The sequence below is a fragment of the Capra hircus genome, chromosome 13, assembly GCF_001704415.2.
Source record: "Capra hircus breed San Clemente chromosome 13, ASM170441v1, whole genome shotgun sequence".
Classification (NCBI taxonomy): domain Eukaryota; kingdom Metazoa; phylum Chordata; class Mammalia; order Artiodactyla; family Bovidae; genus Capra; species Capra hircus.
This window is the reverse complement of record NC_030820.1, coordinates 34,655,923-34,728,011: the sequence shown is the minus strand read 5'-3', so window position 1 is coordinate 34,728,011 and position 72,089 is coordinate 34,655,923. Positions and strand designations below refer to the sequence as shown.

The following is a 72,089-nucleotide window of genomic DNA, read 5'->3' as shown; positions in this document are numbered from 1 at the left end:
AAAATACACATAACCCAAAATGTACCATCTTACCCATTTTTAAGTGCATAGCTGTGTTATTAAGTATATTTATATTATTGTGCACTATTACCACCATCCATCTCTAGGGCTCCTTTCATCTTGGAAAAACTGAAACTCTTTACCAGTTAGGCAGTAATTCCTTCACTCTTTCATTCCTCCATCCCTGGAGACCACCATTCCACTTTTCTGTTTTGATGAATTTTATGATTCCATACGTGGAATCACATGGCATTTTTTTCTTTTTGTAATTGGCGCATTTCACTTAGTGTAATGCCCTCAAGTTTCATCCATGCTGTAGCATGTTTCAGAGAGCGCTTCCTTTTCAAGACTGAATAGTATTTCATTGTGTGTATATGCCAAATTTTGTTTAGCCATTCATATGTCAATGGATGTTTGTGCTGCTTCCACCTTTCAGCTATTGTGAATAATGCCGCTATGTACAAGGGAGTACAAATATTTCTTCAAGTTTCTGCTTTCAAATCTTTGGGGTATATACCCAGAAGTGGATCAGATGGTAATTCTATTTTTAATTTTAGAGGAACCACTATTCCGTTTTTCATCGCAGCTGCAGCATTTTACATTCCTTCCAATAGTGCACAAAGATTCCAGTTTCTTTGCATACCCACCAACACAGTGTTTTCTGTGTTTATATATATATATATTTACCATTCTAATGAGTGTGAGGGGTTCTCTCTTTGTGATTTTAATTTTCATTTAGGCAATGATGAGTCATGAGGGTATTTTCAGGTACTTATTGGCCATTAGTATATCTTCTTTGCAGAAATGCCTCCAAGTTCTTTGCTCATTTTAAAAATTTTTTATTTTATTTTAATTGGAGGATAATTACTTCCCAACATTGTGATGGCCTCTGCCATCCATAAACATGAATCAGCCATAAGCATACATATGTCCCCTCCTTCGTGAACCTCTCTCCCCATTCCACCCACAGGTGGTCACAGAGCACAGCTTTGGATTCCCTGTGTTATCGAGTAAATTCCCACCAGCCATCCTTCTTACATATGGTAATGTATACATTTCAATGTATATGCCACTCTCTCAAATCATCCCACCCTCTCCTTCCCCCACTGTGTCCAAAAGTTTGTCCTTTATCTCTGCATCTCTTTTGCTGCCCTGTGAATAGGATCATCAATACCATCTTTCTAGATCCCTTATATATGCATATTCCTTATATAAGCATTGCAGGCAGATGCTTTAACCTCTGAGCCACCAGGGAGGCCCTATGTATGCATTAATATACGATATTTGTCCTTCTTTCTGAGTTACTTTACTCTGTATACTAGGCTCTAGGTTCATCCACCTCATTCTGACTCACATGTGTTCTTTTTTCATAGCTGAGTGATATTCCATTGTGTAGATATGCCACAACTTCTTTATGCATTCATCTGTCGATGAATATCTAAGTTACTTCCGTTTCCTGGCTATCATAAGTAGTCTTTTGCTCATTTTTAAATCAAGTTATTTGTTTTGTTATTGTTGAGTTGTAGGAGTTCTTTATATATTCTGGATATTCATCTCTTATCATATAAATTATTTACAAATATTGTCTTCTGTTTTGTGGGTTATGTTTTCCCTGCATTGATTGTGTCCCTTGAAGCACAGAAGTTTTAATTGTGAAGTACTCAGTTCATCTTTTCTTTTTTCTCTGCTGCCTGTGCTTTCGATGTCATGTCAAAAAATTATTGCCAAGTCCAATACCATGAAGATTTTTCACTATAGTTTTATCTAAAATTTGGTAAAATTAATGTCAAAAATAGATGTATAGTCATAGAACCCTTAAAGAATTTGGTAGTTTGAGCTCTTACACTGTATCTAATTTTTGTCTGTGATATAAGATAAGGGGCTTCCTTGGTGGTTCAGATGGTAAAGAATCTGCCTGCAATGCTAGAAACCCAGGTTCAGTCCCAGGGTCTGAAAGATCCCCTGGAGAAGGGAATGGCTACCTACCCCAGTATTCTTGTCTGGGGAATTCCACAGACAGAGGAGACTGGTGGGCTACAGTACATGAGGTTACAAAGAGTTGGACACAGCTGAGCAACTAACACTTTCACTTCACTTTCATAAGGTAAAGGTCTAACTTCATTCTTTGCATGTAGATACTCAGTTTCCCAATATTTGTTGAAAAGACTCTCCTTTCCCCATGATCCTGACATCTATGTCAACAATAATTTGACCACATGTATAAAGGTTTATTTCTGGGCTCTCTATTTCATCCCATTGGTCTATAGGTCTGTAAGCCAGGACCATAGTTTTGCTTACTGTAGCTTTGCAGTAAGTTATGAAATCAGGAAGTGTGAGGCCTCCAAGCCTACTCTTCTTTTTTAAGATAGCTTCAGCTCCTTGGGGATTCACCAAACTCTCTCTTGAAATTTCATTTAAACTTCCGGATAGATTTTTCTATTTCTTAAAAAAGCATCATTGGGGTTTTGATAGGGATTACACTGAGTAGGTAGGTCAATTTGGGTACCACTGACATCTTAACAGTCTTTAATCTTCTGACTCATGAATATGGATTATGTTTCTATTTACTGACATCTTTAATTTCTTTCAGCAATGTTTTGTAGTTTTCAGTATGTAAATAGTTTTCCTCCTTAAGTTTGTAGCTAAGTATTTTATTCTTTTCTTTTCATTTTGTTTGTTTTAATTTTTTTGATGTGGACCATTTTTAAAGTCTTTATTGAATTTTCTACAATATTGCTTCTATTTTATGTTTTTGGTTTTTTTGAGCCACGAGGCATGTGAGATCTTAGCTCCTCAACCAGGGATCAAACCCGTGTCCCCTACACTGGAAGGAGAGGTCTTAACCACTCGAATGCTAGGGAATTCCCATCAGTTTGTTATTGTTAGTTGATAGATTAACTTCCTATTTTAAGTATAGTGACTTCAACATATGCCAAGGTAAGTAACTCATTCATTTATCAATTATTTCTTGAGTACAAAAAGATTAATGCCAAAAATAGATATATTGTATAGTCATAGAACCCCCTAAATAAAATTAACCAATAATTGAGTATCATCTCACAAAGAAAATTCAGGCCCCAAAGGTTTACAAGCAAGTTTTACCAATTATTCAAGGATTCAAACATTTGAATATACTAATTCTTTAAGAGAAAATAAAATCAGGAAAAGTCCCCAAGAAATCCAATGAGATTATTATAACCTCCTCATCATCCAATCAGAGTATGAGAAAGAAAATATTAATCCTGAGCACAGTCACAGAAATTTTATACAAAATATGTACAAAATGAATCCAAGAACATACTTTAAAAAAAAAAAAAAAAGATCATCACTGAATTTATGCCAGGAATGCAACCAGATGGCTTAACATAGAAAGTCACATATTTTATCATTAAATACATTAAAGGAGAAAATTTTATGTCCATCTCATAGAAGGGATAGTAAAAGCATATGATAAAATTTACCAACAATTCGTTTTAAAAAACTCATTATATTTGTCAAGATTCAAGCACACTCTAATGGGATAATTTGAAAAGCATTTAATGATTTACAACAGCAAAGGCATAAAATGAAGGGAAAACAGTTGAGATAGTACATGTGTCTTAGACTGAGTTCCCTTAACAGCAAGACCTAAAACTGAATTCAGATGCAAGTATTGAGAGTGTTTGGGGCGGGTAGGGGGAAGAGAAGTGAGGAAAGCAGGATGCGGCAGGAAAAGAAACTAGCAAGAATGTGTTCTACCTGAAGGCTGCTGCTGCTGCTGCTGCTGCTGCTGCTGCTAAGTCGCTTCAGTCGTGTCCGACTCTGTGCGACCCCATAGACGGCAGCCCACCAGGCTCTGCCGTCCCTGGGATTTTCCAGGCAAGAACACTGGAGTGGGTTGCCATTTCCTTCTCCAATGCAGGAAAGTGAAAAGTGAAAGTGAAGTCGCTCAGTCGTGTCTGACTCTTCGTGACCCCATGGACTGCAGCCTACCAGGCTCCTCTGTCCATGGGATTTTCCAGGCAAGAGTACTAGAGTGGGGTGCCATGAAGGCTACCTGGAGTCTAATCCCATAGGAAGTTCTGGAGCATCTGTTGTACCAGAGTTGGTCCTGTCTTTAGGAAGCCTAGGGTGTCAGCGTTAATTTTACTAGGCTTGTTAATTCTCATCGTACATCCAGGAATTCAGGAAATTGCCACCAGGTGAGTCTGTGCCTTAGTAGACCCACTATAAGATGGACCTGCTAAGACTGCATTTACCATCTAATCTCCACCTGCCCCTACTCAGGAGGGCAGGTATCAGATTAGCTTGCCCTGCATCCAATAGTCCTCAAAAGGTGTGGCTCGACGACTTTCTTCAGTATGTGGTACCCAAGTACACCTCTGGGAGAAAGACCAAGAAAATCACCGCGTTCCTCAACTGCCATGATGCTTGGGGGTCATTTATGGCAAGCCAGCCTCTCTTTCAATCTATGAGTTTCAGATCTAAAAGCTGTTCAGAAAAAGAGCAAGGTCCCTGCCTTGCCATTGTGGTGAGTGACCTCAGCCTTCTGCTCACCTGTAGAAAATTCAATAAAAATAAAAATTCAATAAAGACTTTAAAAATGGTCCACATCAAAAAAATTAAAACAATCAAACAAAATGAAAAGAAAAGAATAAAATACTTAGCTATAAACTTAAAGAGGAACTTAAGGAGAAACTAGGATTTGTTTAGGGGCTTCCCCGGTGACGCCAGTGGTAAAGAACTGGCCTGCCAATGCAGGAGACATAAGAGACGTGGGTTCAATCCCTGGGTTGGCAAGATTCCCTGGAGAAGGGAATGACAACCCACTCTAGTATTCTTGTCTGGAGAATCCCATGGACAAAGGAGCCGGGCAGGCCACAGTCCATAGGGTGACAGTCAGACATGACCAAAACAACTTAACACGCACGCAGGATTTGTTTAATGCTGCTGAGGAAACCCTGTCTTCCACACTTTGCTTTGAATTGATGACTGATAACCCCAAGCCTAACATTTTCTTCCTTCAGAGCATCAATGCAAGCCCCTGATTCTGTAGCTCTTCAATGACTAAGGCATAACTTTCAAACAGATGAGATACTGTATATAAGCCAATGCATCTATTTCCACTTACATTTCAAACCAGGGTAAGAGAGGTAAAAATCTGTGCAGCTGCACTGGGTGCACACCAGGGATCAGAAATACTGCATCTTCCACCAGGGACACTGCGGAGAAATGTGTATGAAATGGACAATTCATTAAAAAGAGCTACTCATTAAAAAGGGCAGTTATGTATTACGAGGAGGAAAAAATGAGAAAATGGATGCCTACCGTATACCATACCCAAAATGAATTACAGGTTAGATTATAAACCTAAATGTCAGAGGAAAAGCAGTGAGCTTTAAAAAATATTCTTACAACCTCAAAGTACAGGAGGATTTTTAAGCTACATACACACACATGCAATTGAAGCCTAGAGAATCTCTTTCCCATGTGCACCAAAGGACATGAAAGGAATGTTCCTCGTATTATTGTTGAAAAAGCAAGAAAGTGAGAAACAACCCAGTTGTTTCTTGATGGGAGAATGGATCAATCATGGTGCTTTCTTACAACGGAATATTATACATCACCAGATTCATAATGAAATCAATGACCTACAGCCAGAAACACTAATATGAATGAATCCTCAACATTCTGAAAGCAAGTTGCTGCTGAATACAAACAGAGGAACATTGTTTCTAATTGGCTGTAATGGAAGGAAGGATGTGTGATCAGAGAGCAACCCCCAGGATGGGTAATAATCTCAACCTCAGTAGAACATGTATATTTGATTCTTTTCTACATATTTCAGTTCAGTTCAGCCGCTCAGTTGTGTCCGACTCTTTGCGACCCCATGAATTGCAGCACTCCAGGCCTCCTTGTCCATCACCATCTCCCAGAGTTCACTCAGACTCATGTCCATCAAGTCCGTGATGCCATCCAGCCATCTCATCCTGGGTCATCCCCTTCTCCTCCTGCCCTCAATCCCTCCCAGCATCAGAGTCTTTTCCAATGAGTCAACTCTTCGCATGAGGTGGCCAAAGTACTGGAGTTTCAGCTTCAGCATCATTCCCTCCAAAGAAATCCCAGGGTTGATCTCCTACAGAATGGACTGGTTGGATCTGCTTGCAGTCCAAGGGACTCTCAAGAGTCTTCTCCAACACCACAGTTCAAAAGCATCAATTTTTCAGCACTCAGCCTTCTTCACAGTCCAACTCTGCATATTTAACAGGTCATAATTTTTAATAAAAAAACTAAAATTTATTTGATTGTATCCTTTGCCTCAAGCTGCTTGCAATCTAGGGAGGGAAGTGAGATATTTTAAAAAGTAAACTGAGACAAAATGATTAAGAAAACTGCATCTGGGGGCGGAGGGGGGAGAGGAATAGAACTAATCATAACTGGGAAGATCAGGAAAGGTTGGTGACATTTGAGATGAGCCCTTGTGAAGACTTTCAAGGAGATGAGAGAAGGAGAAGAAAGTTACCATCCAGGGCAGATTAGAAGAATTTGCAGAGGATGCTGGGAAATGAGGGCCATGCTTTGTGATCCCACCCTCTAGGGATTCCTACCATTCCGCACCTTTAGAACAATCTCCACTGTAACCGGGGGCTACTCATTTGCTCCAGTGAAATAGAAAGAGCTCAGCTAAGGAAAGCTTTGAGCTGTAGCTTTGCTGTGCTCCCACTCTATGACCTAGGATGGCCCCTTCTCCTTCTGTGTAAAATGGAGATGCCACAGTTACCACATAGTTATTTAAGGTATGAAAAAAGTGAGTCAACCGTGGAGAATGGTATGGAGCTTCCTCAAAAAAAAAAAAAAATAGACCTACCACCTGATCAGGCAATCCCACTCCTGGGCATATATCCGGGAAACATGAAAAGCGTAACTCAAAAAGATACATGCACCCCAGTATTCATTGCAGCCACTGTTTACAATAGCCAGGACAGGGAAGCAGACTGGGTGTCCATCAACAGGTGAATGGATAAAGAAGATGCGGTGTATATATCTATACCCTGGAAAACTACTCAAGCGTACAAAAGAATGAAACCATGCCATCTGCAACCGCATGGATGGACCTAGAGATTCTCATACTAAATGAAGTGAGTCAGAAAGAGAAAGACAAATACCATGTGACATCACATATGTGGAATCAAATACATGACACAAATGAATCTATATGTTGTAGAAAACATAAACAGACTCACAGACACAGAAAACAAATTTGTGGTTACCAAAGGGGAAAGAGGGGTGGCCACTGCTGCTGCTAAGTCATTTCAGTCGTGTCTGACTCTGTGTGACCCGAGACAGCAGCCCACCAGGCTCCCCCGTCCCTGGGATTCTCCAGGCAAGAACACTGGAGTGGGTTGCCATTGCCTTCTCCAATGCATGAAAGTGAAAAGTGAAAGTGAGGGGGGGGGTGGAGGGAGGGATAAATCAGGAGACTGAGAGTATCATATGCACACTACCATGCATAGAACAGGTAAATAACCAAGAACCTACTGTACAGCACAGGGAAAACTATACTCTATATTATGTAATAACCTATAAGGAAAAAGTATTTGAAAAGGAATATACATGTTCATATGTATATATGTGTATATGTATATATATGTTATATATGTTCAGTTATACACACACATGTATGTGTAATGGGATGACTGTTCTATACACTTGAAACAATACTGTGAATCAACTATACTTCAATTAAAAAATTATTTTCTAAACGTGGGCAAATATTGGCTTGTCTCTTCTCAGGACACAGTTATGTCAATGGCTTGATTTTTATCTTTGGCTTGATTTGTATCTAAATTCTATGTAGAGTGGACATTGCTTCCTTGGGCTCTGAGAGAAGCGGACTCAAGACCAGACTGGCCATCACATGGAAAGCTTGAGTAAGGTGGTCCCACCCCCACCCCATCCTGAGGTTCAGACTCCAGATTGAAAAGTGAGAGGAAAACTGACTTGGGGATCTTCTCAGCTGTCCTCCAGGGCAGCAGCTGCCTGCACAGTGAGCAAAGAAAATTTCTGACCCTGTTTTTCACCTCCATGGAAGAGGAGGTCCAGACCCATTCATGTCTGATCAATGGGTCAAGATCAAGGGCAGTGGCCTGTCCTGGTCTATGGCCCTGTGAAGTCAGAGGCCCAGTGACATAGCTGGTCCACCGTCAGGACAGTCTAAACAGCTGAGGTTACCATGAACTCCTTGTTCACCAGGCATTTCTCTCCTGTAAGTAAGCAAGTCAGCTTATGGTTTCAGCTTATTTTTTACCCTAAAATGAATGTCACCAAAAAGCTTAGTGTACTTTTAGGAAACGTCCCCTTTTAAGTTCCTAGCTTGGGTGACATCAGATAGAAGCTTCCAGATGGAGAATAGGCTTCTCTGGAGGAAAGTTTTGACCTTTAAAGAAGGTGTGAAATAGCCTCTCCTCATTTCAGCCAGGCCTTTGGGTTCCAACCTTGATAACCAATGCCCAGAACAGTTAGATGTGAAACTCTGATTTGCTGTATGAGTCAGCTGAAGCCGGCCTGGGACAGGGGAATACCCTGTCCACTAGACAAACCTCACTGTGGCCCAGGGGCTGGGCTGAGTCAGCCCACAGCTACTCTTGAGAATCTCCAGCCTAATATTTTCTCCCACTTGGCTCAAGCACCTGAAGGGCTTTTCCTTTGTTTAAAAATGAAAAAAAAAAAAAAAAAGTGCTAACATACCAAACGGTATTTCAGAAGCTGGTCTCCAAACTGTTAAATCCTGAATCCTTTGAAGGAAACTTCTTTGTTTGTTTGTTTTCACTTTTTATTGTGAGATATTTCAAAATTATTTAGTATGAATTGCCAGGTACTGATCACTCAGCTTCAGCAGCTCTGAATTCATGGACTATCTCACTTCAACTCTACCCTCCCTTACTTCCCCCACCCCATCCCCCGGGTTATTTCAAAGTAAATCCCATATGTGATATCATCTCATCAGTAAATTCAATGGGGTTTTTTTAACTCTTGTTTCAGAAGTTAAACAAGCTATGACCAAGCAAGTGGACTCTGTCAGCAGTTAAGAACCCATCTGCTACTACTCACCACTTACAGACAGCGACTTGTCCTAGGTAATGGGGTTGGTAAGTCACAGAGCCAGGGATAAACACAGGCTGTCCAGCTCAGCAGAAGATAAACGATTGAAACTTGGAGCCCTGGTCAAACTGCAAGTGACTCTCTAATAAGAAATACTGAATGGGGTAGGTTACTGCAGGCTTGCATAATAGGTTTAATCAGTAATTTTTCAAGCACCTGCTATGTTCAGAATAAACACTTCTCCATAAGGAGTGTTTTGCAAAGTCCTTTGAACATCCTGGTAGTCCTCCTAGAGTTACCGTTGTGCATGCTCTAGGAAGGAACAAGCGAAAGCTCTGAACAGCCAACCAAATCACCCACATTCACTAGTAAGAGGCCAGTTCTTCCAATATACAGCTGAGATGTTGCTATCAGCAAAAATGCCAAAAAAAGCAAAAAGCTTTAAACAACTATAAGTAAAAAAAACGAGCAAGCACACAAAGAGTGAGCCATTTTTACTGAAGGAAAGTAAATAGAGTGTCAGCTCCTGAACTACAAATTACCTATGATAACTAAAAGGTTATCTCACGGATGCCTATCTCATGGATGACTGGACCTGCAATCTATGCTGTCCTGAGTCTGAAAAGATGAAATATGCCCCCAGAGAAGAGAAGATCTCTTATAGGAAATTCTGAATTAATATTAATAGACGCCTCTGTATCCAGCTCAGTCACCCTCCCTGACCCCACACTAGGGCCATGTGGCCTAGCCCATCCCCCAGAAGGAAAGAGTATTTTTGAATGTCAGGCACAACCCAGAGCCACACAGAGAAAGTCCATCAGAAGTTCAGCTCCAAGAGGGGGGGAGGGGGGAGGGGGTGGAAAATGCAATAGATAAAGGAATTTCAAGAAGTCATAGGAAAAAAAAAAAACAAAACTACAAGCCCTGAAATCACATTTCCTGTAATTTCAGGGAAAACATTCACTGTCATCATTCGGTGAATCGCGTCCACAATTCTGCTCGTATGCAGGGAAGGAGGGGAGGCTGGCATGTTTCCTGCCGTCTTCACTCCTTCTGGGAACTCTTACAAAACCACCCGTCCAGTTTTTTTTTTTTCTTTTTTATGGCAGTAGAGTTGATTTAGTGTTGTGTTAATTTCAGCTGTACTGCAAAGTGATTCAGTTATACATATATGTCCTTTTACATATTCTCTTTCATTATGGTTTATCACAGGATATTGAATATAGTCCCTGTGCTATACTGCAGGACCTTATTGTCCACCCCTTCTATATATAATAGTTTGCATCAGCTAACCGCAAACTTCTGGCCCAGTCCTCTGCATCTCATGTCTTGAAACCTCTCAACCAAAATATTTATCACTCATTTAATAAAGCACTCTTCCTATACACTGAATAACAAGGCATGTATTAATTATTTCAGTGTACCAAAAGGAAAAAGTGCTTCCTTGACTTATTAAGGCATAATTCCTTGAAATACTTTTCCATGAAGTATTTAAAATCTACTTCTAAACAATCCATGACAAGCACATTTTCAAGCAATTTAGTGTTTAGTCTGTTCTAGTGAATGATGTCTTTTATCACAGATTTAACCAAAGAGACCTTTAAGAAGCCATGCTTGGACTTTCGTGATGGAGTCATTAAGACTCCGTGCTGCCAATGCAGGGGGTGAGGGTTCGATCCCTGGTCTGGGAATTAAGATCCTACATGTCGCGTGACACAGGCAAAAGGAAAAAAAGAAGCAGCAGCCATGGTTATTTTTAAACACAAGAGCTAAATATTCAGTCAACTTTCTGAGTATCTTTGTCAAATCACGATTTTTAATACTTCTTCGACTTCACTTTTTCTCAGCTAGAAGCCACTGCTTACTTGGAGAAACTTTTTAAACTGTAGTAAAATCACCAATTCTGAGGCGGCAGATCCCAATTCCAAGTAAAATGACCAATTCCAAGGAGGCAGTTTCTCCTCTGCGAAGGGGCTAAGATGTGTGTCTTCTATTCCAGGGGCCCAAGAGGAAATGGTGTGGGAGGGGAAGGCATTATGGGAAAGTCTTTAAATGCTAAAGACCCTTGTTAATGAGAGCCACAACATTGTTTGCGTCACTGATCTTAGCTTCCAGTCTTCAGAGGGTCTTTCCCCACTGATTTCCTTAAAATGGAAGGTCAAAGCCATCCCAACCTCAACCCCTTTGCCCTCAAAAAATTAACAACCTAGATTCAGTTCTGTGGTTGTTGTTGTTCTAAAGTATCTAACCAGACACTTTTTTCTCACAGGAGCTTTGTAAACACTCAATAACCACCCTCCTCCGATGCTCCCGAGCTGTGAACCAGGTTGGGATCTCTTGTCTGGTGGGTTTCTTAAGGGCCAATAAGCAGTTAATGTGGGTTTGGAGTTTAGATTCTATCCTGAAGTTTAGAGATGCTGACCATGAATTTATTATTTTTTTAAATACATCCTTCAGCAACAGTCTAGCTCATGTCTGTTTGGAAGAGCAGAGCTCTACTGACTAAATGAAAACAGTTATTCCAGATGTGTCTCTGCTCTGAAGGAACCAGAATCAGTTTTCCAACCACATCTCCTTAAAACGAGGATATGAAGAAGTGATCCGGTGAGGGGATACCGTCTGGGATATTGATCACTAACTGTAAGCTAGATCGAGCCATGTTCCCAACATTTTGTATGCATTACCTCATTGAACCCTCATAACTCCTTTTGAGGCAGCAAAATTATAATCCCATTGTACAGATAAATAAAACCAATAAATGGAGAAGTTAAGTAACTTCCCAAGTCACAGAGAGATTCAAGAGTGTCCAGCCGAGATTCAAATCGATCTCCGGTGGCGTTGGCCTGCAGCAACGTGAAGCAAGCAGAGGTTTTGTTCTTGGCCAGAGACTGAGGTCAGGTCATGACAGTGAGAGTGCTGAATCCTAGCCCCTAGACCAGAGGTCAGCAGCAAGGCCCTGGCCCTTCAGCTTTGCAGAAAAGAATTCCCACAAGACAGTAAACAGTGAAACAAGTAAAGTATTTATTAGGAGGAAAAGAATACAGTACCTGTTGGTAGACACATGCGCAGACTCAGAGGGAGAGTCACGCCCTCATGGGCATTTGAATCACTTTTAAGAGGCATGTCTTCCAAAGTTCCTTGACCAATGACTTTGATTTGCCTGTTTCAGAGTCCGTATTTTGTATAACTCAGGATCCTCCTATAGCTACGTGTTCATCTCTCAGCCAAGATGGATTCAGGCGAAGAGGCCTATGGGTAGGTTGACATCACTCCCCTTTTGACCTCCAAGGATACTTTCTGTGCATGTGCAGTCGGCTAGGTCTCCTGACTTCAGGAATGAGAAAAATGTGGTCTCTTCTATCTGGGCAGGGCCCATCCTCCTCTCTAGATTGTCCTGCTGTTCTCATCTTGGAGTATCAGTCCAGAAGGAAGGAATCTCCATCTGCTTTCCCTTGAGGGGGGCCCATTTACGTCCAGGAGGTTACCTGCTCTTTTTCTTCAGTTAGTGTTATCTGGTACTTTCTCCATGCTGGGGCCATGATGCGCTCTTGACCTGCGTTATCTTACAGTAGCCCTATGAAATAACACCATAAGTATCCCCATTTTCCATGTGAGATTCTGAGGAATCTCAGTTAAAAACCATACCCACCACTGTCAGTCAGCTTCGAGCATCCAACCATTAAATACGAGTGAACAGCCGAGGATCAGCAGACGTCAGAAGAAGCCTTGCAGGAAGAAAAACAGAAGTCAAAGCAAACTAAGCAATAATAAAAATGTAAGAAAAGAAAGCTTAAAAAAAACTTTGTGAATTTCTTCAGAACAAAATAAGACAAGATATTCTATCCATAAAATAAGAACAATGTTTTAAAAGAAGTTTCACCGAGACAAATGTTGTGTTTAAACTTAATATATAATAGGAGAAAAAAATTTAATTTCTGAAAGGTTTTGAAGTTAAAATTGAGAAAATGTCCCAGAAATTAAAAAGGAAAAATAGGAGGAAAAAAAATCAAAATTTATAGGTACTGATTAAGAGTTGAGGAAAAAAGCTGAGAAAATAAATGAGAATAAAACACTAAGGAAATTATGCATATAAATTTCCCCAAGTCTCAAAATGAGTTTCCAAATTAAGAACCCCAGGATGCCTGAAAAATGTGCTGAGACACATTACCACAGTGTTTCAGGACACTGGAGTTAAGGGTCAAGAGCTGGAATGACTTTAAAGTTGTTAAGAGCAATGCTAGAAGGTAGGAGAGAACAGAGCAAAATGCCTGCAGAGTTTTGAAGGGAAGTTATTTCTTGTCTCAATATCTATCACAGCTGTTTATTAAGTACGAGAGTTCTTCTGGAGGGAGAAATTTCCACTGTCCTTCTACGTTCTTCTGTCTGGTCTAAGAATTAAATTCACGTGAGACAGATAAGCAAAATCAAACAAAAGTTTAATAACATGCATAAACAGGAGAGGGGCTTCCCTGGTGGCTCAGTGGTAAAGAATCTGCCCGTCAATGCAGTAGACACAGATTCAATCCCTGTGTTGGAAGATCCCCTGGAGAAGGAAATGGCAAACCACTCTAGTATTCTTGCCTGTGAAATCCTATGAACAGAGAAGCCTGGAGGTTCATCGGGTCACAAAAGAGTCGGACATGACTTAACTATTAAACAACAACAACATACATAGGAGAGACTCAGGAAAACTGAGTAATTCACCAAAATGGCCAAAGCTCTCATCTTAAAAGCATCTTCAGCTGAAACCAAAAGAGGATGTTGGGGTAATGGTTTGGGGCTTTAAAGGGGAGGGAGCAACTGACATGAGGGTGAGAAAACAAATGTTTGGCAGACAAATGTTTGCTGGGTCAGAAGAGACAATGGGACAGAGTGAACTCCGATTTCTGGGCCCTGCCAAGCTTCCCCCACCACACCTGGCCTGTAATCTTTGCAAACATCTCGGGTAATAGATCTATTCTGGAAAAAGGCCCTTTATCTAAATTCTTTAGGCAGGTTAAGGGGGAAAGGGGAAAAGTGACTTTCTGTGTCTTTTGGGCCTCGATTGCTTTCAGCTCAAAATAATTTACATGCCAAGGAGACATTTTGGGGCGGCAAATTTTCCTTCCCTGTAGAATAAAGACGTTTTCAGAGATGCAAGCTTTCAAAAACTGCTTCTTGTGCACTCCTCCTCAGGAAGCTACAGAGAAAGAACTCAGATGAAGAAGCAAACAGCTAAGAAGTAAGATGGAAACCATGTGATGGTGAAGATTCTCAAGGTCTCAGCCTCATTTGGTGGCCCTTTGGAGCAGAAAACCAGGAGCCATTCCAGCCTGTTCAGCCCTTCCTTCAGGCGATAACTTGCAGAAGGGACACAAGTCAGTGATGGCTTCCTGCTGGCAGCGCCCAGACAATGCCTCAGCATGGCAGTGTTAGGGGACCACTGAGCGAAACGGCCCGCCTTGGCCAGACATGATGATAACCACTTGTATGAGCTGTCTCACAGCAGGAGGTCCTGATAAGGAAGATGGTGCTGCTGCTGAAAACTAACTGGGAGAATTTGGGAGGGGCCAAAAGGAGGGAGGAGCCACCAACACATAATATGTCCTACCAATCTCCCAGAATCCTTCACATGAGAATCCATCTTAGCTGGGAGATGCCAGTGCCACCAAGAAGAACCCTGAGTCAGACCGAATTGGGCCAAACAAGATGATTGGCCAGAGACAACCCAGAAACGAACCCCATCACCATAAACCCTGAGACTGTGAGCCACGTGGCAGAGCAGCCCTCCTGGTTTCCCTTAACCTGCTGCTCTCTGCCTGGGTGCCCCTTCACAACAAAATCTTTGTTTTGTCAGCTCATGTGTCTCCTTGAAGAATTCACTTCCAAGTGTCGGACAAGAGCCCACTGTCAGGCCCTGGAAGATGTCCCCCTTCCTGCACCTGCAGGGTTCCTACAGCCAGTCTCTTCTGCCTGACGTAGCATTCTTCTAAGGAGACTCCGGCTGCCACCCTGAGGTTTCCAGGAGCCACAGTGCAGTCTGAGACTCTTCCTACGGCACCTTCCTTCCTTCCTCCTCTCCCTTCCCAGCTGTCAGACCTGCATCCCTGTCTGAAGGCTCTCCCTGCCTCCTCCTGCCCCTTTATGTTCCCCCCGCCCAGGCATTTGTCCTAATAAATCTCTTTGCCCTTCAAATACCATCTTGGTGTCTCCTTGCTGGAGAACCCAAATTGGCACAAATCCAAAACAAATTTAGGTCAGAAGTTTCCTGGAAAAGCTTTTTCAAGAAGAAAAAAATATTAGAATAAAGATGGCTTGCACCATCTTCCTTATCAGGACCTCCTGCTGTGAGACAACCTCATATTGATTTTATTGAGCAATATTAACACAAGTGGAAGTGAGAGGTGGATAATTAGTGATAAATACATAGGCAGTTAGCCTCCTGCCTGCCCTCTATAAGGGCAATAGTTAACCCTAGTGAGGAAAAACCTAGTTTACTATGTTGACCAAAAAATGCACAATAGAAGTTGAGAACTATGTTTTATTCAGCAGACATACTGAGGACTTAAGCCCAGAAGGCAGCCTCTCAGGTATCTCTGAGGGACTGCTCTGAAGATTTCAGGGAGGAGCCAGGACCTATAGGGGGGATTGTAACAAAAACCAGTTAGTCAGAATATCCAAAAACCGGGTATCTTAAGTTAATGAATTTAACACTTTCCATGTATGGGAAAATACAAGAGTCTGGGCTCACTGAATTCATTCTTTTGACACGAACCTTAGCTGTCTAAGGCAAGTTTCCTACTTTCTCCATCCTGAATCCCCTCAGGGTACACACAGTCTGGCAGCTACAGTGGCTGCTGGCTTGATGGCAGCAACATCCTTTTTCACTGATACAGCAGGCAACATTGTTCACCCACAACCATTTGGCTCAGCTCTAAATAGTGTCATAATAATAATACAAACACCACGCAGTGTAACCTAACTGAAATGATAACTCATGCTGGAAGAACAGGGAATCAGAACGTGTCCAAGGATATTACAAAGGTTCGTTCGGGAGGAGAATTAAATCCTCATCTTTCATATGGAGAAATCAATAGATGACACCTAAGCAGGAAAATTAAGTATTTCATATGTTATTTAGTAAGTAAGTATGTTAGAGGAGAGTGAAAAAGTTGGTCTAAAACGCAACATTCAGAAAAGTAAGATCATGGCATCTGGTCCCATCACTTTATGGCAAACAGTGACAGACTTTATTTTGGGGGGCTCCAAAATCACTGCAGATGGTGATTGCAGCCATGAAATTAAAAGACACTCCTTGGAAGAAAAGTTATGACCAACCTAGACAGCATATTTAAAAGCAGGGACATTACTTTGTCAACAAAGCTCCATCTAGTCAAGGCTATGGTTTTTCCAGTAGTCATGTGTGGATGTGAGAGTCGGATTATAAAGAAAGCTGAGTGCCCAAGAATTGATGCTTTTGAACTGTAATGTTGGAGAAGATTCTTGCGAGTCCCTTGGACTACAAGGAGATCCAACCAGTTAGTCCTAAAGGAAATCAGTCCTGAATATTCATTGGAAGGACTGATGCTGAAGCTGAAACTCCAATATTTTGGCCACCTGATGCGAAGAACTGACTCATTTGCAAAGACCCTGAGGTTGGGAAAGATTAAAGGCGGGGCAAGAAGGGGATGACACAGGAGGAGATGGTAGGATGGCCTCACCAACTCCATGGCCATGAGTCTGAGTAAACTCCAGGTGATGGACAGGGAGGCCTGGCATGCTGCAGTCCATGGGGTCATAAAGAGTCAGTCAGACATGACTGAGCGACTGAACTGAACTGAACTGATGTTATTTAGTGATGAAGAGAATGTTACCAAAATAATCAATTAAAACTGCTGAAAATATATGCCCTTAGGGAGCAGAAAATGGAGGGGGGAGTTCAGGGAACTGGGATTTGGGAGTTAAAAACCATGAAAACAATTCAGCTCTTAAACCATGCACAACTATAATTTTATTTAAAAATACATTGCCAAGGGACTTCCCTGGGGGTCCAGTGGTTAAGAATCTGCCTTGCAATGCAGAGGACATGGGTTCAATCCCTGATCCAGGAACAAAGACCCCACATGCCAAGGGGCAACTACCCTGTACACAACACCAAAGACAATCTGTGAGCCACAGTAAAATACCTCACACAACACAACTAAGACCCAATGCAGCCAAATAAACAAACATGTAACAAACAATTAACTTTAAAAATATATTGCCAAACAAAAATATTTAATAAAAAGAACCAAGTAAAAAGAAAGGGACTTCCCAGGCCACGCTCATGATAAAGAACCCACCTGGCAATGCAGGAGATGCAACGGACACAGGTTTGATACCTGTGTCAGGAAGATCCCCTGGAGGAGGGCATAGCAACCCACTTCAGTGTTCTTGCCTGGAGAAACCCATGGACAGAGGAGCCTGGCAGGCTGCAGTCCATGGGTTCACCAAGAGTCAGACATGACTGAAGCAACTTAACACACACACAAGTAAAAAGAAACAGGAAGGACCCTAGGCGACCTCGGAGGAGAGAAGAGTTAGGTAGATATGAGGTGAGAGGGAACCCAGTGAGCTGGACTGAGCATCTCATGTGCATTTGACACGGGGTTGGGCAAGGTGAGTGTGGTTGGAGTGTGGCGAGCAGGAAGGACAAGGATGCAGAGGAGGCAGGCAGAGAAGTGGGGACACAGATGACCTTGTGAACCACATCATCTCAGGACATTTTCTTAGGAGCCACAGGAAGACTGAATTGTTCCCTTTGCAAAGATGTCTCAGATGAACGCCTATGATTCATGTCTAGGATGCTGAGAACTTGGAGGGAGACAGGGAAAAGGAGGGAGAAGAAAACGGGTGTCCTGGATGTTGGCCGGCATCTTGGAGGATGGCTGTGCATCTTGGATAAAGCACATTCCTAAACAAAAGATGTGAATGTGTTCCTTTTTTGTGATGATGGTTATGTTGTCTGAAAGTTTTCTGGGTCAAGATGTCAAGGAAGCAGTTAGATTCACAGACTTAATTAAAAAAATCTGGCAAATCTGAGTCATTAACACATAGACACGTGGTAATTGAAATCCTTGGGAATAAATGAGGTGTGTCGGGAAGAGAGAACCAACCTTGGGCAGAGCCCTATGGAACCCCACAAGGGCTGAGTATGGAGCAGCCAAGGAAACAAGGGAGGGAACAGTCAAGAGAGTAGAGTGTGTGTGTGTGTGTGTGTGTGTGTGTGTGTGTGTGTGTGTAACAGTCTCTCACTGGAAAACTCACTTTGATACATCATTCAGATATTCAAATGGAACTATCTCATGATGACTGAAATCTGGCCACATAGAGGGGCTGCAGGCTGACCCCAGAGCTACTAAAGGTAGTGCTGCTGTGCTGTGCTCAGTCATGTCCGACTCTTTTCGACCCCATGGACTGTAGCCCACCAGGCTCTTCCATCCATGGGATTTAGTAGAGGCAGAAGGAAAAGAGGATGCAAAGTCCCCAGCAGCTTTGTGCCAAAGAAGCCTGATGCTGCTGCCAAAGGCTGAGACACAGAAAACGGCTCAAAGGAAGCAGAATAGTAAAAGAGAACAACAGGAAAAAAAGTGCTATCATGGGACTTCCATGGTGGTCTAGAGTTTGGGACTTCACCTTTTAATGCAGGGGGAGTAGGTTCAATCCTTGGTTAGGGAGCTAGGATCCCACATGCCTCAGGGCCAAAAAATCAGAACATAAACAACAGAAGCAGCATTGCAACAAATTCAATAAAGACTTTAAAAGATGAGACTTCCCTGGTGGTCCAGTGGTCAAGAATCCACCTGCCAATGCAGGGGACAGGGGGTTCGATTCCTGGTCCAGGAAGATTCCACATGCCACGAAGCAACTGAGCCTGTCCACCACAACTACTGGAGCCCACAGGCCCAGGGCGCGAGCTCTGCAGCAAGAGCAGCCACCACAGTGCGATGTCCGTGTTCTGCAACAAGAGTAGCCCCCACTCTCTGCAGCTAGACCCAGCACAGTCAAAAATAAAAAAAATTTTTTTAATTTAAAAAAAACTTTAAAGAATGGTCCACATCAAACAAACAAACAAAAAAAAACCCTTAAAAAAATGCTATTGTGACAAACTGGAAATTAGCTAAACTTCCAGGAGTTTTGAGACTTGTCTTAATAGGTGAAAAACAGTTGCAACCAAAGGTTTATAAGAAACCGTTTGATGTGTAAACACTAGATTGAGTGATTTCTTTGGTTTCTCGTCATTCATTTGGGCAGATTGATGCAAATCCCCAAACGGCTTAACCCTAGCCACTGACGTGTGTGATTTCTGGATGGTTTCTCCTCACAGTGGGTTGCCCCAGGCAGGTATTGTCAGAACCTCCAGCTGCGCCAGGCCTGCTTATCACACCCTGTGACTGAGGTCTTTCCAAGTGCTAAAACCACTTCCTAAGTACGAGAAAAGAGATGTTTTTCTACTCAGGTAAAATACAAAATATAAACACAGGCTCTCTTGAAAGGGTACCTGAATAAAATTATGCCAAACTGGAACATTTACTTTAAAAGCCTGAAGATAATCACCCCTTTGTTGAAATGGTCTTATCAGTTGCTACGTTTGCTTGGCATGTTGTCTTCATAAAGGAACATCAAAAACCTGATGGGAAGGGGTTATCATTCTTTTACTTCAGCAAAAAATAAATAAATGAAGATTCTGGTCTTTGTGTCCCAGTATACTCTGGGTATTGTCTGCATGTATTTTGAGTTTTGTCTTGATTGCTGTGGGTGTTAAATAAATAGTAAACGCCTTAGGAGAAAAATAGTTAATGCTGCTGCTGCTGCTAAGTTGCTTCAGTCCTGCCCAACTCTGTGCGACCCCATAGACGGCAGCCCACCAGGCTCTGCCATCCCTGGAATTTTCCAGGCAAGAACACTGGAGTGGGTTGCCATTTCCTTCTCTAATGCAGGAAAGTGAAAAGTGAAAGTGAAGTAGCTCAGTTGTGTCCGACTCTTAGTGACCCCATGGACTGCAGCCTACCAGGCTCCTCCATCCATGGGATTTTCCAGGCAAGAGTACTGGAATGGGGTGCCATTGCCTTCTCCGATAGTGCTAATAGATGCTAACTCATAGCAGTGAAAATAGGGCATCAAAAAAATCAGAGAACGGTGGTTTTGACCACAGAAACTGTGGTTGGTATGGTCACTGCTGTAGAGAAAGGAAATGCAAACTTCTTTTATTTCCTGTCCTGAAACAAAGCTTATCAAAGACTACTTTAGAAAAAAAGTACCTTAAAAGAATAACATATATATTTCTCTTTTCATCTATTCCTTTTAGAAAATTTTTTATTGAAGTATAGTTGATTCAAAATATTACATTAGTTTCAGGTGTATAGCGAAGTGATGCAATATTTTTCTAGATTATATTCCATTTAAAGTTATCATAAAATACTGGCTCTATTCCCAGGGTGTACTGCATAATTTTACAGCTGATTTATTTTATACATAGTAGTTTGTTTTTCTTATGTCTATTTTTTACCTCTCTTTTTTATCATTTTGCATTTTTTGTTGTTTATTTAGCTTCACAAGATCTATGATCTTCATTGCAGCATGCAAAATCTTAGTTGCTGCAGGAAGAATCCAGTTCCCTAACCAGGGATCAAACCGGGGCCCTCTGCATTGGGAGTGCAGTCGCAGCCGCTGGACCACCAGGGAAGTCCCCATTTCTTTACTTTTTTATTTGGACATTGGAGTATCCCAGACAAGCAAGTGCTATGGTGGCTTCACTTTGAGGACCTGCTCTGCACACAAGTCCCCCTGATTGGCAGGGTCTGCCCCTGAGAATGTGTAGTCCCTGGAGAAATGGGCTTCCATTGGAGCACTCTGTTGAATTCTGAAGATAAATCCACCAGGCTGAAATATTCATAGGTTCCCTATTACTCTCACATTAAACTTTTTATACCTTTCTTTCAGAAATATCTATAATTTGAATGCATCCATCCTCAGCCTCCCATTCTAAACTATGATATAACAGACTTTCTTTCAGAGTCTTTTGAACCATGTTGTTCTAGAAACAGGATGGAGCCAGCTGTCAGAAACACCTAGGCTTTTCTGGTTTTTGGCCCTTGGCAGCTGTGGGGTTTTTGGACCATCATCTTACTTTCTTGGAAGATCACCTCTCCAGCTCTGAATTAACAGAATCCTGCTAAATCTTCCCCAGACCTCTCTCTGCTGTGATACTCAATCGATCCTTTCACCTTATAGCATATTTTCAATTCGTGGTTCAGGCATTTGTGGCCATTAAACTAAAAAAAAATACATAAGATGATGCTAAACTCTTCCATTTAGTTCTGAACAGCCATTGGACTCTAAGGAGATCAAACCAGTCGGTCCTAAAGGAAATTAGGCCTGCATATTCATTGGAAGGACTGATGCTAAAGCTGAAACTCCAATATTTTGGCCACCTGATGCGAAGAACTGACTCATTGGAAAAGACCGTGATGCTGGGAAATATTGAGGGCAGGAGGAGAAGGGGAAGGCAGAGGATGAGATGGTTGGATGCCATCACAAACTCGATGGACATGAGTTTGAGCAGGCTCCAGGAGTTGGTGATGGACAGGGAAGCCTGGCTTTCTGCCGTCCATGGGGTCGCAGAGTTGAACACAACTCAGCAGCTGAACTGAACTGATAAGTTCTAACCAGCCAGTCCTATGGGCTTCCCAGGCGTTGCTGGTGGTAAAGAACCCACCTGCCAATGCAGGAGACCTAAGAGATGTGGGTTTGATCCCTGGGTCGGGAAGATCCCCTGGAGGATAGCATGGCAACCCACTCCAGTATTCTTGCCTAGAGAATTCCATGGACAGGAGAGACTGGTGGGCTATGTATGGTCCATGGGGTTGCAAAGAGTTGGACACGACTGAATGACTTAGCGCTCATGCACAGCCAGTTCTATAGGCAGTGGTTTAGAATAACACTTTTTTAGATGAGGAGAATTCATTTCTCCAAAGACTTAGGTGTTAATACTGTAGTGTTTATAGATTGGCAGAGAAAGCAAGGGAGAGCGTGGGAAGGAAGTGGTGAGGGCAAGGTGCCCAGAGTCCCTCTGAGAAGTAAACAGCGGTCAGCACCGGTCTGGGGAAATTTCTCTCTCAGGCCCTGTGAACAGAGCTGCACGCTAGAGTGATTCCCCAGTACCCCTTCCAAAAATGCCCTGGGGGCCTCCACTGGGACCAGTCCTGACCTTGACTGACCAGATGGTTCGCATCACATAGCCAGGAAGATTCCATCTCTCTCCCCCTTTCTCTCTCTCTCCTTTTGAAATGAAATTTCAACTTTCCAAGCAGGAATCCAGCTTTGCAAGCAGGAAAACTGTGAACAAAGCTTGGTGCAAATCCCAAATCTCATCCATATACAAACTTTCAAGATTTTTTTTTTTTTTCTTAATGCAGGCAAATCAGATTTCCAGAGCAACAGTGCATCCATCTGCTTGCATTCCCTGACCCAGCAGGGCTGCTCACAGTTTAACTGTTCCAGGGGCCTTTCCATACACCTTCTCTAATCCCCAGGCTTCCCTGGTAGCCCAGTGCATAAAGAGTCTGCCTGCAGTGCAGGAAATGCAGGAGATGCAGGTTCAGTCCCTGGGTCGGGAAGATTCCCCTGGGGAAGGAAATGGCAACCCACTCAGCATTCTTGCCTGGAGAAATCCATGGACAGAGGAGCCTGGGGGGCTACAGTCCATGGGGTTGCAAAGAGTCAGACATAGCTGCAGCAACTGAGAAGAGCAGAGCAAAATCAAGAAAAACTATTCTCCAGCTACACCCAAGGTTTACATTCTATACTTTGGGAAAATCTGAGAATATAGACCAGTGAGGCAGGTGAAGAAAAAGGAAACCATGGACAGTGGCACGAGCCATCCAGGGACCAGTCTCCAACAAGGGCGTCTGGGTGTGCAGAGGTCCTGCACGCACCTGAAAGCTGCTTTAAACCAGCCTGTACTAGAGCCAGCAAAGGTGCGAGATGCAAAACACCACACCAGCATCCTCACCCTGCTTCCACCGTACAGACGACTGAGCACACAGTGGCCTGCGCAGGGCGCTCCGAGGGGCTTGGGAGGGCCCACCGTTCCTGTGTTCTTGCTGCAGAACAGCCTTCCCTGCAAGGCCTGAAGTGTCACCATCCATCACTCACTCCCTTTACTCAAGCAATGCCCTCTTTCTAGCTTTGTTTGTTTTTTTGTTTGTTTGTGTACCGAATCTTAATGGCGGCATGCGAACTCTTAGTTGCAGCATGTGGGATCAAGTTCCCTGACCAGGGATGGAACCTGGACCCCCTGCATTTGGAGTGCAGAGTCTTAGCCTCTGGACCATCAGGGAAGTCCCTCCCTCTAGTTTTTATTCAAATTATAAATGTGCCACACTCACTCCCAGGTACTTTTCTATGCATAAGTCTACTAAGTGGAACCAAAAAGCAGGACAAGCCGGGGAGGATGGAGACCAGGTAGGAGGGGGAGATGGTATCTCAATTGCACAAAACCTTTCCCTACACCAAAGATTTGCTGGGTCCAACCCCATCCTTTTGACATGCACTTCACCCCCAATGCAAGGAAAATTCTGAGCCTGTGGGTATGTTTTCGTGAATTATTTTTTTTGTTGTTGTTTTCGTGAATTATTAAACCATCTTTCCAAGACAGTCTAGATTGGAAAACACTGTGGCAAAGGAAAGACACAAAGTGAGCAAAACAATGTAAAACATCTCACATGGCACATATCACTTAATAGATGTTCAACAAATAAATGTTTCCTTCCTTCCTTTCCCAGAGTTGCAGTATCTCTAGTGTATTAATTTTTCTGCATGGGGTTGCATTCCTCAGAAGTGTAGGTTTCATGTCTGGAATGATGGGAAATAGCAAGTAAAGTTCATAAAACACCGATCTTAGGGGGGAAATGACATCCCTGGGTATCAGGGGATCTTGTACCTGTTGGCTAGATCCAGCTTATAGTTTCCTAAGAGGTGGAAACTAAGAAAGTCCAGAAGGTTGAGATGGTTACTGACAAGAAAAGCATGACTGTATGTTCAGACCTGAATCACAAAGGCTCCTAGGAGACAAGGCAGCACCTCCAGCCCAGGAAAACTGGGTGTGTTCTAAGCCACCGAGGACCACACGGATTGCATTTCCAACGTGTGTTCTGTGATATGCCTCTCAAAATGAAACTCCATGTTCCGCGGGGCGGGGAAGACAGAATAATCATATAAGTTCAGAAGGTTCTGGGTTTAACTGATTTTTATATCAAGGTTTCTGAGGCCCTTTACTGTTTTAGGACTCAAGGTTGATTTCCTAATGGAAGGGTTTCTTGGAAAAATCTCAAGGACCAGTGTGTTCTTTATGATCCACACATGCACCAGCACGAAAATCAGGCTACCATGATTCTAACTGCAGGTCTGCCACTGTCTGGCTGTGCGGGGACACCATAAGCCACTTAACCTCCTTGGATCTCATCTTCCTTGTCCTGCTGAGTTAAGGAGTCGGTCTAAGGTGTTCATATCTTTAGGATTCAGTGTCTATCCCAGAGTCAGGGTTGACCAGAACCCTTGAATTTCTCAGGGTAAAAAGCACAACCTCAGAACAACAGACCCCTCAGAGGGCTGCCTGGTGCTTTCTCCCCTTGACCAGACCTTAGTCCTGAACTCAATATTCATCATCGCTGCTCAGCCCTGGTCCCTGGCAGTGATACACGCTGACCTGAGTGCCTGCGGCAAGCTCACCCAGCCCCAGAGTCTGCCTGGTCTGGTTCTACCTCTGTGACTCACTCATCTCCATCCGTGACATTTGAGTGTTCCCCAAAGTCATCCCACTGTGCCTGGGGTCACGTGTCCTGTGTTCAGAGCTCACCAGACCTCACCGGCAGCTCCACCCATTATGTCCTAGGCAGTTTTTTTTGGATGCTGATTTTTTTATTTCCAAATCATTTGATTGTTTCTTATACCTTCCTCTTTTTTCCCACCAACACTGGCCAGTAGTTTTGCGTTTTTCTCTTTCTTCCCCAAATGGCCACTTTCCTTCTTCTCATCCTCACACTGCTCTCTGTGGCTTCCCTGTAGCTTTCAGGGCAAAAGTTGCCATTGCCCTTTCATGTTAGGACCCTGAAATCCAACCCTCCTTTCCACGTTGCTGGTGGGGTTCTGTGGTCACCCCATTGTGTGCAGATATATGATTTGCTCTATGGCTGATATTTTACATAATTTTCTTTTATGAGTTGCATTTGTGTCCTAATCTTGCAGATTGGAAGCACTATACCTGGAATATAGTGCTTGAGTTACACATATTGCATGTGTCTGACCATCCCCTACATCAGCCAAATTCCTCCTCCGAATGATGAGCTCCCTAATTTGGTGGTCAAAACTGCTATCCTGTTCATAGTCATGGTCACGGGTAACAGCAGCATCTGCATCCTTGCCTGTACCCTCACCAGCTTCCCAGCTCTTTTAGGTACCTCCTTTATTCACCCTGTCCCAGCTTTCTAGCTTGATCTAATCACTTACAGCAGCATTCACTGGGATAATCCCAAAGTCAAGAACTTCTTGCAGGGCAGGAAGAGAGACTCAGATGTAGAGAGCAGACTTGTGGACACAGCTGGGGAAGGAGAGGGTGGGACGAACTGAGAGAGTGGCATTGAAACCTATACACTAGCACGTGTAAAATGGATAGCTAGTGGGAAGTTGTTGTATGCCACAGGGAGCTCAGCTTGGTGCTCTGCGATGACCTAGAGGGGTAGGGTAGAGGGGTGGGAGGGAGGGTCAAGAGGGAAGGGATTTTTGTATACATATAGCTGATTCAAGTTGTACAGCAGAAACTAACATGACATTATAAAGCAATTATCCTACAATTAAAAATAAAAGAAAAATCATTTTTTAAAAGGCAAGAGCCTCTGGGTCCTCAACTCCCACCAGACCCTTACTAGCCTGTTTCCATTGTGAGGTTTGTGCTCCTCTTCCTTGGCAGCTAGATGCTTTTTGGTGAGTGCCCAAGCTGATTGCACTAGCCTCTGTGTATTGTTGGGCTGGTAAGAGACAGAACCCCAGCTCAAGCTAGTTTAGTTCCAAAGGGGAATTCATAGACTCAAAAATCTAAGAGAAATTTTGATGATGAGATTCAGCTGAGCCTGAGAATAAACTGGAACAAAAGGTCTGAGTGGCCCCCAGACTGTCTGCATCTCTTGTCCTACTTAGGTCATCCGTTTGAGTCTCTCTGCTTCACGACCAGCATCACCCCATGCCAGGAAATGTGATTTCTGTGCTCCTAGGTTTTACACTTTAGTGGTGTGTGTGTATGTGTGTGCAGCCAAAGCCATATTTCCATCAGTTCCTAGCTGTGAACTTGGGACTTGACCACTAGGAGCCCCGGAGGTCACGCTTGGCCAGGGAGAGGGAGTGGGCACAGCCGGTCTCCTGCCTGGAGTAGTGATGACATCACTGCTTGGATGCAGGGGCGAGATCTCGCAACAGCTTGGTTCCTGAGACAGAGAACAGGCTCAGTGGTAGTGTACGTACACAGGTGGTTTCTGGTGCATTCTCAGGTTCTTCTGTCAGCTTTTGTTGAGGCCTGGGTGAGGAAGTGTTCATTTTACTTAACTGATAGGCTTGGTGAGCATCTCACACACCTCAGTGCTTTTGACACTGAGATGATTAACCGCGTGGCTTTGGGTCTCCAGTCCCAAAACCCAGGCAGGAACCAGCTTGGATCTGACTCTCCAGCCCTAAAGAGGATCCGGCCAGAGCCTGAGCGAGAAGAGCAGGGGCTGTTTCCAGGAGACCGGAATGGCTGGAGGGCAGTTCCTCAGAGTCCTCAACCCGAGTCTCCTGGACCCTGCAGGGCCCATCCACCATCTTCCATGTTTCTTCTCCTGAGCCCTGGGGGACATGCTTTCTCTTGCCGAAGGTGCAACACTCTGTCAGTAAAACTTGCCCTGGTTTCTTCTTGTGCTATTGTTTTCTTTGTGATTATCAGCTGCTGCTGAGGTTATGTTATTTTAGGAAGGTCTTGGGAGTAGTCATTACATAACTGCCCCAGCTGCCACCCAACAAGTCAGAAATTGTTAGGGATGCTCACCTCCACCCAGTGGTTCTAGTACAACAAACAGCTTCTCATCTCCGCCCCCGTGTCCCTCTCCCCAGTTCCTCCCTCTGGGTGCCCCTCTGGGCTAGTCACATGCCTGCTGACTTTCAGCTGAGTTTCATCACATGGGAGATTGATTCATCTGAGTTGAACTCCCAAGTTTCCTTCACCTTTGACACCATTCTTTTGTGTACCTTGAACTTCTTTTCAGATAAATTATGATGATGACTTTGGTCAAGTTGAGTGTCTCCTTCTTTGACTTTCTCATGGGATCTTTTCTGAGGACCTTGTTTGTCCATGTGCCCTAGATCCACAGACCCACACATCCCCAACCATGACCACCTCCATCATCTCCACTTGACCGATTTTCCCTCTGGGCTTCTCTCTCCCTCTTTCCCCCCATGGATCTAAACCATGAAAGCTCATCCTTGCCCGCCTGGAGATTATCTGCTCCTTCTTGTCCTTTCTTCTTCTCATGCTTTCCCCCAGCTTCTTCTTCAGCATCCCTTAAATTTCCTCAGCATCCACTGATCCACCCCTGTTCCTGCGCAAAACTTGTCTTGCAAGCTTTGTCCTCTGTCTTCCAAGGAGCAGTCTCCTGCCTGCCTCCCAGCAGATGCCACCAGCCCTGTGTTTCATTTCCCCTCTCACTCTGGGCCCATCTCCACTGTGGCCTACATATGAGTCGTTTATATAAATGTAACTTCCCTCCACCCAGAGATTACCACAGCCTTTTTTTTTAAAAGTCAAATCATAGATATAGATACTATGCTTGAAACCCATTCTCAACAGCACCATTGAATTCAGACAGTTTCCTCTTTTCTCTCGTGTTTTTGAAATAACAAGAGTATCCTTGGAGGGGTATGAAAATAATACATGGCAGCAATAGAAAATTGGCAATTGAAACAACTTTTTGTTGTACAATGTATCATTTCTGTTGTTTGAAAGATAGTTTTTTTTAAAGGAATAGTTGTAATTATATATACAATTATGTATCCTCCCATTTTCACTTAATATTAAGATTTTCCAGATATTCATTGAGTGTTTTGTGTGTGAAGGATTGTTTCACACCCTGGGGATACGATGCTGCCCATCCTCCTTGACAGTGTGGTCTAATGTGAGAGGTCTAATGTCAGTTATGATACTGTATAGAGAACACAAAACCTTGTCTTGGAAGGGGTGATCAGGGAAGGTTTTCTCCCCACCTCTCACCTCGTGAAGTGAGATCCCAGCTAAGACAGAAAGAATTAGCAGGGGTTACCTGGGAAGATTCTTCTAGGTACAGGGAATAACATGCATGCAGCAAGGAGGAGCAGGGCACAAGAAAAGTGTAAGTGCTGATTCTAGAGAGGCAATAACAGATGGTATGAGCCAGGTTATTGAATGTGTATTTTATCTCAAGAGAGCCAGACACTTCCTTTTGAGTCTAATTAGATTTTCCCATAAGACAGCTGTAATTACAGTAGTGAAGCAGGGATCAACTCTTCTGTCTAATTATTAACTCTTCATGATACACCTGTTCTTGATAATGGAGATTCACAAGTGGAGGTACCATCACTTATTTAATCCTTTCCCTGCTGTTCCTGATATTTCACAGTTATAAATAATGCTGCAGTCAACACATTTCTCCTGGTCTCTCCTCTGCATTAACAGAAACCCTTTGCAGATGCTAAGTCAACAGCCTCTTCTACGTAATTCACCCTATGCGCTCTTTGTTCCAACTCTACTCACATTTCATGCTTCCAATCCAAGCCCTTAGCTAGCCTACATACTTGGTAGGAACTACGGGGCCGCCAGGCTTCCCAGGTGGCACTAGTGGTAAAGAACCTGCCTGCCAGTGCAAGAGAGGTAAGAGATGCAGGCTTAATCCCTGGGTCAGGACGATCCCCTAGAGGAGGGCCCAGCAACCCATTCCAGTATTCTTGCCTGCAGAATCCCACGGACAGAGGAGCCTGGAGGGCTACATTCCATAGGGTGGCAAAGAGTCAGACACGACTGAAGTGACTTAGCGTGCACACAAGGGCCTTCCCAGCTGGCACAGTTGGTAAAGAATCCACCTGCCAGTGCCAGAGACAGAAGAGACAAGGGTTCGATTCCTGGGTTGGGAAGATCCCCTGGAGAAGGAAACGATAACCCACTCCAGTATTCTTGCCTAGAAAATTCAACGGACAAAGGAACCTGATGGGCTATAGTCCATGGGGTCTCAAAGAGTCGGAAGAGTGGACAGGTCTCCTGTGTTTCTGAAAGGAGCTGGGAGTCCTAGCGTGAGAGACCACAGCGGTGTACGGACAGCGCACACACACAGACTGAAAATGGACTGAAATCTCACATCAGCCATTTTCACACACTTCCTCTGTTTCATTGTACCTTTTTTTAGCTTTCCCAGCTTACTTCTTAATTACCATCAGTGAGTGCAGAAGAGGAAGGAAGCAACTACCACCCTTCTTGAGTTGCTGGGCTATTTTAGATTCAATGTGATGGATCCACAATTGAAGCTTTGAACCAAAAGTTCTGTTAAGTTTCACAGCAGTGTCATAACACGCCTAAGGGTTTCTACAACTATTCAGATAACGTGAGTCCCTGCTTTTTCATGTTGTTTTCTGCTGATTGCAGTTCTTGTTATTGTGTCATCTTTCCTAACAACTTAACTTCCTCTCAAATTAAATTTTATTCATTAAAGGAACACCATTTTCATGGTTCATACTTTCTTGCTAATTAAGCTGTGTACAACCGCGGTATTAAAAACCACACCAAAGTTTACAGAGCTCACAGACCTTACACTAATAAACAATGTCATCCTTGGTACATTTGTTTGTCTGTGTATTTTTAAATCTCTTCTTCTAAGTCCTATTAAAATTCCACAAGCTTCTTTGTGCAGAAAGGAGATTGCCAGAGAGAAGAGTCTTTCATTCACTTATTCATTCATTTACTTTTTTTTTTTAAGAATTGTTTACTGAAGAACCCATCATGAGTGATACACTCTACTGTCTCAGGATCTGGATGATGTCAAGTATGACCCAGGTCCCAGCTCCAACCTCGAACTTTGATCAAGAGTTAAGAAGATACAATATTCTGAATACCTCAATTAAAAAAGACTTCTTTGTGCAGTGTGCAAAGACAACTCTATCACAACCGCACTCCTAACATAATGCCTAGAGCAGATCATGTTTTAACACTCCCTTCCTCTATATAACAAAATTATTTTCAGTAATAATTATGAAATGAAATAATATATAGTTATGACCAGAATAGAAGCACAATGAAAATGTTCTTTCATTAAATTTCATAATATAGACATGGCTGTATAATATATACATGGCTGTATAATAGCCATGCCAGTAAAAAAATTAAGAATGACATAAATATTACAGTTCAAAAAAAAAAGTCACCCCCTAGGTCATCACAGAGCACCAGGCTGAGCTCCCTGGGAGTGGATGGAAGTGGGGAGGGAGGCAATATATGTATATTTATAGCTGATTTACGTTGTTGAACCAAGGAAATCAACACATTATAAAGAAATAATCCTCCAATTAAAAATAAAAATTTATTTTTTAAAAAGAGAATGATTAATATTTTTAAATGCATTAATTTATTTTTTAAAGAGATAGAATCTCTACTTTTCTCTGTTGCAGTAGACAATAATAAGTTATAGTTTCTGCTTTCCAGTCATAACTCCTGCAAATCTGTCAATAACAGACTTAGCTTTGATTGATCTTCTTCATGGATATGTGCAATACATTCTATGCTATGGTCAGATTTTCCATTTTTCTTTCTTATAGTTGATTTGAGAACAATGTTTATTAATTTTAATTGCAGAAAGCTCCTTCCACATGAGACAACAGATATACGAACAGTTAGGAAAAGAATACAGTTTAGCAGACATTTCCATGAATCCCATTTCACAATAAACTCCAGAAATAGCAACATTGCCGATATTTTTGTTCTTGGGAATTGATCCCAGTGGCTTTCAAAAGTCTTCCTACTAAGAAAAATTTCCATTGTCTTCCAAATATCTTCTCCAGAAGATTTACTATATATTGCCTCAATATTTGCTAAAATCTTTCCAAGTTTTTCTACCTCTCCAAAAATCAGAGAGTAAACCTTGACATTACCTGTTCTGTTCCTTTAGAACAAGTGTTGAGTTCTTGGGGAAAATGCCTGGGATATTCACACATTACACGTCGGGTTTCTTATGGCAATGTAGGCCCCATCTTTTGTCATTGCTATATACTCTTCTTCAATATTTAATTCTATTTTCTATGTCAACATTACTTGTTCATCTTTTGTTGTTGCAGAGTTAAAGGCCATTTTCATGAAATCTAAGCAGATCTTCCTAACTTCAAAATCAGGATTAATTTTTCAAAATAACCCGTGGTTATTTTGACAGCTTCTTTATTGACAGTCAGTTCTTTATTTTGGACAGCTTCATACTGACCCCATCTTCTTTGGGAAAGGCTTTTTATTTGATACCTACAGTCTGTACCACTTCTCATTGATGGGGTGAGACTTCTAAGAATTCATAAAATTTTCCATAATTCCAAAAATATCCCACCTGAAGAAACACAACCAAAAGAGTAAATTCTGCAAAGTTGCGAAAAGGATTTCTTAGAACTGTGCTGGACACCACTGTGTACACTGATCAGAGCAATAGTGGGGACATTGCCTTGACCATGGCAGAGGTTTATGCTCAGTCCATCCATATCCAATTATTCCAAGATCTCTCTGATGCATCCAGCAGCAATCTGGGCCCCAGAATGGCAGCTTAAACTTATATGATGGTATATGTCAATTCAGTTCAGTTTAGTTCAGTCACTCAGGCATGTCTGACTCTTTGTGACCCCATGGACTGCAGCACTCCAGACATCCCTGTCCATCACCAACTGCTGGAGTTTACTCAAACTCATGTCCTTTGAGTCGGTGATGCCATCCAACCATCTCATCCCGTTGTCCCCTTCTCCTCCTGCCTTCAATCTTTCCCAGCATCAGGGTCTTTTCAAATGAGTCAGTTCTTTGCATCAGGTGGCCAAAGCTGAAGTTTCAGCTTCAGCATCAGTCCTTCCAATGAATATTCAGGACTGATTTCCTTTAGGATGGACTGGTTGGATCTACTTGCAGTCTTCTCAAGAGTCTTCTCCAACACCACAGTTCAAAAGCATCAATTCTTGGATGCTCAGCTTTCTTTATAGTCCAACTCTCACATCCATACATGACTACTGGAAAAACCATAGTTTTGACTAGACAGACCTTTGTTGGCAAAGAAATGTCTCTGCTTTTTAATATGCTGTCTAGGTTGGTCAAAACTTTTCTTCCAAGGAACAAGCATCTTTCAATTTCATGGCTGCAATCACCATCTGCAGTGATTTTGGAGCCCCAAAAAAATAAAGTCTGACACTGTTTTCCCTGTTTCCCCATTTATTTCCCATGAAGTGATGGGACCAGATGCCATGATCGTAGCTTTCTGAATGTTGAGTTTTAAGCCAGCTTTTTCACTCTCCTCTTTCACTTTCATCAACAGGCTCTTTCGTTCTTCTTCGCTTTCTGCCATAAGGGTGGTGTCATCTGCATATATGAGGTTATTGATATTTCTCTCACCAATCTTGATTCCAGCTTGTGCTTCATCCAGTCCAGCATTTCTCATGATATACTCTGCATATAAGTTAAACAAACAGGGTGACAATATACAGCTTTGACATAATAGGTCAATTATATCTCAATAAAATCAGAAGAAAATAGTTTTAATAAACCACCTATGTTCTCTGTAATTTTGGTACTTAGTAGACATTTATAAAATCATAATATTATCAAATATCAACTGCCTGTTTTATTCTATTTTTTCATTTCCCTTAAACAGAAGTGAAAAGTGAAAGTGAAAGATGCTCAGTTGTGTCCAGCTCTTTGCAGCCCCATGGACTGTAGCTCACCAATTTCTTGGTCCATTTTTTGTTTTACAACAAACAGTAATTACAAGAGAAAAAGTAACTTTTAATTATAACAATCAGTATTTAAAAGAGAAAAAATAATTTTAAAAGATTTTTTTCAAATTTAAAATATTTCATGTGTGAACCAAATTTTACACCTACCAGACAAAAATATTTTACCTCATAGTTCATATTCTATTTTACTATTTCAAATTTTAAACACAAATAGGAACTCCAAGTGGTCACACAGAGTGATAGAATTGAAGTGACTCAGACCTATTTCTTCTTCTCTAAAACTATTCTCTAAAAGTCATTGTTGATTTTGAATTGGTTTAAACGTGGATATGCCTAAGACCACAGAGGCTGCAGACACCAACTGTGAGTGAGTAATGGTCAACAATTATGTCATGCTGGAAACTTACTCTTGAAACTAACATAGGTAACTGAGTTCTCTGTGGGGATAACTTTGCAATTAGCTCCGTAAGTTAGCACCATATGTTTATCAGATAAGTAATGACTGTCCTACTGTGAGGTATGGAGAGCAGTCAATTCACAGAGACAGAAAGTAGAAGGGTTGTCTCCAGGGGCTGGGGGGAGGGGAACAGGAAGTTAGTGTTTAATGGGGATGGAGTTTCAATTTTGCAAGACGAAAAAGGGTTCTGTGCACGGATGGTAGTGATGGCTGCAAAACAACATGAATGTATGTAATGACACTAAACTGTATACTTCAAAACGGTGAAAATGGGAAATTGCATATTTTATGTAGTATATTTTACCACAAGTCTTAAAAACAATTAAAAAAAAACAAAAAAGATAAGTAATTCAAATATGATAACTTTTAGCTTACGTATATTATAGGAAGTCAGCAATCACCACAGCAATTGTTTAGAATCTAGACCAACAAAAGATTTTTTTTAGGAAGCATCATTTTATCACGGACCAGGGTAGAGTAGTACTCAAAGCACAACTGCTTGTACTGATTTCTTCATGGTTTGTGAGTTCTCTGTAGACAATGCCCCGCCATCCCCTGCATGCTGGAGGATAGCTCCCACTGTCCCATCTGAAACTGAGTGAGACACTGTGGGGCTTCTGGGAACAAAAGCCTTTCTGTCCCCCAGTTCTTGTTTATAGGATATAGACATCAGCCTCCATGACCTTCCCTGAGTCCCAAAGTGAAAATGAAAGGCACTCAGTCATGTCCAACTCTTTGTAATCCCATGGAATTCTCCAGGCCAGAATACTGGAGTGGGTAGCCTATCCAGGGAATTTTCCTGACCAAGGAATTGAACCAGGGTCTCCTGCATAGCAGGCGGATTCTTAACCAACTGAGCTATCAGGGAAGACCCAGAGGGTGTATTCAACAGTTGCTAATCAAAGAAGGGAGAGGATGTGGAGACAGAGAGGAGCAGTCAAAAAACAATAGTGCAGATTTGGGGCAGGTCCTTGTTCCACCTGAAGGGATACACATAATAGCATCTTTGATTTCTTCTAGAGAAATAAAGCTGCCACCAAATGGAAGATATTAGCATTCTTCAATCCAGAGAGAAGATCATGGTTTGAAAGCCCTAAGAACCAGAGAAGCTTGTCAAGAGACCACTTGAGGCCAGATTAAAGGAATGTAGGCCCTGCACACACACTGATCTTATCAGCAAACCCACCCTTGAATGGCTGCTATAAATCCTCCGCCAAATCCTCCTGGGTTGACACACGCAGTTTTTGGACGGCTCAAGCCCACTGTGTCCCCCTTTGCTTTGCAAAGCAATAAAGCTATTCTACTTCACCTGAACTCTGTCTCTAAGCTTTAATTCAGCACCAGTGCATAGAGGCCTAGTTTTCAGTATCACATCCTTGGTCTATTCTTTCAAAGGTAAATATCCTGGATTGCACATGTCAGCATAAGAAGAGATGGTCAAGTGGTGGGTTTTCTCAGTCCCAACCCTCACTTATGGATTTGAGTGAAGTGCTAAAAGGAGGTAAATGGAACTTGATTAATCAGAAACTGCCTAAAGTTACCTGGAGACACAACCCAGCGCTGCAGAAAGGCCACCACTCACAGGCAAACCTTGACCAGCAAGACAGGACACCTGTGTCTTTTCCTGAAACTGTAGCCAGTTCAGTAATACATTGATTTGCTTCTCATCATTTTCTGTCTTACTCCCTCTTCCCTCACTCTCACTGCCCTGGAATTATACCACCCCTTGACCTCTTAGGAGAGGAGAAGGGCTGGAGGTTGAGTCAGTCATCAATGGTCAATGATTCAATGAATACATCTGTGAAACAAGACCTCCATTAAAACACAAAAGAGCTTCCCTGGCAGTCCAGTGTTAAGACTCTACACTTCCAATGCAGAGGGCTTGAATTTGATGCCTGGTCAGAGAACTAAGCGCAGTAGGAAATGACAACCCACTCCAGTATTCTTGCCTGGAGAATCCCATGGACAGAGGAGCCTGGCTGGCTACAGTCAGTATAGTTGCAAAAGAGTCAGATATGACTGAAGTGACTTAGCATGCATGCAGAGAGCTAAGACCCCACATGCTGCATAGTGCAGCAAAAAAAAAGAAAAAAACCTCAAAGGAGGGGCTCAGAGAGCTTCCAAGTTTCTAGCCAGACCCTTCCCCTTGCCACTGTGCCATGTCCCAAACTTCATGTCCCAAGGACAGAAGGACCTCCACAAAGTCCCTTTGTTTGGGACCTCACCCTAAGGATTGCTTCCTCTGGCTGGTAATTTCTTCAGTATGCCTTGTAATAAACAGGTGATCTAGTAAGGAAAATGATTCTCTGAGTTCTGTAAGCCACTCTAGCAAATAAATCAAACCCCAGGAGGGGGTTGTGGGAATCCCAGGAACCCAGGTGACAACCAAGACAGGTGATTAGCATCTGGAGTTGAGGTAGGAGGCAGTCTTATAGGACTGAGCTCCTTACCTTGGGACCTGATGCTATCTCTAGGAAAAAAGTGTCAGAATCGTGTTGAATTGTAGGACTACTAGCTGGTGCCTGAGAATTAGGGGGTCTTGTGGGGAAAAGCATCCCCTGCGTCAGAATTGGGGACTAGAAATTTGTTCAAGGTCAAAACTACAATACCGTTTGCATCAAAAGGAGTTTGAATACCATGAAGTTCATTCCTTGGAATAGGACTGTCTGCTCCACTACATCCCACGGCTCTGGGGAACAGAGGGCACATAGCAACGTACTTTGTCATTGCTAACATCAATGAGAAGCTCATGACCTTATTTCTGCATCAAACACCAGCAATTCTTCCCCTTTAACATCACCTTGATATTGTCTCCATGTCTAGAGTCCCTCCTTTCTGTGTCCTTTGCCCCAGAGCCTGTTCTCATGAGTGGCATCTCATGACCTCAGCTGGAGACAAGATCCAGCCTCTTTGTACCTCTAGAAAAGAACTTGATTGATGGGTCCAGTCTAGCCCTGTCCATTCAGCACAGCCCAGAGCTAATGGGTGTGTAAAGTGCTGTCTCACTTCTGCTCTGGGATTCCCCAGGCCCTCAAGACAGCCATGTGGTCTGAAGGCAAGAACCTTATGTTAGAAGTCAGCAGCCTTGGTTCCCATCTTGGCCTGCGAACAATTCAGTTCAGACCTTTGGCAGCTCCGTAAACGTGGCCTGTTCAATTTCCTTTCCTGTTCAATGAATCTTTGTTGTTATTGTTGTTACTTAGAGTCGTGAAGTCATATCAGACTCTTTCCCACCCATGCATGGACTGCAGCACTCCAGGCTTCCCTGTCCTCCTCTCTCTCCCAGATTGTCTCAAATTCATGTCCACTGAGTGGGTAATGCTATCTAACAATTTCATCCTCTGTCGCCCCCTTTTCCTTTTGCTTCAGTCTTTCCCAACATCAGCTTTTTCCTGATGAGTCAGCTCTTTGCATCACGTGGCCAAAGTATTGAAGTTTCAGCAATAGTCCCTTCAATGAATATTCAGGGAATTTAAAAGATAGCAAAAGCTGGGAGTGAAGAGAGGCCCTCTGGTCCCAGCCCTCTGGCTCCACCCCTCTATTTCCAAATGAAAGAAAAGCACCGGGAAGGGCACTGGGGTGGGGCAGGTTGAAGTCTCCCTCCACCAGGCAGAAACAGCTGGGGAAAGTTTTGTCTAAGACAAATGCAAGACACTTGTTAAATATGATTGCTCTTATTTAAATTCTTCCTTCTGTCACCGCTGGGAAATAATTCTGTCAAAAACCAAGATGTAAAATTATGTACACATTATGTATTTCGTTGTTGTTGTTTTCCAAGGAAGGGTGCTAGCTAAGCGTAGGTGTGTGTGTGCACCCAGAATATCTCTAGGAGCAGCAGCTGTTTCTGGAGAGCTGGCTGGGGCCAGGGGAGGGCCACAGAGGAGAATGAGGAAGGTTATTTGCTAAAATCTTTCTGTTCATTCTTGTCTGCTGGCCAGGGGACAAAAGGAACTTGGGGTTTCAGAAACAAAATCTGAATTAATTACCCTGTTTGCACTCTCTCTTTCCTGTGTAGTTTAATTAAGATAGAAACAATTGGGGCTTTCTTGCTCATGGGCTCTGGAGAGGACTCACAGATAAGTCCACACAGGGAAGTTGTGAGAGATCCAGGGCGTCGCCTGGGCCCCTGAGGCCCCACCCAGCCTTCTCATCTTTTGGAAGCAAAGCTTTGGCAAGACCTGAATTTCCAAGCAGAAGAAATACCCAGGCAGAGAGTGGGGAGGCTCTGCTGAGGCCCAAAGTTGACACCAGCCCTTGTCATTCTATAACCTCTCCTTGATTCTTACTGCCTGTGGGTTCGTGGTCCCCGGAGTCCACCCACGTGCTTTCATAAGAAGCCACGTTGACCTAGAAATCAGCCCCACCCCTTGGGTGCACTGCTATCTTGTTCCTGAGATTGTTCTTCTTCCTTTTCATTCCTTGGATGCCTTGCAAGAATGTTAGGCTCAGAAGAACCAAGTCATCTGGAGCTTAGTTGGACCACTAAGGAGACATGTTCCGATGAAATGCAAAACGATTTCCACTCCTGGAGTTCTACATCCATGTAGGGAAAAGAGACCTGAAGTACTCTAAGCTTCATAGAGAGGAAATTTAGCATGAGTTTATTAAAGGACATAAGAATGATAGCATTTGTAGAGCAATTGCCCAGCTCTTCTGATTTTCAGTTATTCCAAGGATAATACGATTACCAAGACAACTCAGGGCACCTCTGCGTGGACAGAGGGCTGTAATGAGAATATTCTGCCCTCCAGCTGATTCCTTGCTGTTTGTATTTCCAGTTCACTTCACTTGTACAGTCACCAGAGTTAACAGGATCTCATGAAATCAGCTTTAGTGCTCTGGACACCCAGATAAGCTCGCCTTTATCACTTCCATCTCTGCAGTTTCTGATGAAACAGATGTCTGAAGGTGAAGTGCTTAGAACTTACCCCAGCACTGATCATAAGTGAAGGACATGCTCTGTCCTCATATGTGATCTCACTTTGTTTTGTTTTTTTGTTTTTTTAATAGGAGTATAGCTGATTAACAATGTTGTGGTAGTTTCAGGCAGAAAACAAAGGGACTCAGCCAAACATGTACATGTATCTGTTCTCCCCCAAACTCCCCTCCCATCCAGGCGGCCATGTAACGAGGAGCAGAGTTCCCTGTGCTATACAGTAGATCCTTGTTGGTTTTCCATTGTATTCATTTATTGTTGGCTGCTCTGGGTCTTCACTGCTGGGAGGGCTTTTCTCTAGTCACGGTGAGTGTTGCAATGTGTGCGCCTCTCTGCCGCAGCTTCTCTTGCAGCGCGCAGGCTCCCGGGCGTGCGGGCTTCCGTGGCTGCAGCTCCCGGGCTCTGGAGCACCAGCACAGTGGTTGTGGCACATGAACTTTGTTGCTCTATGGAATGTGCTGTCTTCCCAAATCAGGGATCAAACCCATGTCTCTTGCATAGACAGGTGGATTCTTTACCACTGGACCTCCAGGGAAGCCCCAGTTATCCATTTAAAATATAGCAGTGTGCACATGTCTGTCCCAAATTCCCTAACTATCCTTTCCCCCCATCGTCTCTCATTTTGACTTTGGAGTGAGACAAAGCAGATTTCCCATCGCTTCTTCACCAGGACCCATGATTGTGCGATGTCCCCTCCTCCTGACACTGCCACCTGCCTGCCCTCCCTTTTGTTTGGGGGAAGCCCAAACAAAAGTCACAGCAGGGGCATGTGAGATCTGGGACAAAAGTGCTCTGTGTGCAGCCACTTTGCATCCTCATCTCCGGCTCAAAGCGAAGTTTTGAAACCCTGTTACTGCAATGATCACTTTCTTGTGCACTTGAGATTAAATCAACATTTAAAAATCTAGCTCCCAGGCAAAAAGTCAGTCTTGGTCAAAAAAGTATTTGGGGAAACAGAAAGTCATACATTAACACAAAGAAACTCCTAACAATTCCAAAATGGGATATACTTCCTTTCAGCAGGGACTGGATTGGTCCGGGGGGCTGGAACCTTCTCCTACTTGTGTCCCCTTGCAGGGGCCAGCCTGGTTCTTTGCCCAGAGAAAGTCCCCATAAGGCTTTGATTCAACTGCCAGCCTGCTGGGCAGCACATTTCTTTCTGGCTGCCCCTAGGGCTGGCCCTGGATGCTGGCATCAAACAATCTTTGTTTCCAATCATGCTTCAGATCTACAGAAAATAAAAAAATCCCCCAGGCCCTCTAGAAAACATTGCTTTCACACTGAGTTACGCCACGGAAAAGTGCTGTCAATGAAAGATCAATTGACTTCGGTATGTCAGATAGTGGAGGAACTCGGTGGCTGATAGAAATCAGCCCACTGCTCTCAGGTCTTGCTGCATCATGACATGGCATACATCCGGCAGAACTAGCACCAGGGGCATAGACGTGTTGGTTGGCCCCCTAGATGGAAGCTGTTTTTCTGAGGCTCAGCAAGCCCCCATTAGGTCCAGCACATTCTGGGTGGGCAGTCTTCATGATCTGTTTCAAGTTATTTTCAGACCTCAAGGCAGACACAAGGGCGTTGTGATCATCAGAGGATCAGGTTCCAGCGTTGCCCATGTGACCTCCCCAAACAGGTCTATATGCCAGTCTAAGAGCAGCTTAGATAAGACCTTCTCCAAGGCTCAGATGGAAAGGTCCCATCCATCTTCCATGCTGCTGCTAAGTCACTTCAGTTGTGTCCAACTCTGTGCAACCCATCGACGGCAGCCCACCAGGCTCCCCCGTCCCTGGGATTCTCCAGGCAAGAACACTGGAGTGAGTTGCCATTTCCTTCTCTAATGCATGAAAGTGAAAAGTGAAAGGGAAGTCCCTCAGTCCTGTCCGACTCTTCGTGTAACGCATTCCAATTCCCCCACACAATCAGCCTTGCTGCCTGAAGCAGGAAGTACTCGGGTGGGCAGGTGTTGGTTTCAGGATAGGATCATTCTGTCTTCATTGCCCTAGGGTCTGACAGCCCCACTGCCCATCTTCCAGGAAGGAGGTGAGCAGTGGGTTCCCTCAGAACCTTCTTGGGGCTGCCTGGCTTCTCTGAAGCTGATGTTCTGTCTGGTGGCCCATCTCAGCCACAACTCATGGCTTTCTGGGCCTGGTAAGTCCTCAGTGCTCATGTCCCAGCCCTGACTTCCCTGGGTGCTCTCCTGACCACCTTCTCAGCCCCACTCCCCTTGACCACCTCTTGGCAGACAAATATCCCGAGATCTTTCCATGAGAGCTCCAGTTTACTTAAAAGAAATGTTCTTCCCCAAGTGGAATTTGTTAACTGGACCTCAATTCACATGGGCCGTTTAGGTTTTTCATGGAAATCATCAAAAGTTATGCACCTTTGAGACTTGCCTGGGGGTCCAGTGGCTAAGACTCAGGGCTCCCAATGCAGGGGGACCAGGTTCAATTCTTGGTCAGGGAACTAGATCCCACACGTTGCAGCTAAGATCCAGTGCAACTGAATAAAACAGAACATTGTGCACCTTGACAGCTGTATGCAAGTCCAGGTGTGTTGGGCCCAGCCTGGGAGGGTACAGAAGTTGGCATAGAGCCACAGAGGGGTCCCCACTAGCAAGGAGCCCTAAGGCCAAAGCTACATCAGCTTTGTGGTAAACCTACCTCTGCCCTTACTCGGAAACCAGAATCTTAGGGACACTGAGTTTTCTGTCACTTCTGTTGGTCTGTCATTATCACAAGAACAATCTGAGGAGGAGATTAAGCATGTGATCCAGAAAGGCCCACATGCAAATACCTCCCATCTCTTTCCTGGCGGGCTTTGAGATCTTCAGCATTAAGTTAGCTAACCTCACTCTGCTTCAGTTTCTTCTTCTCAAAAAACAAAAACAAAGCAGAGGTAACAGGGCCTCTTTCACAAGTGCAGTGTTGTAAATTACAGGGAGGGCATGTTTATATAACACTGGTACAAGTGTTTAACACTGTTCACTCAGTGAAAGATGGATTAGACCCCCATTCAGCAGTGTTCATTAGAGTTTGTAGACATGATTGAAACCTACTTTCTATAAAGACAAGTTGGTTATGAACTTGACAATAATTGGTATGGAGAATGCAAGCAGGTATTCAGAGGTGGTATGCTGCTGCTGCTGCTAAGTCGTTCCAGTCGTGTCCGACTCTGTGCGACCCCATAGACGGCAGCCCACCAGGCTCCGCCGTCCCCAGGATTCTCCAGGCAAGAACCCTGGAGTGGGTTGCCATCTCCTTCTCCAATGCATGAAAGTGAAAAGTGAAAGTGAAGTCGCTCAGTCGTGCCCGACTCTTAGCAACCCCATGGACTGCAGCCTACTAGGCTCCTCCATCCATGGGATTTTCCAGGCAGGAGTACTGGAGTGGGTTGCCATTGCCTTCTCCGCAGAGGTGGTATAAATGTATAAAAATAAGATGCAAAATCGAACCACATTTAGCCTAAACCAGCAGCTGAGAATTATTTCCCAACCACAATGAGAATTATTTCCCAACCACGATGTACTGAAAATACACAATCCAGATGACAATCCAGATGACAACCGTGGCTTCACACAGCAGCAAGAGCAGAGGTGCACACATACCCATACAAAGCTCACAAAGCTCCCGGGCACTTTCGGCCTCCTCATGGCACACGTTCTCCTCCAAGTTCTATTCCAACCCCTAAAACCCATCCCTGGGCCAGTTGAGAATCACACTCTTTACAAGACTTCAGACAAAATACTGAATTTATTCAGCTGATTTGATGGGTCATGTTGGATAAAAGTATCATTTTCATTTGCATGATGTAAAACATACTTGGAGGAATACTCACATACATTACAGTGTTAAAAATATATATGTATGAAAGATTCATGAAGGCATTTGATACAAAACATACACAGTATGCTATTTTAATATACAAATGCTTTCAAGAAAATAGAGAAGTAAGAATTATAAAAGTAGCATCATTAAGTATTTACAAATGTTCCATTTTTCTTAAAGGTCACATTCTCATCCTTTGGGATGTACAGACATTATGTGATTTAACACAGTTTTATCCACATTCAAAACATCATGTTTCAAATGTCTGAAGCATAGCATGTACAGTACAAAATGTTTCCATAGGAACTGAACCAAACCTCACTAGTGGCAGCTGTCAGATGGCTCCCAATTCATTGGTTAGCCATTTTTAAGACACTAGTTCAGCTTATCGCTATAATATTCAAGTTGTTCTTTTTACCCCAAATATTAAGATTTTCATTTCTATCAGCATTTACAGACAAAGGCTTGAAGAGTTATCATACAATATACACCAATATACACCATATATACACTGAGTTAAAAGAAGTTCCCTTAGTTAAATTATTAACAGAGCCAAGAACAGTCATTGTAGGCTAATATATTATTCTTGTGATTGGTATTCTTAAAATTTTGACCAAAGTGCACAGTGAATGGAATCAGTCACTGAGAAATGATCCTTCCATGAACTCTCAGCTTCCTTAGAGTCAGGCATACCACCTGAGAAAAGAGAACTTTCCAGCCGAGCTGGCCAAGGGTAGCTTCACATATCAACACATAGGAGCCACATGGAGTCACATTCATGAGTCGGAGGAGCCCAGCCAATAAAAATACAATTCCCTCGATGGAGATCCTGTGCAGTCAGCAGAATCAGCTTCCCAGAGATCTATGAATGTTGAGTCCTAATTCAAGGCAAACACCACCAGCCATCAGCCATACTCTAGGGTTGGCGGACCCCGAACAAGGTTGAAATAGCCAGCAAGGGCCCCAAGGTCTATATAGAGAGAACGCTGCCTCTTCAGCATCTCCGATTCCTCAGTGCTCCCAGCGCACGAAGAGTCTGAAAAAGGGAACATAAATACAAAAATAAAATGTGATCGGGGACATGTTCAATAATAGATGCCTGTTCCCTCAACTTAACACAAAACAACACACTTTGGGCCTAACGAAACAGCATTCAAACTCTGCTGAATTATTATTAAAAAGCCACAGAATTGGGGCCTCCTCGGTAGCCCAGTGGTTGAGACTCTGCCTGCCAGTGCAGGGGCTGTGGGTTTGATCCCTGGTTGGGGAACTAACATCCCACATGCCTCAGGGTGTAGCCCAATTTTTTTTTTTAAGCTGTAGAATTGAACACGATGGGCTAGTTTATGGGATATAGCACAGACAAAATAATTCAAAAAAGAGTCAACAACCACAATAAATTAGCTGGAAATCCTGGCCCATTTTCCAACATCCCAGATGATTCTTTTCAAATACAGGAAAGTCAGAGAAGCAGCTGAGAAATGCAAACAAGCATTCCAGGCTTGACATCTGGGTTTGGACCCAGATAGAGTTAGAACATCACAGATTTCATAATAAAAATAGAAACCCTTCTCCATGCATATCCAATGTTTCTGGAATGTGTATCGTTTTTCCTAAATGGGAAGGTTTCACAGCTGGAAGAGAGATTTTTGAGCAGAGGAAGACAGAAATGCAGGTTGCCTTCAAATTCAATATTTTATCAGTGCTGTGATGTTTCCAACCAACAGCTGGCATAGTTTACCATAACTGCATTATACAGAGTCCCCCTCTTTGCCAACAGCAAAACTGTCATGCTTGATCTATTTTTAAAAGCAAACACTCTTCTGTTGCAAAAGAAAGCAAGGCAGAGGTAATTCTCAAAGATGGCATTACCTCCATCTGCACTGGAAACCAGTTAGGCTTGCTGGTAAATTAGCCAATTTTTTAAAAAATTGTGACTCTTTTTTTTTTGCCACACCCCATGGCTTGCAAGATCCTAGTTCCCTCATCAGGAATCAAATTCATGTCCCCTGCAGTGGAAGCATGGAATCTTGACCACTGGACTGCCAAGGAATTCCCAGCTAATTTTTTCTTTTTTGTGTGTATGTGCTTTTGCTAACATTCTTGCTAAAATCTCTCCAACAACTTATAGCATGCAGGAAGTCACTTCAGTTTTTTTTTTTTTTAATTTTACTTAGGTCAAGTTGATTGACAATGTTATATTAATTTCTGCTGTACAGAAAACTAACTCAGTCATATATATATATAAGAATATTAAAAATATTACATACATATATATATTTTTTCATATTCTTTTCCATTATGCTTTATCACAGGATATTCCTGTGCTATACAGTAGGACCTTGTTGTTACCCATCCTACATATACTAGCTTGCACCTGCTAATTCTATTTGTTTTTCCAGGTGTATTCATGAGTTCTATCAGAAGGTGGATGGAGACAGAAAAGAAGGGAAGCCAGGGCACCGCACACTGCAGGGTGTCCATACCGGCAATGTTCTCAGGAAGCTCCAACTCCTTCCGGCTCAGCAGCCGCTTCCGCTCAAAGAGGGCAGAGTCCAAACTCTGACAGCGGGGTTGATCCTCCCTGGGGGGGTTCAGCGCCTCATGTTTCAGTAGGTCTGCTGCCCTAGGCCGGTGATTGGGGTTCCTCTCCAGGGCAGCCTCGATCAGCTCTCTCATACCAGGACTGCAGTCTTCAGCGATATCTTCCAAAGGAGGCGCCTGCTTGTGGATCTGTGAACAAACCAGTTCTTTTAGCATCAATGGCATGAAAATATACCCTCGACAGGACAGGTATTCTAGTTACAAGACCGGGAAAGTCTTTTGTTTTGAGGTGAATACAGCTCATACCCTTCAGTAACATTTCCTAAGGACACTGAGTGAAAGCCATCTTTTGGTTAAATGCAGTCAGAGATAAACACTGGAGGTCTGAATACAAAGCTTTCCATAGGAGCAATACCCGAAGGTCCCTGTGCAGAAACTGGGAAGCGCCTGCCTCTCAAGTTCTCTACAGTCAAAGGAGGGGCGTGAGTGGCAGGGGCGGCGGGGGCGGGGCGCTGCGTGTTTCACTATGTGCCAGGCTGCCCTGGGGATCTAGAATCTAATTCCGTCTTTCTGGAAAGTGTTCAAAGAACATATACAACTTCCTCAGGTCAATGATTTATGCTACTCTGATGCTTTTCAGTGGTATCATGTATAACAGCATAGCATGCAATTTCTGCCTGGGCACAGTTGGATGGGTTTCCATAGGGTGATCCCTCCATGTGGGAGAGTTAGGGTTATACTAAGCCTAGTATATGGTCAGCATACCATGGTTAGCATACTGAGCATATACTAGCGTTACCAGAGGATGATGGTCATACTTCACCATCATCCCATCAGATGTGTGTGCTATCAGAGAGAGAGCAACTCTCCTGAGAAGTGAGATGCTCAACCCCACCCTCCCCCCACTGCCCCCACTTACTATGTACAGGTAGGAGGGGTAGGCGGAGCGCGGGTAACGCTTCACCCAGGGCGGGGTGCCCGTCTGCATGTGGATGAGAGTGGCCCCCAGGCTGTAGATGTCTGCTTTGGTCGAATGGCCCCTGCAGAGGATCACCTCCGGACTCATGTAAATCTGAAAGAGAAGCAGGAAGGTCAGTCTGACCCCCTCATGGGTCTAGGCACCATTTCCCTAACCCAGTTCTGGAAGGTGGCACATGCCCCTCGCTATCCACTGCACACTCCATCCCTTGAGAACAGCATGTCACTGCTGTGTTCCCTTCAGCAAAGGGGTAGCCCTGACCCATGAAGACTCAGGCAGCTTTACCCTGCAGCCTCGCAGCACCTCTCCCCACAGACTGAACACAAAGCAGACCAGGCAGGAAGCCATCCACGGCTGAGAACACATCTGGCACTCCCACTCAAAGTTCTGCAAAGCAAGGATCGATGTTTCCTGTTCCTACTAAAACACCAATTCCTTTTGTATTTCAATGGACACTAAAATACACATCCTCATTTCATGTTTGGCATTAAAACGCCAAACTGATAATTATCTTCAGTCATCAAAAGCAGCAGAGGTCCCAGAGTATCAACACCAGCTACACAGAAGAGAAGAATTTAAAGTGTAACACTGGAGGCCTTCCCTGGTGGTAGAGTGGATAAGAATCTGCCAGCCAATGCAACGGACACGGGTTTGATCCCCAGTCCGGGAAGATTCCACATGCTTCAGAGCAACTGGGTCTGTGCGCTGTAAGTGCTGCCACTACTGAAAAGCCCACGGACCCTAGAGCCTGTGTTCCATAATAAGAGAGAAGCCACTGCGATGAGAAGCCCGTGCACTGGAACCAGAGAAAGCCCCTCTGCAGCAACAAAGACCCAGAGCAGCCAAAACAAATAATGTGTAACATTGGAAAAGTGATCCTAATGGGTCATTTCTATGAATCACTTCTTATTTCTACCCACCAGGGAGCCCAGTGACTAAATATTAAAGGTAGGCCATGTTCACATTGTGTAAGTTGGTTCTGTGAGTCAATGCTAGAAAAGGAGGGCTCATTTTAGAAATGGTTTCCCTAAGCAGTGTGTGTTTCTAAAAGAGAAGAAGAGCAAACACCAGTGACCTGTCTTTATGGCTGGTACAGGCAGAGTGCAGTTCCTACCCTCACTGTCAATATTTAGCTTTAACAACTTTGGATGCTGCCATGAACATGGAGAAGGGGGTGAGTATTCCCAGAATACATTTCAGAGTAAATAAAGAAAGAACTGGCTTACAAAAACTGGGGAAATTGCCCAGTTTCCCCACCTCACTTGCCTCAAGTACTTCCTACAACACACTTCCGGCTGCCTGGGCTTGGTTCCTTTCTCTCTCTCTCCTTGGACTTTCTTACTAAATAAAATCGCAAAGTTGAGCAACACACTCAGTGGTCAGGACAACTGTTAACAGAGGTGCCTGCCTCCCCTCCCCCAACCCCAGGTGACTCTCCTAAGCAAGGATTAGGCAAAGTGCTACTTCTGGTGTCACCAGTGGCAGCTGTGTGCTCGCCTGGGGCCCTGGAGGGGGTGTGGGGTGGCATGTGGTGGCAGCAGATCCCTTGCCCAGAGCCCCATGGCTCCCAGCTCCTGACTCCTTAAGCTCTAGGGAGCCACAGTAGCAGGGCATGGGGTCAAAGGCACTTCCTGAAACAGGCCTGGGGGGAACCCAAGCCAGGCTCTCTGGGGGTTGAACACCCTTAGGCATGGACCCGGAAGCCTAGAGTGCGGCAGGGTGGGGGTAGGGGGTGGGGGTGTCAAGGCCTTTACTTCCCAACACATTTATTACAAAGGGAAGGAGACACTGTGTGTGTGTGTATACGTGTTTGTATGTCCCCACGTACTTGATGATGACATGTGACCTTATATAGGAACTTTACAAAAGGAACAAGGCTATCAAGGGAACTCTAATTACTTTTTCACATTCATTATTTCTTCTTTCTCTGTACCAGGGAATTCCAAAACAATAAAGATAGGCTGGATTAACCCTGTATGTGCATCTCATGGCACGGTTACAAGATCATGCCCTGGATAGAAAGGCCATGGGTGACCAGCAGCTGTATTTGGAAGCTTGGCTGGAGGGTTCAGAAGTCATCTGATCAAACCAAATGATCAAGTTCTAATGGAAGGCGAATCTGCATGGCTGACCCTGATTAATGATGCCTTCTTGCTCTTTAAGGATGAGGGGTCAAAACAAGCTTTCTGAGAAGTGACCTCTACACCTCAACTCATCAGCACACTTCCTACCACACTACAATCACAAGTGCCAGACGTACAGTAAACAAATGCGGGTGGATCAGAAGAGTTTTTACAGCTAGGAAGGCCAAGGCCAATTTAGCACTTCATAGAAAGCAATTAACATTTGGTGAAAATACTTCAATCCATCAGGGATAGACACTGTGTTGCTATCTCGTACTCAAACACACACTCTTCTGATAGAAAATCCCAGAAAGGAGATGTCTTTCTCCAGTTATTGCAAAATGTCCAATTTGATCATCCTGCCGGGAAGAGAAAGGTATTTTCCATCTTTAATACCATAAATAGTTTGTTTCTCAAACTGGCTCCAGGAAAAGGGGTAGGGTGTCACATATCTCAATGTCTGACAACTGCCAAAACATGCTGAAGTCTTTCCAAAGAAATCATGTCAGAAGTGTTAAGCCTTATTAGATTTTGTGCTTTGGGAAAGTATTCCCAAGATCTGGAGACTAAAACATGCTTAGAACAAAAGGTCTACAGTTTTCTGAATATTATTTTGCTCGAAGACAACTCTCCAGGATCCTCTCCCAAGTATTTTCCAGAATAAGTTCGCTAATAAAAGCAAAACCAAAGATCTCTTCTGCTGCCCAAGAAAGTCTGCTTTAAGAGAGTTAAGAAAAGGCTTACACAGCCTGGATGGGAGGAGGGTTTAGGGGAGAATGGATACACGTGTCTGTATGGCTGACTCCCTTCACTATTTACCTGAAACTACCACTGCATTTATTAATTGGCTATGCCCCAACACAAATTAAAAAGGTTAAACTTTGAGGAGGAAAAAAAAAAAAGATTAAAAAAAGGCTTACAAAATCCCAGCCTAAAATGCAGACAATTCTTTTTGCAACTGTGTGCATACGTGTACTCTGTCACTTAATCGTGTCTGACTCTTTGCAACACTTTGGCCTATAGCCCACCATGCTCCTCTGTCCATGGGATTTTTCAGGCAAGAATACTGGAATGGGTTGCCATTTCCTCCTCCAGGGGATCTTCCCAACCCGGGGATCGAATCCACATCTCCTGCGTCTCCTGCATTGCAGGCAGATTCTTTACCGCTGGGCCACTGGGGAAACCCTGCACTGCAGCTGAGTGCAATGCAATACATTCACTGGCTAAAATAAAGTCTATCTTTTGAGTAACACCAGGACTGACCTGATAATCTTGAGGCAAAGATTTAGCAACTGCCCCCTCTTCACTTCCTGAGGGCACTTTCAACAGAGAAGGGCATGGGGCTGAGGGACTCTGATAGCTAAACACCTCATCGTCATGGAGATGGGCCAGGAGGGCAGATTCTACCCCCATGTACCTTCCCAGATGCAACCAACCCCACACCCATCATAACTGACTATGAACTAAACAGCTGGTCATTTATTAATAATCCAGGTAAATTTAAAACAGGTCCTAACTCCAGAATGGAGTCCTTGTTGGCTTTGTCTTGGGTTCCATCCCTTGCATACACAACAGCCTGAACACTCAGATGTCCAACAGACACTCACTACATGAATCAACTATGCAGCCTAATAATGTGAATGCTAAATATATTATCTGAAAGCTCATGGATGCGTTTCTCTGAACCTCATTTAGATTCAGAAGTTTTGTTTTTGTTGTTTTTGTTTCACAAATAAGTTGAATATTATAGTAAGCTTATACCTTCAAATAAGATTCATTCGTGCTCCAATAAATGAGAGTTAAGAGTCCAGGGATTAAACAGAGGCCTAAAATATCAGATCTCAATAAATGTTATTTTTAATGATCATGACGATTATGGCTATAACTGAACCAAAGCAATAATACTGTTATACTGAAAATGTACATACTAGTTACACAGCAGTTAAACCTTAGACTATAGACTCAGAAAAAACTAGATTCGATTCCCTGATCTGTCAGTAGCTGAATAACTTTGGGCACTTTATCTTAACCTCTTCAAGCTTATTTTCTTATTTTAAAATGGTAGTAACAGTATTTCCCGATGATAATAGTATTGTGAGGATAAAATGCTGCTGCTGCTGCTGCTAAGTCACTTCAGTCGTGTCCGACTCTGTGCGACCCCATAGACGGCAGCCCACCAGGCTCCCCATCCCTGGGATTCTCCAGGCAAGAACACTGGAGTGGGTTGCCATTTCCTTCTCCAATGCATGAAAATGAAAAGTGAAAGTGAAGTCACTCAGTCGTGTCCGACTCTTAGCGACCCCATGGACTGCAGCCTACCAGGCTCTGCTGTCCGTGGGATTTCCCAGGCAAGAGTACTGGAGTGGGGTGCCCATTGCCTTCTCCAGAGGATAAAATAATATAATACAAATAAAGTGTTAAAATGAGCACACGACACAGAGTGAATGCTCATTAAAAATGTTCCCATGATAATAATGATTTAATGTAATGGATTTATTCCCCTTCTTTGTCCTTTCTGCAGTAATGATAGAACATCTTATTTTTACTGTTGATAAGATATTGCCAGACTGTGCTGATGGTCCAGTGGTTGAGAATCAGCCATGCAATGCAGGGGATGTGGGTTTGATCCCTGGTCAGGGAACTAAGATCACACATGCCTCAGGGCAACTAAGCCATGTGCCACAACTACTGAGCCCCCTGGCTCTGGATTCTGAGCACAACAACTTGAGAGAAGCCCATGCATCACAAGGAAAGACCCCAAATGCCACAATTAAGACCCAAGGACAGCCAAACATAAATAAATACTAAAAAAAAAAACGCTATTGCCCATTTTCGGATGAACATAATTACCTCTGTTCCACGGAGGTCCTTAGGAAAATAGATCTCTTCGGTCATTTGGACACTTAGACCAAAATCCACCAAAACAGCTTTTGTGGACATGAAAACAATGTTGCTAGCTATAAAGAGAGGAGAAATTTTAGTAAAAAATTGTGTATCTATCCATAAGCAAAATGGAAACATTATTTAAATTGGGTTGCAAATAACGATACATCGAAATGCTTCCTTTATTGAAATGAGCACATTATATTCAAAAGGGAAAGGTGAATGTGGGTGAGTTTAGGTAAAAATCACTTCAGATTTGTCAAGAATTCAGTCAAAGTGGATATAAATGAAGGCAGTCATTAATAATTGCCACATGACAATAGCCAAGACATGGAAACAAGCTAAGCATCTATCAGTGGATGAATGGATAAAGAAGATTTATACATATGCAAATTTGGTGATATACTTATACACATATAAAGTTGTCTGATACATATTAATGTAATGGGATATTATACAGCCATAAAAAAGAAGGATATCCTGCTATTTGTGACAACATGGATGAACCTTGATGGCTAAATAAATCAGACAGAGAAAGACAAATCTCATACAATCTAACTTTTATGAGGAGTCTAACAAAGAAAAAAGCAAGCAAACATAGAAACACAGAATAAAGTGGTTGCCAAGGGTGGGGGTAAAGAGAATTTGGGATGGTGGTAAAAAAGGCACAAACTTCCAGTAACAAGATAAAAAACTTCTGGGACTATATGTCCAGAAGTCATGTATAGCATGGTGACTATAGTTAACAACTGTTGTTCCGTCGCTAAGTGGTGTCTGACTCTTTGTGACCCCACGGACTACAGCTCTCCAAGCTCCTCTGTCCTCCACTATCTCCTGGAATTTGTTCAAATTCATGTCCACTGAGTCAGTGATGCTATCTAACCACTTAATTCTCTGCCACCCCCTTCCCCTTTTGCCTTCAATCCTTCCCAGCATCAGGGTATTTTTCAATACTGTATGGTATTTTTGTAAGTTGCAGATTTTAAAAGTTCTCACCACACAAAAAAATTATAAATACATGAGATGGATGATGTGTTAACTAACCTTATCATGAAAATCATTCTGCAATATATACATGTATCAGATTACTATATTGTACATCTGTTATATTGTCAATGATTATTATGTTATATTGTCAATTATTTCTCGATAAAGGTGGAAAATATTTTTTATATTTTATATACTGTGTACTATTATCAAGCCACTTTCTGAAACTAAAAAGTAAAATTCCCAACTTTTCTCAGTACAAGTTTTGCTAGCCCAATTTATGCTTAGCTATTAAGGATTCAGAGTGGACCTCTCCTATGCATTTCCCCACAATCTCTTACTCTTAGAAAGCAGTCATGCTCATGCTTAGTTGCTCATTGTGTACGACTCTTTGCAATCCCATGGACTGCCAGGCTCCTCTGTCCATGGAGTTTTCCAGGCAAGAATACTATAGTGGGTTGCCATTTCCTTCTCCAGGGGTTATTCCTGACCCACAGGCAGTCCTCATGCCATCAGGGACCTTCATGTTGAACAGAGGAGCCCATCTGCCTAAAGTCCAGTTAGTCTGTTTAAGCCAAAAAGGGACACATCCAAAGATAACTCACGTTTAATGTCGTGGTGGATCACTTTCTTTGAGTGCAGAAAATCAAGTCCCTTGAGAACATGTTTTGTCACCCAAATTATCTCAAATTCTCTCATGGGTCCACAGCTCTCCAGTTTCTCCAGGACAGACCCTCCTTCGCCTGCTTCCATGAAGAGATGAACAGTTTCACCCCATAGAACAGCACCATATAACTCAGCGATGTTCTCGTGCCGGAAGCAAGCCTGGATTTCCACGTCCGATGGCTTAAATTGGTCTACTGGGATCTAGAACACAAAAGCACAAGGAATATCCTCAACAACCCCAGGATAATGAAAAATATACACAATATAGGTCAACTTACAAACCAGAAGGCAAACAAATGCCCTCAAGGATACTCTGATGCATTATGAAATTGTACTCCTGAGTAAAGGTAGTGTTTACTTGGGATCTGCCTTTACATTAATGTCTGCATAAGGTGAAAAAATTCAAAATAAGAAAATAAAAGACAAAATAATAAAATAGTACTTTCATTTAGAGTAGAGACACCCAATGAAAGAATTGTTCATGATTGACCCACAGAAGGTAACTTCCCATCTGTTATACATGGAATTTCTATGGTACCTAGATTTTGGTTCATTATTTTCAGTCTTCCTTGTCATCAAACACTGTCTCTAGTCTCACAGTTCACGTTCTATCAATGCATTTAAATAAGCACTGACCGTCTATTCTACAGAAAATCAACAGTCATTAGTAAAGAAAGAAGTAACTCTTACATGACCGGAATGCCTCCAAAATAAACTGTTAGATTGAAGTAGGCAAGATGCAGAAATGCATATATTATGTTCCCATTTGTAAAAACATATTCCACTATACAGACACATGTCCATAGAAATTTTCTGGAAGGACATGTAAGAACCCATTAATGGTAACTGCTGCAAGGAAAGGGGTCTCATTCTTTAGCCTACATCCTTATGAACTGTTTGGGGTTGTTAATCATCTTACATGTTTCTCTTTTTTAAGAAAACACATGGCTTAAAAATTAAATATAAGGACTGCAAGGAAAATAACCCACAAATCTATTTGCCATGTCTTTTGTGATAAAACTGAAAAACAGAACACTTTCTGGCTCTAAGAGCTTTAAAAGATGTCTCCAGATTTTTTTTTTTAACTTGGACATATCTTGTTCTAAATGCAACCTTCAAGTAACTAGTATATTACTGCCTTTTTCTCCTTTAATAACAGATGCTCTGGGTCAACCTTTATGGAGGCACAAACGAGGCCCTCATGACGAAAAGAGCGACTGAGATGATAGTGTCATTATTTTCTATTTTGTTTTTTTGTTAAATCAAAAGTGAGTCTGTTTCATTGCCCTTAAAAAACTTTAAAGTGTAAGAGACATACGCAAAAATGCAAAACAGATTATCACATTCAATGAATTTTCAACTGAACACACCCATGTAACCACCATGTAGATCAGGAAACAGAACTTCACCAGCATCCCTGAAACCCCCTGATGACCCCTACCTGTCACCACTCCCCAGGGACACCCACAGACGGGATTTCCAACAGGTCTGTTTAGCCTTTGGGGCCTTTATATAGGGTTGGCCAAAACGTTCCTTCAGGTTTTTTCATACGATGTAATGGGAAAACCTTAACAAATGTTTTGGCCAACTCAGTATAAGTGGAATCTCATAGAACAGATCCTGTTTTGTGTCCAGCTGTTTGTTCTAGCTTCACCTAATGTAGATTTATCTACATCATTGCAGTTGTAAGTTGTTTCTTTTCTTTGCTGGACAGCATTGCATTGTATAAATATACCACATTTCAACATCTGCAAACTTTCCAGTTTGGGGCTATTGCACACAGTGCTGCTATGGACACTCCAGCATATGGCTTCTGGGGATTGTGGATGCATGCCCACTGGTCAGGCACCTGCAGGAGCGGAATTGCTGGGTCATAGGGTGTGTGCCTGCTCACTTTGGTAAATCAGGCCAGTATTCCAAAGTGAGGGCACCTCAGCAGGTGCTTAATGTTTAATAAGAAGAGATAGGGTGTCTTCAATACTGGTCTATTTAAATTTAGCCTTTGGGGACTTCCCTAGTGGTTCAGTAGCTAAGACTCCATGCTCCCAATGCAGGGGGCCCAGGTTCAATTCCTGGTCGGGGACTAGATCCAGGATGCTGTAACTAAGAGTCCGCATGCCAAAGCAAAGATCCCACATGCCACAACTAAGACCCAGTGCAGCCAAAATAAATGAATAAATATTTTAAAAATAAATAATTAAGTTCAGCCCTGTATTCTGCAGTTCCGAGAAGTCTTGTGGCTTTCCGAACAGCGTCTACTTCCCTGCCTAGTCCCCTCCTCTGTGGGTGAGATTAAAAACAGCAGCAAATAAATTTGCTCTTGCAGGAGAGCCTCCCTCCCTCATCCTACCACAAGAACGATGCAGGCATACAAGCTGGCACTAAGTAAGCTAGTACCTTCTTTTTTATCAGCGCAAACTGACTAAACTCAGCTATTGTACTTAAGTAGACTTGAATGACCCCAGGTAGGAAGTCTATTTGTAAAACACAGATGCTTTGTTGGACTGAGCACCTTCAAACAAGAGGCAGTCAAAGGGTAGCCAGCTTTGAGTAAAGAAACACACAAAAGCCCCAACGCCAGCACTCAGGGCACCGTGTCTGGTTATGCAGTACATACCAATTTACAGGCCATCCTTTTCTTAGTCTTTATATCTTGTGCTAAGTACACTTTCCCAAATGCCCCCCGAGGAATGAAATCGGAGCCAATGTTCCTGTAGGTCAGCTTCCAAGGGATGAGCAGAACATCAGAGTCTATTTGGTAGCGTCCATTCTGAGGAGTGATTACCTACAACAAAGCAAACATGCAGGAGGGTGAGAATTTCAGCAAGGTTCTCTTCAAAGACCCACCCTTCAGGAACTGGTTATGTTAGAACACATTCTTACACGCAGTGTTAAAAATGAGTGTCACTGTATGTAATCCTAATAGTGTACAGAGGCTATATTTAGAGCTTCAGCAAGACAGAGAAAGCATGTAACAGAAACACGTCACTGGCCAGACCTGATCATATTTCTATCTGCATGTGAGTAATTCATTGCGAAAGAGAACTTTAAAAATGGTTTATCTAAGGCACTCTGATTGTTGCGACCAAAGGGCTGAAAATAAAGATTGCAGAAATGTAAACTGTACACGCAAGCTGACTGGCTTCCAATTAAAATGTGCTAACCTGTTAGTCTGCATAACCATTACTCAGAGATGATGCACACAGAGAGAGTGCGGAAAAGAACTGATGATCACAGAGGATTCTGGGAACCAATGTGTTTTGCCAGAGCTGTAAGTTGACATAAATAAAGCAAGGGCAGAATTATCTCTCATCTACTCACTCATTTAATGTTTACTGAGGGCAGGATACATGCCAGGCTCTATGTTTGGTGCTGAGGAGTCAAGAACAAGAGACAGACAGTCCCTGAGCTCTGAGTGTCAGCAGACACTTTGAACAAGACAGCTGACTCAAAAACTGAGAGCCACAACCTAAGATGGATAAAGAAGATGTGGTCCATATATATGCAATGGAATACTGCTCAGCCAGGGAAAAGAATGAGGCAATGCCATTTGCCCCAACACAGACAGACCTAGAGATGATACAAAGTGAAGTCAAACAGAGAAAGGCAAATACCACATGATATCATTTACATGTGGAAACTTAAAAAAAAAGATACAAATGAACTTATATACAAAGCAGAAAACAAACTTATGGTTACCAAAGGGGAAATGGGAGAGGATAAATTAGGAGTTTGGGATTAACATACACACACTACTATATATAAAATAGATAACCAACAAGGAGCTACTGTACAGCAAAGGAAACTCCACTCAATATTTTGCAATAATCTACAAGGGAAAAAAAATCTAAAAAAGAATACACGGCATAACTGAAACACTTGGCTGCATACCTGAAATGAATCAACACTGTAAATCAACTCAAATAAATAAATAAAAACAATAACTAAAAAATTAAGAGACAGATATCTCGATAGCAGTATGGGTTATAAGGGTATGTACCCATGTCAAAACTCATCAAACTGGATATTAAAGATCTTTGTATTCTGTGCCTGTGTGTTAGTCACTCAATCATATCTGACTCTTTGTGACCCCATGGACTATAGCTTGCCATGCTCCGTTGTCCGTGAAATTCTCCGGGCAAGAATACTGGAGTGGGTGGCCATTTCCTTCTCCAGGGGGATCTTCCTGACCCAGGGATTAAACCTGTGTCTCCTGCATTGCAAGCAGATTCTTTACCATCTGAGCCACCAGGGAAGCCCTCTGTGTATTCTACTGCATAGAAAGTCTATCTCAATTTTTAAAGAGTAAAAAATTAAAGGGAGAAATAATAATAAATAAAATGAAAACAAGTTAATAAGTTCACGAGAGAGGTGACCTGGAGCACATTCCTTTAAAAAAAAAATGGTGTGTGGTTTTTTTCAAAGGCTAGAATCCCAAAAATACAGGTTTTACCTACAAGTCATTAGTAATATTATGACTTCGGGAATTACGAGACTATTAAAGTAACACAAAGTTATTTCAAGAACGGAAGAGGCTGCAGGGGAATGCGGATCACGTGGGAGAGAAGATAGCGATTCATCTCCAGACCCACTGGGCCGCTTACTCGACCCTGCTCTGGGAACAACCCTGGTGACGGTAAGAGTTATTCACTCAGGACCCATTATTGCTAATCGTAGCTACACCCCACAGATGTGTGCACTATTAGTCAGGGGATGAAACAGAGAAAGATGCTAATACTTGGAAATGTGAAGTTACTGACACTCAAAACTTTAGCATTTACTGAGCATGGCCGCTGTGCAAGGCCCGAGGGGGATCATAACTAAGCGGAGACCACGGTCTTGCCAAGTTTGAAATATGACCTCGTTTCAAGAAGCGTCACCTCATTCCTGGAAGCCACTTCTACAGGAGGCTGGGGGCACGGTGGGTTTAGTCCTCAAGACAGAGCTGTGCTCTCGGCACTCGGCTGCACTGGTTTTACTGCCTCTTCCTTGTTATTAAATATTTACAGATCCAATTGCTCTTGATTCTCCAGGGCTCACTTCAGCCTTCGAAAAAAAAAATCTTACTTTTTTTTAGGTTTGGTTTTTCTTTTTTAATCACTGAAGTATAGTTGATTTACAATGTTGTGTTAGTTTCAGGGGTTCAGGATGGCGATTCAGTTACATAAACACATATATATATTTTTGAGGTTCTTTTCCATTGTAAGTTATTACAAGATACTGAGTAGAATTCCCTGTGCTGTATGGCGGGTCCTTGCTGTTTATCTATTCTATGTGTAGCAGTTTGTACATGCTAACCCCAAACTCCTAATTTCTCCCTTTCCCCTCACCTTTCTCCTTTGGTAACCATATATTTATTTTCGACATCTGTAAGTCTGTTTCTATTTTGTAAGTAAGGTCCTTTGTATTATGTTTTTAGATTCCACATATACGTGACATCATGGGATATTTGTCTTTGTCTGACTTCACTTGAAAGTTTTACTTTTGTTCAACTCAAATCTGCTTTAACCCACTCTGGCCCAGTGTCCGCTTAGCTGAGAGGATGAGAGTAATAATACTAGCCATCTGCTGAGTGCTAGCTCTGGGCCAGGCACTGTGCTGAGTACTTCACACACTAACACATCAGCTCTGCACAAGTCTGTATTGTAAGGACTCTCTTTATCTCCACTTAGAGATGAAGAAACTGACTTGAAGAGGTTAAGGAACTCAGTAGGCAGTGATAGAATCAGGTCTGTCTGACCTCAAGCCACAGCTCCTATTCTTTAGATAAGAGCCTTCAGTTTTCCAGAGGTGGTAATTAAAGTTGAACCCAGTGACCAAATGCCGAATTTATAGTTCACTGAGATGGCTTGGCCTTCTCCTCTTTAGATCAAATACTTCAGTTCCTTCACCCCAGTTTACCGTTCCCCACATTGTTCTCTGAAAGCCCTGAGAGTTCTCCACGCCCCCTCTGATGACACACCGTGAGCGTGCAGGGTGACACACAAGTGTTGGCCAGTATGTGGTTCTGCAAAGTCCTGGACCTTACCAAGCCCTAGACCTTCCCTATCTGGGTTTGAAATATTTTCCCCCTTCTTCTTCTTTCTAGCAGCCCAAGTAAGTAATCTTCTGGAAATCTCTGTTGTCCATTATCTCTGTCAACTCTTCCATGTACTAAAGCCACATTCAAGTGCAGACATTGGAGGCAAGCTGTCTGTGTGTGTGCGTTTGTGCACTCTCCGTCGCTCAGTCATGTTTAACTTTTTGCAACCCCATATGGACTGTCACCTGCCAGGCTCCTCTGTCCAGGAGATTCTCCAGGCAAGAATACTGGAGTGGTTTGCTATTTCCTTCACTTGCTGACCCAGGGATCGAACCCACATCTCCTGAGTCTCCTGCATTGACAGGCGAATTCTTTACCACTGCATCACCTGGGAAGCCCCTATGCTGTCCATTTATTCATCCCGATCACTGCCATTGGCATGACACATCACCAGCCCAGAAACAGAATTTGAGTAGGTAAGTCAGTGAGAATGATTCCATAAGGGTGATGTGGTAGCTAGAAAATGGATGGGACCTTGGGCTACATGAAGATAGAGAAGGGATCTAGAACAAAGGCCAAGCTGGCTCTGTGCTCCCCTGCTGGTCCCACAGCAAAGGGACAGCCAGGTTCAAGTTCTGGGCTGTAAGATGGGCACTGGCTGGGGCCTGAGGCCCAAGGAGGAGGAAAGTTAACAGCACAGAGCACAAGAAGGGGTAGGCACAGCCAGGGGTGATGGGGAAAGAAGAGAGAAGACGTGCGGGACGAGGGAAGAAGAGGGAAGACGTGCAGTTCTGTAAACGCTGGGAGGACTGTCGTAAGGAAGGAGAGTGACAACCACAATGGCCTGTGTCCTTTCAACACTCACAATGTGCACACAGGTCACTTGCAATTATGTGTCCCAAACAACCATGGGGAGTGAATGTGGCCATTTACCAATTTTACAAATGAGTAAACGGAGGCTGCAGAGGTTGCAGTAGCTGGCTTGGTGTCACCTAGTCCATTTCAGAGCTGAGATACATGCCAGGCACTTTAACTCAAGCGCCTGCTCTCTTCACCACTCCTCATCGTATACCTATGAGATTCATCCCATTTTTGTGGCCAAGAAGTAGGGCTAGGACTAAGGGGGCTCACAGATAAATGTTTGTGCTATCTCTGCAATCTGTTGGCCTGATATGACCATATACGCCCCAGAATATGATGCATGCTTCGTCACAGGTTTCCAAGCAAAGGCGAAAATGCCCCAGCAATTATTGGAGATGATGAATGGGATGAGCCAAGCCTCCGAGAGACAGCTTGATTCAAGTATCTTTAAGGTTTTTTAAGACTGAGAAGCCGGGAATCTGTGACTAAGCCCTGAGGAGCAGCACTCAGCATCACACACCCACACCTCTGAGTGAGCTCCTTGGGGATCTTCAGCTTCCCAATAATCACCCAAGAGTTGAGTGCTGAGAACTCATTTTAGGCTATTAATCCCCATATGTGGGTGAGAGTTGGTCTAGATTATAGGTAACTTGTAGCATCCTCATACAAAGCAATCCCTGGCTTAGTCTCCTCACGTTTCTTCCCCAGGTCCTGTGGATGTTGGAGGAATCTATAAATATTACTTTTAGGAAAATAGCAGCTACCTGCACACACATGCAGACCACCATTTCACATGCCTGTGCTTCAGGTTATTTTTGTAATTCCTGCGCCCTCCACCCTGTCTAATTCCATGGTGCTGTGATTGTTAGTTGCCAGCAACACATGATGTATCTATGCCTCCAATCTCACCATCTGGAACATTCGCTGCTCTCCATCCCCTTCATCTGGCTGATTCCAACTCAGTAATTAAAACATCACTTCCTCTTGAGGGGATTTCCCCTGGCAAGGCAGTGGTTAGGACTCAGCAGTTCCACTCCACCAGGGCCTGGAGTTCAATCCCTGGTTGGGGAACTAAGATCCTGCAAGCTGCGTGGTGTGGCCAAAAACAAGGGGGGAAAAAAATCTATTTTTTAATTCCTCTTGGAGGCCTCTCTGATATTCTCCCTTCCTCCTATCAACCCTCATGGTTATGTGAGGTATCTTGCCTAACCATTCCCCTGATCAGGGCGTAGCTGTATTGAGAAATATTACACTGCATTATAACTACATGTTTACTTGCCTCCTTCAGCACACAGAAAGCAACCAGGAAACACAGACTGTATTTCTAGCACCTGAAAAAGCACTTCATGCCCTGTAGATGTTTGAGCTCTGTCTAGCAAACGAATGGACAAATCCTGGAAAGAGAGCATGTGGTCCATATGAAGGTATACTTGGAACCAACGTGTTTAGTAGATGATTAGCCATCATCTTGCAAAGCAGAGAAACAGAATTTCCCCGAATTCCCTTCCGCACATTCCCAATTCTGTGGCCCATCTCTCATCAGTCTGATTGGCCAAGGGAAACAAGGGAAGTCTCTACATATTTACAAGCAAAAACAATGTGTTTATTCTGTATGGTTTCCTTTAAAATAGTCATTTTAACAAGTAAGTATGCAAAAAAGAAACACATAAACCATTATGTTTCTGATCATAGACATATATGTTATTTTGAACCAGAGTTCTCCAGCTATATTTTAGCTAAGACAAACAGGTATGACCCCTAGTTCAAATTATGACTTTCCATGTATGAAAAGAAGCACTCTTCTCAAGACAAAGTATCAAATACAGTTTGGCATATCCAGATCAAAGCAAGTCAGACACAATGCAAAACGTAACCTTTACTTTTTTTTGTAAAACGTGATTTTGCAATCTTGCTGGCAATTGATCTATAGGTGAACACAGCTGGCTTCTAACAAAACAATTCACTACATAGCTGACCTAAATCACTGTGTTGTTTTGAAGCGAACAAATGCGGTACACAAAATAATAATAATTAAGTACTTGGTACAGACTCTACTTGTTCAGCACCACCCTCCATATATTAACCATCTCTCCATTTATATGCACCAAAGGAAACTGAGGTGCTTTCATCATCAGTAAGCATGTTTTGCAAGTTCCCACCCACTCCTTTGAGAATTGTTCTTTTCCAAAAATTAGATCACCTTTAGCCAGCACCTACATTCACCTTTGACACACTAAGAGACTAACCACACCCCAATACATCACCTGACCTTCTATTGTGGCAACTAAGTGTTGTCACAATATTTTGGATTATTTGCATACTTAGGATAACTAAACAAATATATCCCTTGTTATTCATACCTCACCAATTAAAGAGAGAGCATCTCTGGATAACTACTTACTGCCCACAAACTACATTTCTACAAGAACTGAATTTACCCAGTATTAATACTATGATGTTTCAAGATGTAACAAAAGAGGAACACAAAAATTCAGCCTTCAAAATTGTTAATTAAACAGAACATTCTTTGACATAAATTATAGCAATATTTTTTGGATCTGTCTCCTAAAGCAAAGGAAATAAAAGCAAGAATAAACAAATGGGGCCTAATTAAACCTAAAAACTTTTGCACAGCAAAGGAAACCAAGGACAAAACACAAAGACAACCTACTGAACAGGAGAAAATATTTTCAAATGATACTACCAATAAGGAAAGGGTGAATATTCAAAATATACAAATAGTTCCTACAGTTCTTCAACATCAAAAAAATAACAACCTGATTAAAAAATGGGCAGAAGACCTTAACTGACATTTCCCCAAGAGGATATGTAAATGGCCAATAAGCACAGGAAAAAGTGCTCAACATCTCTAATCACTGGGAAATGCAAATCAAGACTACAGTGAGATATCATCTCACACCTGTAAGAATGGTTATCATTGAAAAGAACACACATGCCGAATGCTGATGAGGATGTGAAGATAAGGGAATCCTCCTACACTGTTGGTGGGAATGCAAATTGGTGCAGCCACTATGGAAAACAGGATGGAGGTTTCTCAAAAACCTTAAAAGAGAACCACCATATTCCCAAGCAATTCTGCTCTTGGGTATGTATCTGAAAAAACGGAAACAATAATTCAGTCAGACACATGCATCCCAGTGTTCTCAGCAGCATTATTTACAACTGCCAAGAAATGGAAGCAATCTAACCATCTGTCAACACATGACTGGATAAAGAAGATGTGGTGTATACACACACACACACACACACACACACACACACACACACAATGGACTACTACTCAGTCGTAAAAAAGAATGGAATTTTGCCATTTGCAACAACATGGATGGACTTGAAGGGTATTATGCTAAGTGAAATTAAGGCAGACAAACACAAACACTGTATGATATCACTTATATGTGGAATCTAAAAAATAAAACAAATTAATAAATATTAAAAAAAAGAAACAGACTCATAGAAAATAAACTAATGGTTAACAATGGGCAGAGGGAAAGGAAGAAGGTAGAGGATTGAGAGGTGCAAACTATTATGTGTAAAATAACCTATAAGGATATACTGTGTAACATAGGAAATATAGCCAGTATTTTAAAATATTATACATGGAGTATAACCTTCAAAAATTGCAAATCATTATATTGTACACCTGTAACATATAAAATTATAAACTATATTATATATATATAGACAAAGTCTTTATTTCCCTCTCACATGAGTCTCAAAGCCTTTCTCTTTGACTTGACAAGTGAGCTCTTTAGTGAATCATGAAATTAAAATTCATTCTTCTTAATTACCTATCTGTAGAACTACTTCTAAAATAATGGATAAGATTCTTTAAACGAAACTTTTAATGAAGGCTGTATTTCTTGCATCTTTCACATGGAGGTCATTCTTACAGATATTCCATTTTTAAAAACCATACCTGGCAGCCAGTCTGAACCACATTCAAATCCCACTCAGCGTTAAATGTAGCAGGAGTAGGAAGCTGAACACACAGCACTCAACTGATGAGGAAAAAACATACCATATTTAACAAAATTCCAGATTCTTGAGGTCGGCATCTGTATAAACGCTTCGCAGTGTTGGATATGTGGTTTGCAAAAGCAAGCAAGTCCTCCACGGTCCCATATCTGACTGAGGACAACCAGGGCCCCTCCTGCCCACTGAGCAGCAGAGACTCAGCCCGTTCCTCCTCGTTGTGGTTGCTGTCCTGACACATGGTCAGCAGACTGGGTTCATAAACCGCTGGCTCTTCACTTGCATAAAGATTTTCCATAATGTCTATCACATCGGACACATTCAAATGTTTCATTAATAAATCGAGTTCTTCTTTGTTGTCACTCCCGGTGCTCATGAACTCCATCACTGTTGGGCCCTCCAAGGAGTCTGCAGAAGAAAGCGCGACTACTTACTTTACTGTGTTTGTATTTGCGATCAATAGGAAACTGACAAGACTGACTAGGTACAGGCTTCTATGTGCTTTTGTTCATAAAATAGGGGCTTCAGCCACAGGGTGTGTGAGGTCAAGTGCACAGACAGTGAAGAAGGGACCTGAGATAACCTTTAATCTGGCGCTGACTTTACAGAGAGGAAACCTGAGATCCAGTGAACTCACTAGCTACCCACTTACTCACTGAATTGCTGGCATCAGCTGTAGCCTCTGAAAATAAACATTCACTAAACCCAAGTGTGAATTTGAGGAGCAGGAGCTGAAGCACCTGGTTCTTGACAGTTTCCAACCTGCTGCTCTCCCAAAAGGGGCAACCCTTTCTGCATGATCTCTGTGACTTTTAGGCCTTGGGTGAATTTAAAAAGAAAAGAAACTCTCTTGGAATTCCCTGACAGTCCAGTGGTTAGGACTCAGCCCTTTCACCACAGGATCCCAGGTTCAATCCCAGGTCGGGGAATAAAGATTCCTCAAGCCACATGATGTAGCCAAAGATAAACAAATACATAAAATAAAAACAGAAATACACTTAAAAAAAAAAAAAAAAGAAATTCCTTTACCAAATTCAGGAGCTAGCTTTGCAAATCAAATTCAGGTCTTGAAGCCAGAAGCATCTCAAATGGATTTTAATCTAAGCAAATTTGGTGATGGTAAATCAAGTTTCAGGAATAATTCTGATGCAAATAAATTAAACGGCTCACTTAGAAGGAAGACAGCAAACCTCTAATCCTCCTTCTGCTGAGGATGGCTATGAGAAAGGAGAAGATTCTTTTAACCTGTAATCAGCCGTCCCCTCCTGTGACCAGAACTCTTTAATGGGACAAAGCATGCATCTCACAGACTCAAGAGGGTTCATTTAACATCTAGATCAATGACTCTTTAGAAGTTGTGGTAAGAGGCCAGGGCAGCCAAATCTATCATAAGCAAGACACAGACAATGCCACCTAAGTCTGCTTAGCCAAAACTGTACTTCAGTTTTTCACACACATCAGGAGCCATACTTGGGGATCTGTAAATGTGAAAATGAAGAGAAATGAAGGGTAAACAGTGAGGCTGTAACCCAGGATTTTGGAACAATCCCATCCCAAAGGGTTAAAGATAAAAGGGCTTAAGGGACCTAAGAAAATAGAAAGGTATGTATATCTACTTAAACTACTGCACTCCAAGCAGCCTTTCTCTGAGAGATGTTTCAGATTCTTAAAAGCATAAGCCTTCAATGCACACAGGGATAAACAAAAGCCACAGGCTCCCATCAACCTGGAGCACACCAAACCCAGGGAAATATTCCACCTCAGGGCCACCTGCCCACAAGACCCAGACACAGACCTCTTGGTGAATTTCACTGGAGAAATGAACCATGCAATTTTGTGCCATTATTAAGTTACTGGGGGATCAATTTCTGCTCTACAAACAGTGTCTGGGATAAGAAGGTAAGATCCATCAGTCTGACACCCCACCTAGACTCAGACTGCAGGGGATCCAATCTCTAGCCTCTCCTTTTCTGTCTGCTGATCCTGGGCAAGTACTTTACCCACGGAGCCACCTGCGAAGCCCTCTTTAACCCCACTGCACATCAACGTTCCCCATCTGTAAAATGCAAGTAATAACAGCAAGTCCTTCATAGGTGGTTGTGAGGATCAAAGGAGCTCAAGAGCACAAGGTGCTAGGTGCAGAGTTTGGTACACAGTGAACCAACTGTGTCTTTTGCAGCTGCTGTGATGTGCATGAAAGCAAAGGACCGAGTCTGATTCCTGGCTTTGCAGATACCTCAACAGAGCAGCTTTCTTATCTGCAAATGGGATGTGGCTACCTATTCCCCCACTTCTTTGCAGCAAGGTTTTAAAGATCGTTTCTAAAATAAGAGACAAAAAAAATAGAAACCTATGAAACGTTTTGATGGCTATTAGCTGCATCTAGAGAGCAAAGGAAGCCCCCCTCTCTGAGAGCTAGCAGGTCTTTGAGGAAGACTGATTTAAGCTCTTGGAGTCTGTTGAATTCTGAAAGGAATTTCTTAGGTTAATGGAGGAACATTCAACTTGGGTTTCATGGGGCTGTTTAGTTGCAGTTTCTACTTGCAAAATTTACAGGGAAAAAAAAAACGGAATTAAAACAAAAACAGCCCAATTTAGGATCCCACTGGCTAAAAACTTCCAAAGCTGCTAGGTTTACTTCTCAAAAGGCTGGCCAGAGAGAAAATAAAGTTCCCAGGGGTAACAGGGCTAAAGAAAGAGAGAAAAAGGTCCATACAGTTTACAAGTCAGCTGATCCAGAGAGTGGAAAGGCAGGTTTTGGTTCTTATATTCTCCAGAAAGTCTGGAGCACTTATATGTAACCTAAGAGGCGGAGATGCACACACCCGTAAACTGGAAGCTAGAGGAGGGAGGGAAGGCACAGAGGGAGGGCAGCGAGGTGGAGGAGTGTGTCTTCTGTGCCACTAATTCCTTAGCAACGCCACCCTCCTCTCACGCAAATCTGTGTGCAAATCTGTGTGCTCCCGAGGCAACCCTGATGACCAGCCCATCCACTAAAGGTCTGGGCAAAAGCCTCAGCACTTTCAGGCCTTAACTAGGCAGACAAAATGCTAACAATTTAGTTATTCACCATCAGTAGCCATCTAGAAAAAGTGTGAATGGTGAAGGTATTCCACGTTAGCCACAAGGACCCTTCTCCACACAGTTTACAGAAAAAAAACTGCATTAAATCACTAGTTGTTACTGCAGTTGGGGAGTATACCAATTTTAGACACAGACAAATGGGAAGATATAGTCAAAATTCTGCCCATTTGTCCATGTCTAAAATCTCATGGGCAGAGGAGCTTGCAGGGTATAGTCCATGGGGTCACAAGGATCAGACACGACTGGGTGACTAAACCACCACCACAGTGGTTTATCAGCTCTGAATTATTTCTGACACTGGCAATACAATCAAGAGGAAATACTTTTCCTAAACATAAATGCATACTCCTGGCTTCTTTCATCTACACAAACAAAAGCTGAGGGTTTCCTGGCAAGTGTGAGTGAAAATGGCCAACATGATTGGCCTAAGTTCCTACTTAACAAAAGGATGATTATACCTCGTGGTACTTCCCATTTAAAACATTTTTCTGCCAAAATATTACACTGCCCCTCGGGGCACACATCCAGTAAGACTTTCTCTAATGATAGTTTTGTTTTCAAAAAGCCCCAGAATGAAGCCACTCTCACTGTATGAGAAGTACAGCCACTTCAAAATCTCTATGTGCCTCAACTCTCCAATTTTCCTTACAGAAGACCTCAGTCAGAAACAGGGCACACAAACCTCCACCCATCAGATCTGGGGGCGTTTGCCGATTCAGATTACCTTCTACTTGGCAAGTACCTACAACTCAGGCCACAGATACAGAAGCCAACTGAATTAACGCTTCTTTACCTGTTTTTATCAAGAGCAGTCCTTTATTCTCGGGCAAAATATGTTTTTCCCAAAGTGAAACAGACACTGCAGTGTTTCACGTAAAGACAGTTAATTTTTGGGAAAATCTGTATGCCGTTCTTCCTTTTAAACTTCGGAATCCTGAATACTGAATTTCCACGGGGAAACATCTATGAAATAACATTTTTCCCCTGAACATTCTTTCTTAGGCCAAAAGCCCAGCATTCGTCTTCTGCTATAATCACCCTATTAGTCACAGAAGACGGTCCACGGAACAAGCATGAAACTTAAGTTTCAGCTCTTCCATGTCTCTCGGTCCCGCCAGCCCTCACCCCTACTCCCTTCCTCCCGCCTCTTTCCCTAAAGCGAAGGGAGCCTTAAAAGGCTTGCAAATTAAAGAGCACTCCTCGTTAGGGCGAGGGGCAGCGGCAGGCCCCCGCCTCCGGGGTGCACTCACCGGGTCTGGGCAGGAAGAGAGCAGCTGTGCAGGTGGCGCACGAGGCGGGAGGCGCGGTGACAGCGGGTCCCAGCCTTCGGGTGCATCGCCGGGACCTGCTCTGCTCGCGCGCTCGGGATCCGGGAAGCAGGAGGAAGGGGGAGGAGTCGGGGGCGGCGCCCCGAGAGACCCTTGCGCAAGGTGCTTTCCAGCTGTGCCGGCTGCAGCGACTACCCGCGCGCAGCACCGGAGCGCCGCAGCTGGAAGCGGGCAGATCCTACCTCCTGGAGCCCCGGAATACACCCCGCACCCCACACCCTGATGCCGGGGCTCCCCGGATATCAGGGTGGGAACAGCCGGGGCACCCAGCAGGGCTGCGATCTAACGATATCCCCGATCCCCAAAGTCTGCGTTACCTGCGGCCTCCGCGCGGTCCCGCGGGCGGAGCGCTCCCGCCGCGGTCTCCCGACGGCTCTCGTCGCAGCTGGTGGGCAGCCCCCGGGAGCCGGGCGCTCCGGGGTCCCCAGGCCCGGCGACAGCAGAAGAGGGAGCCAGGGCGACCGGCCCCAGAGCGTGGCGCGCAGTCCAGGTCCGAGCTGCCAAATGAGCCCGGAGCAGCTCGCGCTCCCGGGCCGCCCTCGTCGGCCCCTGAGTCACCGCGTCTGAGCCGGCCGAGGGGCGGCGCAGCGGACTCCAGCCGCCGCCTCCCCGCCTTTTCCATTTCCCCTTTCGCTCCGTAAACAGAAAGAGCCCGCCGGCTTGCGGGGCAGCCCGAGCCCCCGCGCTGGGAAATTCCGTCCTGCCCCCCCACCCCCAACCGACTTGCCCTCGGGGCCCGGGGCGGAGCTGGGGGCGGGCAGGGGTGGGGCGTGCCCTGAGCGGAATCGGCCTCGCCACGCCTCCCGGGGACCCGGACTACCGCGCGGTACCGGCCCTAGGCCTGGGAAAACACCTACGAGTTCCCTCTGAGCCGGGTTACCCGGCAGCCAGGGTGCTAGAGGGCACCCGGATGCGGAGTTGGCAAGGGCGACGGCGACTCGGCACCCTGTCTCCGAAGGAAGACCGTAGTTCCTAACGTGCTGGCGCCCTCGGCAGTACTCCAGTGTCCCCGGCCCTTTGGGCTCAGATTTCGGTTCGGGTCACAGGCACAGCGGGGTGGTCCGCGCCCCCCTGCACCCCGCACCCACTCAAGTTCCAGAACTCGCGAGAGGCGGCCGCAGTGTAAGCCCGAACCCGGGGAGTTTGGTAAGGGGTAAGGGCGAACCCCTGGACCCAGGCCAGGATCGCCGCCAGCAAAACCTGGTTTCCCTCTTTCCACCTTCATTGGAACTGGTTATTGGTGGTGCTGCCCGATCCCAAAGTATGTCTGCCCTGATTTCCTCCTAACCACAGCGTCCAGTCTGGGAGTCTATCCTGCTGGGGCAGAAGCTCAAAGTTCATCTAGAGTGATAGTCCTTCCGAAGTGGAAAGCGTTTACTCTCAGGGAAGCCGGAAGAAGATTCTAGGGAAATAGCGCCCCTCCAACTCCAGTATTCTTGCCTGGAGAATCCCAGGGACGGGAGAGCCGGGTAGGCTGCCGTCTATGGGGTCGCACAGAGTCGGACACGACTGAAGCGACTTAGCAGCAGCAGCAGCGAAATCCACATTTCCAATACCTACTGAGCAGTTCTCCTGGGTTTCCTTACCCTACTGCTCTCTGCCCAGGTGCCCTTTCCCAATAAAATCTCTTGCTTTGTCAGTACATGTGCTCTTCAGACAGTTCATTTCCGGTTGTTAGACAAGAGCCCAGTTTCGGGCCCTGGAAGGGGTCCACCTTCCTGCAACAAATAGTGACTCTGGCAGAGACTCTTCTTCGCTGAGACTGACATCCTGACCACTCGGGGTACTCAGGGGCCAGCTTGCCTGCCAATGGACCAGACCCAGCAGTCGAAACTGGGACCCTTTTGTCCCTGGTCTCCTCCTGACGCGGACAACTGGCCAGAGTGCCCTGACCGGTAAGGAACAAGAGACTTTATTGACCTCTCTCCCCCTTCCCTCTCTCTTTCCTCCCCTTAACCCTTCCTATCCTTCCTTATTTTTCTAGTCCCCCGGTCCTGGACGCAGGAATCTGGTCGAAGGGCCTTCAGCCTGAGCTGAGGATTGGAGACTGATCACCTCCTCCTGTCAGAGAACTCGAATTCTGGTTCTGGTCTGGTCTGCTTTCTGGTAGGGCCGAGTTCCAGACCTCCCTTCTCTGGAGGCCCAGGGAAACGTCCCATAACGCCTGGGCATCTGTAAGTGGCAGGAGACCTCCGTAAGGCCACCCTTTTCGCCCCCCTCTCCCACCTCCTTCCCCTTCTTCTTTCAACCTGGCTTCCTTTCCTCCCTTGAAATCTTTGATGTTAGTACTTGGATTCTTGTATTTAAGAATCCCTGGTGGTGCAGAGGTTAAAGCATCTGCCTGCAATGTGGAAGACCTGGGTTCGATCCCTGGGTCGGCAAGATCCCCGGGAGAAGGAAATGGCAACCCACTCCAGTATCCTTGCCTGGAGAATCCCATGGACGGAGGAGCTTGGTGGGCTACAGTCCATGGGTCGCAAAGATTCGGACACAACTGAGCAACTTCACTTTCACTTTCACCTGCTCTCACGCTCCAGCCAGTAGTGCCAGAGTCTTGCTGGGTACCTTTTGCAAGACAGGCCGAAGGAGATGCTGTTAGGCAGGGGTCCCCAACCTCGAGGATGTAATCCCTGATGATCTGAGGTGGAGCTAATGTCATAATGATAGAAATAAAATGCACAAGAAATGTAATGCGCTTGAATCACCCCCAAACTGTCCACCGCCACCCGCTTCTCAGTTCAGTTCAGTTGCTCAGTCCAGTCGACTCTTTTCAACCCTATAGACTGTAGCATGCCAGGCTTCCCTGCCCATCACCATCTCCAGGAGCTTGCTCAAACTCATGTCCATTGAGTTGGTGATGCCACCCAACCAGCTCATCCTCTGTGGTCCCCTTCTAATGCCTTCAATCATTCCCATCATCAGGGTCAAAACTGTTTCCACAAAACTAGTCCCAGGTGACAAAAAGGTTGCGGACTGCTGCTCTTAGGCACACACCCTCTCTCCCTGTTAGGGACCCAGCCCTGGGATGTGCCTTGTGGAGTCCAGATTCAAATGTCTTTCAAGACTGCATCGGACCTGCTCTAAGACTCTCCATATTTCTCCTATGGAAAGTGAACTGTTACTCCCACCCAAAGAAGTCATCTGAAAATTGCCAGTGGGGGGAGGCTAGCTGAGATGAAGAGCAAGGCCCTCACTGTAGGACCTTCAGTTCAGTTCAGTTCAGTAACTCAGTTGTGTCCGACTCTTTGCGACCCCATGAATCGCAGCACACCAGGCCTCCCTGTCCATCACCAGCTCCCGGAGTTCACTCAAACTCACGTCCATCGAGTCAGTGGTGCCATCCAGCCATCTCATCCTCTGTTGTCCCCTTCTCCTCCTGCCCCCAATCCCTCTCAGCATCAGAGTCTTTTCCAATGAGTCAACTTTTCGCAGGAGGAGGCCAAAGTACTGGAGTTTCAGCTTTAGCATCATCCCTTCCAAAGAAATCCCAGGGCTGATCTCCTTCAGAATGGACTAGTTGGATCTCCTTGCAGTTCAAGGGACTCTCAAGAGTCTTCTCCAACACCACAATTCAAAAGCATCAACCTGCTGCGCTCAGCCTTCTTCACAGTCCAACTCTCACATCCATACATGACTACTGGAAAAACCATAGCCTTGACTAGAGGGACCTTAGTCAGCAAAGTAATGTCTCTGCTTTTGAATATGCTATCTAGGTTGGTCATAAGTTTTCTTCCAAGGAGTAAGCGTCTTTTAATTTCATGGCTGCAGTCACCATCTGCAGTGATTTTGGAGCCCAAAAAAATTAAGTCTGACACTGTTTCCACTGTTTCCCCATTTCCCATGAAGTGATGGGACCGGATGCCATGATCTTCATTTTCTGAATGTTGAGCTTTAAGCCAACTTTTTCACTCTCCTCTTAACTCCCATCATTTCTCTATGTTCCTGTTTCCCACAATGGTAACAAGGTGATTGATAGGGCCCCAAGACTTCAGCAAAATGGTGAGGACTGTTAGGGGACTAAATCATCCTCCAGATTATTTTAAATACTAGGGTGCTGCGACATGAATGACATGGGCATGTGCCATTTCCAGGTGGTCCCAGTGCTGAACCACCCCCCACCCACAACCTGGTCCAGGGGACTAGGCTTTTTCTGCTCCTGGAGGAGGGCGTGCTACCTGGACTAACCCAGTGCTCTGACTCTGCAGAGACTGCCAGCACCCGGGCTGGGAGAAGCCCAGCTGGCCTGGACGCAGACTCCGTGGAATTTGGCTGGAACTCAAGA

General features: G+C 43.8%; 1 protein-coding gene, 1 long non-coding RNA gene and 1 other non-coding gene across 4 annotated transcripts; all 3 read right to left on the bottom strand.

Moving 5' to 3' along the window:
• LOC106502738 lies at positions 3,957-9,197 on the bottom strand. The gene is made up of 3 exons (XR_001296376.2): positions 9,091-9,197; positions 5,111-5,201; positions 3,957-4,536 (listed from the first exon to the last, which is right to left on the bottom strand). It is a non-coding gene; the product is annotated as an uncharacterized LOC106502738 (long non-coding RNA).
• Positions 23,369-23,441, bottom strand: TRNAW-CCA. Its single transcript has one exon. It is a non-coding gene; the product is annotated as a tRNA-Trp (tRNA).
• Positions 42,241-68,447, bottom strand: MAP3K8 (mitogen-activated protein kinase kinase kinase 8). Of its 2 annotated transcripts, none has more exons than XM_018057205.1 (8): positions 67,730-68,046; positions 63,442-63,803; positions 55,134-55,301; positions 52,456-52,717; positions 50,831-50,937; positions 45,798-45,950; positions 44,821-45,067; positions 42,241-43,370 (listed from the first exon to the last, which is right to left on the bottom strand). In XM_018057205.1, exons 2-8 carry the CDS (start codon positions 63,778-63,780, stop codon positions 43,240-43,242), a joined length of 1,407 nt encoding a protein of 468 aa, XP_017912694.1. In that variant the 5' UTR covers positions 63,781-63,803; positions 67,730-68,046; the 3' UTR covers positions 42,241-43,239. The 2 variants fall into 2 exon arrangements, with proteins under 2 accessions (XP_017912694.1, XP_017912693.1); XM_018057204.1 differs by lacking the exon at positions 67,730-68,046 and adding an exon at positions 68,125-68,447 and having other exon boundaries at positions 42,244-43,370.

Bases quoted from the DNA above. Each gene is read 5' to 3' on its own strand.
- MAP3K8 (XM_018057204.1), bottom strand. From the start codon at position 63,780: ATGGAGTTCATGAGCACCGGGAGTGACAACAAAGAAGAACTCGATTTA. The intron at 45,068-45,797 runs GTAAGTGGGGGC...GTTTGTTCACAG, and splicing joins ACCCCTCCTACCTGTACATA to ATCCACAAGCAGGCGCCTCC. The intron at 43,371-44,820 runs GTATGGACACCC...TCCCTTTTTCAG, and splicing joins GCTTCCTGAGAACATTGCCG to ACTCTTCGTGCGCTGGGAGC.